Source organism: Vicia villosa, linkage group LG4 (assembly GCF_029867415.1).
Source record: "Vicia villosa cultivar HV-30 ecotype Madison, WI linkage group LG4, Vvil1.0, whole genome shotgun sequence".
NCBI lineage: Eukaryota > Viridiplantae > Streptophyta > Magnoliopsida > Fabales > Fabaceae > Vicia > Vicia villosa.
The window spans coordinates 187,090,528-187,162,616 of NC_081183.1; the positions used below are offsets into that span (position 1 = coordinate 187,090,528).

Here is a 72,089-nt window from a genome sequence, read left to right on the forward strand (position 1 = left end):
AAAACATTTATGCAAAGAGTTTTTAAATTGCTTTGTTTAAAGAAACTTTGGTTGTCATGTGATTAACTTGCATTAGAAACAATCAAGTACTTAGTAACATCATGTATTATTTCACTTGGTTTAGTTCAGGATTGACAAGTTAATCAGTGATAATCAAACTATCTCTGTTCAAAATTCATCTGAAGCCTTATGAAGGAGAGTCTAATAGTATTCTTTAGATGTGCAAAAGAAGTTGTATCCACTTAGTACATGATTGTTTGTATTTCAAAGCTTATGATATTTTTGTTGTTTATTACTAATCATTCTCGTGTGCAGCAAGTTAAGCCTAGACTGTCTAAATTGGTATGATTGTTCCAACCCTCCTTTATTTCTTTTTGTGTATACATGGTTGTCTTTATTCAAATGACTAAATGTGTTGTATGTTTGAAACATGTATGTGTTTGTGATATGTTTGTGAATTTCATGCTTTAATCTTTCAATCATTCGATACATTGGTTTATTTTTTTTATTTCGTCCTTTCAGTGTATTCATATGCATTATACATGCATTCATGTTTCATCACTTAATTTCTCGTACATTAAAATTATTTTAGCATGCACATCAAATGCATTTTTCATTAAAAATTATTTTAAATATTTACATTAAAATGGCTCATTATTTTTAATCATAATCACATTCATGCATGTCATTAAACTTCAACTTTTCATTTGCATTAAAGATATTTTTATCGTTTAAATGAATTGAATTTGAAAACTCATGTTATCAAGATTATTTTTCAAAAATAGACCGCTTGATTTGAATCAAGCCTTTTTGGCCTTTAAACCTGAGTCAAATCAAAAGCCTAAGACTTGAAACATTTTAGGGTTGCTTAATTTGATTTAAATCATCCATTGCACTTGATTCGAATCAAAGTGATTTTTCTTGAAAAATAAAAACTCATGATTTGAATAAGCTTTTACACTTGATTTGAATCACAAACCCAAGTTAAACTTTTTAAATTTCATTATGTTTTTCTCTTTATATTTTCATTCTCATTTCATTTCTATTTCAAACCACCAAAAACCCTTTTAAGCGAAATTCATCATCATCTCTTATCATCGTTATCCAATATTCCATCATCATTTTCACCCTATCACCAAAAAAATCCATTCTCATCAATATAAAAAATGGCCTCTCATCTTCCTCAAAAGAGTTTTTCTAACAAGTAATAGGGAAAAAGACCAATGTCTTCATCAAATCCATCTCTTCCTCAATTTCCTAAGAAGGCAAGGACAAAAGTTCGAGCAAACAATGATTCCCCTGATGGAAAACTGAGCAAAAAGTCAAGTAATAAAACTTCTCAGACTCAAACTATGTTTGTCATGTGCCACAAGGTAATTCATCTACTACCTGAATAATGTCTAAAAGTTTATCATAAGAAATTTTTGAACACGCCGGTTAAGCCATAATATCATATAGACAATACCTCTGAGACTGGGTTGAGAGCAAAATTCCTCAAATTCTTTACTAACTGCAACTTGTTAATGTTTATTTGCTCAAGCAAGAAGTTTAACACTGATCATGTCAAGGCATTCTATTGTAATCTTGAGCGAACCACTGCAGAAATTGAAAGTAAATTCAAAGATCATGTTGTGAAATTTGTGTTTGGTGATTTTCCTAGATATCTTGATTTGACTTCCTATGGTGCAAGTATCTCTGCTGCTAGATCACCTGAGTATGATAGAGTTCATTTTGTTTTATCCATTTCTAAATATACTTTCGAGAATCTTGGTATGTCAAAATTTCCATTGGTCAAGTGAAGTTTAACATGGGAATGTTGCACTAGATAGTTGTAAGGTGCTCTACATGAAACTGAACAATTGGGGTAAAGCTGACGACTTTGACATCTACCCGATACGGTCTCTTTTGACTACTTGATTTAATTGGATAGATTTCATCATTGAGCGTATACTCTTCTATAAGTAAAACCTAAATAGGCCTCTATTTTACTCCTCTATTGTGCAGATGATTTTAGAGATTAACGATATTAGGTCCAAGGAAGAGTATTTGGTTGATGCTCTAAAGATTCTGGATGAATGAGGAATTTCCGATGATGTTTTACAGGGACACCAATGGCGTGTACTACTTACTATCTTGAGAAATATGGTAGGAAGGTATATGATGACAAGATTGTAGAGCAGGTTAAGGATCCCTCTGATGAGGCTAGTGGGTCCTCTTCTAGTTTCCTATATGCTGATATTAAGACTTAACTTGATGAGTTGGTTGGGAAGATTTTTCCTGACAACCAAATTAGGGAGGAGCAGATCATGGCACCAATTGACAGTGTGGCTAGGGAAAGTGAGGACAACCTGGAAAAATGGAAAAAGGAGTTGAAGGCTTTGATGCAAGTTGCTGAAGCTCGAGTAACTGCCCAAGTGGATTTTGTAAGAGCTACAACTAACCATGTTGGTAGATCTAATGTCATCTTTAATATTGGTCCTTATTATATTGATCCAAAACCCATATTCCTATTCTAGATGTTACACCTTCTGATGATACAGTTACCAGTCCATGATTTTATTTTTAGCTAATTCATGCATAGCATAACATTAGCATATTTGGATATTTATGTTATTTTGGTTGACTGGTTATTTTGTAATCTTTGACTACATTTAGGATTAGGTATCTGAAAGCACAAAGTATCATGTGGTATCATTTATGTGCTTTAAGTATCATTGTGTGTTTTGATGTTTTTGTCAATTCGATTATTGATTGATATAAGTAGGATCGCGTATTTGTAATTTGAATATCATTTGTTTGTGTGCTTGTACGCTTTTATCATTTCAATTTGATTATAATGGCTTTGGATGCTATTTATTTGTACCACTAAGAACCCTCAACATTTCATATAATAGATTTCTTTAATCCTTATTAGTATTCGTTTTTTGAGCCCATGAGATTGTTATTTTGTCATTTTCACATGTGTAGCTTGAATCACAAGTTAAAGCTATTAAAATTGGAATCTCAGTGATTTGATTGAATCAAGCATAATATATGGTTCGAATCATAAGCTGTATGGAAAATGGGATTTGGCTCTGGTCAAATAGACTCCAATCAGAAAATGGGCATGATTTGAATCACAACCTCATATGATTTGAATCAAGTACAAATATCGATTTGAATCAAATGTCTTCCTAAAGGATTAATTTGGCTCTGTCCAAAATGATTTGAATTACAGTTTTCACTTGATTTGAATCAAAACTTCAAGAGCTCAAAATTTATTTGAATCACAGTTTTCAGTTGATTTGAATCAAGGCCTCAAGACCCAATTTTTCACCAATCACTTTAAATAGCTTTTTCTTTGAAACCTGTGGTAAAAAACCCATAGAGACAAAAAGTGCACTATTTGTCTTCTCTTTTTAGTGTGTTCATCCTTACACCATTAATCTTTTTCTCTTCTTCTTTCTACAAATAACTTCTTGATTATGACTTCATATCTGATTCATTATCATTTTTGTTGCATATTTGTGTGTGCAATTGTGTTGAGTGAATTAGAGAGAGTGAGTTTTAATAACAATATTGGTTCTGCACCTGGCCTTAGGTTTTGATGATAACTTTACATGTTATCCTAAAGAATAATGGTTTCTGTCTAGTGTGTGGCTTTTGCCTTGCGGGTTCTGACTCTAGTAAGAAGGCGTGTGACGTCATCAGGCTCCAAACTTAACACTCTGGAAGAATACCTATGTGTGTCACAAAGAAAGTCAAGATTCTGGGATGCTACTTCTGCAACGGTTCTAAGGAACGTTAGTACAAGAGCTTCTGATCGTGAATTTTGAAAGGAAGTTTTGGAGGTCTTCTAAAGCTTTGCTTTTGTGTCGCAAGTTCTGAAGATGCTAAAGATAAGGTTCTGTGGAACAAGTTTAGAAGATATGAAGACATTTCTTCTGTGTTACAAGTTCTGAAGATGCTAAAGACGAGGTTCTGCTGAACAAGTTCTGAAGATCTAAAGACATCTCTTTTGAAGACCAAGTGCTGAAGACTCTAAAGACAAGGTTCTTCTAAACAAGTTTTGAAGACTCAAAGACTTAGGAAAAGAAGACTCAAGTTCCGATGCTTCGACAACATGCTTCAATCAGCATATAATCAGAAGCCTCAGAAGACTTATAAGATCAAGAACGGCTTGCATGTGATGGTGAGCATAAAAATACTAACGTAATTTGTGACATCTACTCTTATAGGGTGGCTTAAGGACAATTCTAGTTGTACTTGTTATCTACCATTTCCACCATGAGCGTTGGGGACTTTCCAGTTGTACTTTGTACTTTCCATTCTTCCCTCCAAAGTATCTATCCTTCTCTATAATGGAAGCCATTGGAAGAATTTGAAATCAATGAATCAGTTCTACAAAACTACACCAAAGCGCTGCACAAACTCTGTTAGAGATATTCTTTGTATAGTTTTGTATTTTTAGCAAGGATTTTTATTCATATTTTTCTTTCAACACTTTAGTGTTGTTGTACTTAAACATTGTGTAATCTGCTTGTTAGAAGCATTATTATAATACATACTTTATAAATCAACATTGGTTGATAGATACCTTGGGGGACTAAGTGTTACTCAGAAGCCTCGAGAAAAATTTGGCTGCGTCCATAGTGGTTTCATGATAAGGATCGACTGAACTTGTTGGGGTTGTCAGCAAGGTCGATCAGTAGCTTATTGTGGTTGACTCCTTGGGAGACTAGTGTTAGTCAGAAGTCTCAAGAAGAGATTGGCTGTGATCATTGTGGTTATCTGTAATTAGTTTGGTTATAATGGATTAAGTCTTTATTGAGAAGGAAAAATCACCTTGGCGGGTGAACTGGAGTAACTTTGTTAACAGTGAACCAGGATAAAAATAATTGTGTTCATTTGTTTTTATTCACCTGTTAACCTCTTCTTTTGAGTTGCGAAAAGATTATATTTGGTGCAACCCAATTCAATCTCGTGTTTCTCTCACCTTCATGAGTTGGTTGATTAATCTTGTCATTTATTCATGATTAATTAATCTCAAGAATATCATCTATACCAAGAGTCATTCATCTAGAAATTTGTTAGAACCTTGTGTTATGTTCTTCATTCACATTCATCTATTCCTTGACTAACACCTTGTGTTTGAGATTGGTTTATGAGATTTTCTGGAACTATTCATCATCTTCATCCTTATCCATAATTCCATGTTTATGGAACTTTACCTCTAAACATTGAGTTCTTGAGGGAGACTAGTGGTACATTAGGATATCCAGTGTTTTCGTGTGAAGATTGCTTTAATATTATTGAAGCATCATGAGTTTGATATTGTCTTGTTAGAACATATATGCTAAGTGTTTTGAATTAGCTTTGTTGAAAGCTATTTGAATAGTCTTGTATTTGACTTGTTCTTGAAGCAATCAAGTGCATAAGTGAGCATCATGCAAACATTTCATAGAGGTTAATTCACTGGTGCTTCCAAGCTCTCTTGTTTTCATGTTTTGCTTCCATGCTTCTTAAATTTTCTGATTTTGTACATGGGACCTAAAATGTTTTTCGAATTGTCTAAAAGGGCAATGGTCTATTAAACCCCCTTATAGACCGACTTGTATCCATATTATCACCCAAAAACTAGTATCATAGTGGGGCTTTTGATCAAAATATTGCAACTCCAAAAGTTGAGAATATGGTTCCTTCGATCCTAGACGAGTTTTTCTAATCGTTTAGAAGTTTATGCAATTCCATACGCGGATGAGAAGACAGAAGAAAAAGGCCATACACGTATGGAAGCCCAAAAACACAAAAAGCACCAAAATTCACTCTATTTAGCTCCATAATGCGATTTTCACAAGGTTGGAGGATTTTTTTATGGCAAAGACACATTTTGAATGCTGGAAAACTCATATTTTCAAGGTGGATCCAGATTTTCAAGAGCTTTTCGCAATTGAATACCTATTCATCTAGATTTCTGTAATGACTATGACTTTAATTATGTTTTTCTTTATTTCTATGAGTAACTAACCCCCCCCCCCCCCCAATGCTAGAAGTGTCCCTGATTTGGATTTCGTTGATGATTTTATCTTGAACCTTGTAATGACAACAATTTGACATATTTGATTTAATTTTAATTTATGCTTAATTCTTTCTCTTTCAGGAAAATGAAGAATTGATGTATGATTTATTATTAGGCAGGATTGCCAGTGACAATGTGCAATTAAGCGTATTTCATAGTAAATATCACCTAGGACTAGGGATACCCTATGGAAACTCAATTATTCTTGACAAAATAATTCTTAATTTCATATGTAATTCTCTATGGATATAGGAGTTAATTTAAATGATTAAAGGTTTGTTCACTGATGAATTAGGAATAAGCACTCTTAAGAACCGGTACTCAATTGTGTCATAAAAGTTGTTGCAAGGTCTAGTTAGAATTGTTAATGAATCCGATCACACACCTTCCCTAACATGTTCACTCATATTAATTTAAATATGTTCAAAAATTCTATTTACATTTAAGTATAATTAGCAAAATTTCCAAATAAAAAACCCTCAATTTTTTTGTTTAAATATAGTGAAATTTCAACTTTATATCACCACGTAGTCCTCGAGATCGGTACTTGGGATTTCCTATTATTACTATTTAGGTAGATTAATACATTTGCTAATTTACCGATTAAGAGTCATGAATCATAATTTATGCATTAAGAAAAGTAACTTTCTCCTCAAAAGACATCAACTGCATTTCCTCTACTTTATGCTGCTCAGAACATATAGTAGCCAGAGCCATATCCTTGCACTTTTCTTCATCAATTAACTTTCTCCTCGATGACAGTGAATATTAGCAATCTATTTTTGTAATTTCAATTTTAATTCAGTTTAGGAAGCGCTTCTGTAAAGTGCTTTCAAAAGTATGGATTTAGCAGCGCTTTCACTTTCTAGTTGGGCCTCGGGGTAAGGCGCTTTCTAAAGTGGGAAGCAGCGCTTTCTAAACGGGCCTTTAGCAGCTCTTTGGTGAAGCGCTTTCTAAAGTGGGTCTTTAGCAGCACTTTGGTAAAGCGCTTTCTAAAGTGGGTCTTTTAGCAGCACTTTCCATAAGCGCTTTCTAAATGTATCCTTTAGACAGTGCTTTTACACAATTTCGTATATAGTTTCCGTTTTTTATTTTTTTAACTTTTAGCAGCGCTTTGGGATAAAAGCGTTGTCTATGGTGTGCTTCCTAAAATCATTTTTGGCGTAGTGATTTGATCCCTTAAATATCTTTTTGTCGCATTATGGTTCTCGGTGGCCATATCAAGTTTTTTTAATTCTACTTCATGACTTATTAACTTCAAAATCTCACCCAGTCTAGCCTGCTCCTACAAGACTTTTTCCGTCCAATCTCCCGTTTCCATATCAACTTGCATCCAATCCCTAGATAGTTGTTCCTCCTCGATGATTGAGACGTATCTAATGTCATAGAGTAATAAGTCAAATACATCACTCAAAGAATATTTATAACACATTCTATAAGTGCATATCAACAACCCAATAGTCCCAAAGTCAAATGACAAATCCATTTATGAATTTTTTATTTTACTGACACTTTATTGGACAAAAAAATACCAAATTACCAGACATTTGATCATATATACCAATATACCATGCTTTCAAAAAATTCTCGTTATTGGGAAAGAGCTTCCGCCTTTTGATTGGGCGGAATAGTGCAAAAAAGAAAAACTCTGCCCATTCAATTGGGGGAAGTGTGTTAGCAGTAAGAGGCTCCATCCATTGCTATGGTAGAAGCTTCTTAATCATTTTTCAATTATTTTTTAATTAAAAAAGAATTAAATTTTAAATATAATTAAAACAATATAGATTTTAATTAATTTAAATTTATTAAAATGATTTATAATTAATTATCTGTCTAGATAATAAAATATATTAATATTTTATATAATTAAAATACTTAAAGTATATTTAATTGATAAATAAAATAATAATAATAATTCAAATAAAATATTAATTAAAGCAATATTTATTTATTAAATAAAAATAAAATAATAAACGATATTTAATGTTCATCTTGACTCGGTCGTTGTAATCAATGGTCGGTTCCACATTAAGGAGCCTGCCCAATTCGTGTAGACAATCGACGAGACAAATCATCATTTGACGGTTGAGTAGAAAGTCCCACGTCATATCCATGATCATACATTTTCTCGACAATTTATGTATTAATAAAATCAGTCATGTTGGGTGGTGGTAGGCATTGAGCTATGCATGAAGGGACATAATTGTCTTGTGATGAACTTGTGGTAAATTGTTGTGACGGGGAAAAAAAAATTGTTATTGGGGTGCTTGGTAGTTGTGGTCTTGTGGTTGGATGTTTGATGTAGATGGACTTTGTTGAGTAGTGGTAGGTTGTATGAATGATGTTTGTGATCGGGTGTATGATGTATATGGGTTTTGTTGAAGATATTGTTGGCTTGGGGTATATGGTGGTTGTGTTGGAATGAAAGGTTGTTGGGTGTTAAAGTTATGTTGTTGGGAGTTAATGAAAGGTTATTGAGTGTGAAAGTTATGTTGTTGGGTGTTAAAATTATGTTGTTAGGTGTAAGTGCTTGTTGATGGTTTGGTGTGTTGGAAGTTTGAAGATGTGGGTTGGTTACGAGGATAAAGTAAGAATCTATCATGTGATAGATACAAATTTGACATAGATGCATACATGTCCATGTAATTCCAACTTGGTTTACATTCTTCTACATCATGCCACCCTGTAAGACAGTACTATGGCAGTTTTTCCATTGACGACGCTCTTATTTGTAATGGTCTTTTTAATAACTGAATTGCCATTGGTCATTCACTTGACTTCAGTGATACTCATCCATGCACTTTGGAGGACCCAATATGTTATGTTGAATGTCAAATTGGAGTTTGATCCTATCCGAATGATGTATTTCAACAAAAGTGGAACAAAATATATCTGATCCGCAACGTGAATTCGCCCGAAACAATTGGTGGACCAATTATAGATAAATCAAAGCATTCGTAAATTGCAGTGCCGAAGCAGTACTTAAAATAATAAAATAATCAATGCATTTGTCAATTGCAGTGGCAAAATTGTACTTAAATAATAAAATAAATAAAGCACCCGCCAATTGCAATGTCGGAGCAGTACTTAAATAAAAAAATAATCAAAGCATCCGCCAATTACAATGGCGAAACTGTATTTAAATAATTAAAAATTAATTAATCTAAATAATTTATACATATAAATCAATTTCAATTATTTTTTATCAATTTATAGTAATTAAAATTGATTTATATGTATAATTTATTTAGATTAATTATTTTTTAATTATTTAAATACAGCTCCGCCACTGTAATTGGGGGATGCTTTAATTATTTTTATTTAAGTATATATATATATATATATATATATATATATATATATATATATATATATATATATATATATATATATATATATATATATATATATATATATATATAATATTAAATTAAAAAAATGAAATGTACACCTCAGCCCTTTCAATAGACAAAAACTTTGGGAAAAAAAACGAGGGTCCGCCCTTTTATTGGACAAGAGGTTTTTTTCCTTAAAGTTTTTATTTTGAAAAAAATGATATATTATTATATCCCGTGAGTGTTCAATTAAATTTTTCACTTATGAAGCACAGAAAATACACCCCCTAATCAGTTTAATAATTCAGATCAATTGAAAATAAAAATGGGATATTCTAAGCAGTAGCGCACGCAATTCATACTCTATACTTCTCCAGTAACCGTTTTCTGCTTATTCATCCACTACCTTCCCATATCTGCATATTAACTCCCATGGTAAATTAATTATTATTCATCGATAAATTATTTAGTTACATTCTATTTTAGATATTGCAAAAAACTCAAAAAAGTGTGTTTTACTGTAGAACTTCCACCAATATGTCGTAGAAATAAAAAATCTAATACAAATGTGAAACCAGCATATGAAATGGAAAGCTTTCTACCTCATTCAACCTGTTATAAAAATATAGAATTCAAATTGACACAGAGACTATTGTATTTGGACAAAGAAGCTCTTACAAGTTCTCCTCACACGAATAACAACGAAAATAATAAAACACTTGTTTTTATCTAGAGTTTTTTTTCCTAAAATTTAAGTAGATTTTAATGAGAAAAAAAAAAGTTAGAGTATGTGAAATCTCAACATTAAAGTTCTATTGAAGAGAATACAATATTTTTTTTAGAGAAAGAAAATACAGTTGCACAAGTAAGGAGAAAAATATAATTTTATTTTAAGAAAAAAAAGATACAGTTGCACAAGTAAGGATAAAATTGTGAATAAAATTGTCTATGAAATATGTAAGTGTTTTCATTTTTTTCTCTATAAATCTAATTCGTTGGATAAATCCAATGGTATATTTGTTGTGTTTCACCGGTGAATGATTTATTTGACCCCTCATTGGATAAAATTGACTATGAAATATGTTGCGTAGATACATTATTTATCCAATGTATCTAAAAAGGAATATTTTCTTATAAATGGGATCAGAAGGAATACTGAATATCGTTGAAATAAATGATATGTTAGAAATATGTTTTCTGAAAAGGTGGCACATAGAAAAAGAATTCTCCATATCTCCTCCAAGAAAATAGTTGTAAAAAAATTTCAATCTGCAAATTTATGCACATCACATTTCAAAAACTATACACGTAAAACATTTCCAAAATAGTGAACAATTACATGGATTTAATATGCACAAATGACATTCACAAAAATAATTATAATCTGTCAGCTAAATAATTATACAAGAGGAAAAAAAATAAAGATCAATATGTAAAATATAGTATATTTGATTTGAATATGAGTATTGTTTTACATATATAATATAATCAATTTGGAAACGTTAAAAATTTTAAATAATTATATTTAAAAATATATTAAAATTTCACATTTTTAAAAAAGTCACAGTTTACAAGACAATCGCAACTCGCAAGAATCTAGCTCAATCAAATCAATACGGACGGACGAAGAATATCAAAATTTCACATTTAAATTTAATATACTATAAATAATTTGAATTTTATCTCAATTAAATTAAAAATATTAAAAGAAAAGTATTTTTTTTTTTTAAAAAAAACAATTTCAAAATACACTCTAAAAATAAATCTTCCAAACTTCTTTTCATTTCTAAAACATTTTTTAAAAATGAAATTAACAAAAATATTTACTTGATTTTTTCTTCAAAACCTTTTTTTAAAATTTATTTATTTAAAAAAATTTAAATTTTAACAAAAAATAAAAACCATTCAATAAAATAATTATTGTTATTTTATTATTATTAAAATTTTATTTTAATTTTAAAAATAAAAACATGAGAGAGAAACACATAGCATAACCGCGCGTGGGGAAGTCTATGAGAAAGAAAGAAAAAAAAACACTAGTTTAGTGATGTAAGCAAGCACGAAGTCGTCTTCTTTAGATTTTTATAAATAAAATCTCCCACAATACCAACACTCTCTCATCACTCATCACACCAATTCATTCATTCATCATCCCCTCTCCCCTCCTATCATAATATGCAAGACCTTCGCCGTTACTCAAACGACACCGTTCACCTCGACCTCGGCACCACCACCACCGCCACCACAACAACAACCACCATGATCACCACCACAACCTCCTCCTCTTCCCTATCCATGGACATAGACGAATCCGCCGAAACCAAAATCCACCGTCTCATATCAGAACATCCCGTCATCATCTTCACTCGATCTTCCTGCTGCATGTGCCACGTCATGAAGAAGCTTCTCTCTACGATCGGTGTTAATCCAACCGTCATCGAATTGGATGACAACGAGATCGCTTCTCTCCCTCATGAAGATGATCATCTTGCTTCTGTTCTTCGTAACCGCTCTCCGGCTGTTTTCATCGGTGGTGCCTGTGTAGGCGGACTTGAGTCGCTTGTTGCTCTTCACGTCAGCGGTCATCTCGTTCCCAAGCTTGTTCAAGTCGGTGCTCTCTATGTATAACAATATCAATTTCAATTTATGTTTATTATTATTAGTACTATTATTATTAATATTATTATTGAATCTTGAAAAACTGTATAACTAATTGTATAATTTCTGGTAGTGTTTGTGAAATGAAATTGCAATCTCATTTTAATTTTTTTTTTTGTTGTGTTGGTGTTAGTGTGAGTGAGTGTTTATGGTCAAAGGGGAATCGAAGGTGATTTGGGTGTGAGTGAGAAATGATACTGAGTTGCTGTTTATGGGGAGGACACGTGTTAGGAGAGAGCATCTGTGATCAGTGGCTTGGGGGGTTTTAGCATGTGCTCTGTTGTTCGTTCTATTTCGTATGGTTTTTTCATTACTTCATCTTCTCTCACTATTTTTCATTGGGTCCCATTTTCTCAATTATTTTTCTATTGGACCCCAAGTTTTGACACTTTTCTTTTCAATCATCCAATATCATAAGTTTTTTTTTATAAATTTTTTCATTATGTGCGTCGATCATCGTAAGCATACGTATGATATTGAGAAGAAAAAAATATTTATTGTTTTACCAATAAAACGGTATTAGTATTGAAAGATGTCGATCTTGATATAAGTCCGTTGTAAAAAAGCATTGTAGTTGGAATTACGACCGCAATCGGCATCGCAATAGTACTGGTAGAAACCTTTATGTGGCTGCAATGCGAATGGGACCATTTTTTATAACCTTGGTATGAATGAGGTCTGACCTTGATTGGGTGCATGTGTCCATTGCTTCACAAGGTACCAATGATAGGGACAATGATGAACGTCCAAATGAGGCAGTAGCTTCTTTTGTTTCTAGTTATTGACTTCTTGTCCCCTGTTGGGGTTTCGCCACAAACAGGCTTCTATCAAAGTACAACTTTGAAAAATGATGATATGAGCCTAGAAGGCTAGTAAAATAAATATTAATGATATTCCTACACTAAAAACTACACTTACACCGTCTTTTTATACAGTTGAATTGTTTTTATACTATTTAATAATTACTGTTCATTTTTTTTAATACAAAAATATTTAAGCTTTGCTGTATTTTACCTGGTGTAGCTATACGGTGTACCAAATCTAGTGTAAGCATAGCAACACTCTTTTGACATTCAACTCAATTAGGAGATCTAATTTCGAATTCAACTCTAATTTTGAAATTATTTTTTTGGCCAACTTATATTTTAGGCCATTTATACAGAGGATATCATTAACATCATATAATTAATGTAATTTAAGGGTGTTATATATAAATTCAAACAATAATACGAATTCAAATATTAATTAATTGTAAATGTTACCAAGATATATAATTTGTTCAGAAAATATAAAGAATACAATTGTTTCCAAAATACAAATAAAAATGAACTGCCTTCCTTAAAATCTCCCCTCTCTAGGGCAATTCTCGCAAACGCCGCAATAAGTTGACATGCCGACAACACGTCATGGGCGTGACCATCCCTAACCTGCTCCTCTTCCAATATCTTCTGATAAGCTAACCTAGGCGGTGCTCCCACAACATCTTGTGTCATGTAAGGATGTGACAGATTATAGAACCATTGGATGCTGTCAAATGCAGCAGCCTATGGATTAGGAGTTGGCACACTGCGCGCATTATCTAGTACCAGATGATTATAAAAATCATCGAGTATGGCATCAAGATCTTTGCGGCGGACTATCAGAGGAGCTGGCATTAGAAAAAACTCAAATTGACGCATGACGCGCTTAGGCAGATGTGGATACATAAGGCATGACCCATAAGCCAACCATCCAGAGTAGAAGGTTATGTCGTCCAAGGGACACATCTGCCGATGATCGTCGTACATGCAATAACATATGTTATCTACTGTAGTGCAGTCAATAAACACCCAGAACGTCTCCATCACTTGATTTCCTTTGAGCGGGATATAAGAGAAAGCATGTGGTCAATCCTCAATATAGTTATCATCAAGTTCCCAGTCGGATATGCGAGGAAAGTGAAAGGATTCATGCCTAAAAATGATTTTAGTAATGATGTATCACAAATGTTATGAAATATTAATAACATTAAAGGTGCAAATATATTACCATAAGCAGCATGCAACTTCTTATCACCTGACTTGTCTTCCAAATACAAACTTCGCCTAACTTCTAATACAGATAAACCAAACACGTGATCCTCCAATTGTACTCGTGGACTCGCTCTGAGTCGATGAAGTGTGTTAGGCATACTACATAAACGCAGGTTGCACTTTTGTCCACAAATATGGTTATGTTAACACACAGGAAGTCAACTCTTTTACATTAAATGAAGTCACGCCAACTAGTGGTCGTGAGGATCTAACCCTCTCCTGTGCCTCACTTTGTCCTGCTTTTCAGCCATTAATTGCACCCATAATAAAAGTAGAAAATCATATCATGGACAAACAAGTCAAATCCATATGACACACATGCAAAATCAAACAGTTTTATGAGTGTAGAGAAATTACGAAAATGCATCTCTGTGATTTGGGAAAATAAAAAACTAGAAAATTCCAAAGATGCATTTTCGTAAAATCAAAAACGTGAAAATGACAAGAAATGCAGAAACCCAGCATACCTTGTGCCTTAATATTCAAAAAATGTGAATTCATGTTTCAATAAACTATCTATTACGAATGTAACTACATCCTAGTGTACTTTAAACAACCTATTAACTAATGCATGCATCAAATCTAAAAAAATAAAGTGAGGAGAAACTTACCAAATGTGAGTAGTTTAGAAAATTTGAATGAAGTGAAGTGTATGTTCTCTTATTGAAAATAATGAGGTAGAAGTAGTGTTCTAACTTGAAAAATGACCTAGTTACAATTTGTTCGTGAGCTCTTTTGGTGTTTTGAAAGTTTAACAAATGAATAAGATGGAAGGGGAAGTTTGATGCGAGTTATATGAATTAAAACTCGTGTGAAGATGCATCTCTGAAAAAATCATTGAATTTTAAAATTATAGTTATTACGGAAGTACACTTATAAAGTCACCCTAACATTGATACGAAGATGCATCTCCGAACTAAATTTTAGATTTAATGGGGTGTGCTAGCACCCCATATAGGATATACAAATACCTCTTCAAATTACTATGGTCTATTATCTTCAATTATTGGAAAACAAATGCATGTTAAAACTGTCACGGCTCTATTCTATTTTATTTTCTTTTGGACATTCGTAAACATCCATGGAATCAAATCCCCTTTGTTATATACCTCTAAAAAGGAATTAACTTAACAACTTTAGGCACAGTTGATGACTTAATTGAGCTGTTCTTTTCAAACAAGAATCATTTTCATAAAAGGAGTTGGAATTCCTTTGGAACTTCTTGCTCTTGCAATTCCAACTCCTCCTCTCATATTCTCCTTTTGACTATAATCACAAGAATATAATTGCTTTCACTTCTTCTAAAAATGATAGATAGTGACCTTCATTTTTTCACTTTAACCAAAACCTCTCTTAAGGTATTAACTATAACTACCATCCATCATATAAAAAGTTGTTGCTTCATTAAATTTTTAAGGTTACAATTTGCAAGTTGTGAAATATGATATATTATATATTATAGTGGACACTGTTGGAGATATTTAAATAATTGTTATTGAATCTAGCATTCACAAAAGGTAAAAGCCCAGGTAGATTCAAAGCTAAAACAGGTTGCAAGGACAAAGCTTAAATTGCTCTCTGTCATCATGCTAACAGACAATATGGGCTAGTGCATGATGACATGCATGACTTCATCCTCATAAACCTCACCTCCAATCTCAATTATTTATATTTATTATTTGATTCTTACAATTAATATTTATATAAACATAAATTGAACAATAAATATAAATATAATAAAATTATAAATATAGTAGAAAATTATATATTATAGTTTCTATTAAGATCAATTTTTATAACAGAACCGATTTAAATTTAGATCATTCAAACATGTTAAAATCGATTATACATATGAAGTGCAAACTGCAAACAAAAGAATAAAACAAAAACGGAATTATTATTATTATTAATATTATTATTATTATTATTATTATTATTATTATTATTATTATTATTATTATTATTATTATTATTATTATTATTATTATTATTATTAGTCACATAACATTAACACTAGCATTAACATATGGAATGAAAGAATACAAAATATCAACTTTTGGTTACCCCACAAACATAATCTTAAATAGAAACAAAAATAAAAAAGGTTTAGCACTAAGCAACAATGCCACTACTTTCTCCTTGCTTAAACAGTATAAACAAAAGGCACTTTGGTGCTGATTCATTGATAAGCAAAGCATCTAACAAGTAGATTACAGCCACTAGAGCATCTTGCATTGATGCTTTCTAATTGTTAATCAAACATGACTATGTTTGTTGCAACAAAAGGTACCAAAATACAAATAGTTAAGTTTAAGACAATTTTTAAATTGCAGGTAGGTTGTGAGATTTGATATCATGTACTCTTCAGATAGAAAAAGAGTTAATTGTTTATCCTACCAGTGTATTGATGACCATAATTTATATATAGCTTATAGTCCATTAGAATTTTCATTATTATGAAATGGATTATCAAACATCCACTCATATTTTGTCATATATTAGTTAACTTAATAAATTAATTATTAAAATAAAAATTTAATTAAATTTATTATACAAAAATATTGAATTAATTAAGACTCTTTATTATTGATAAATAGTTAATATAGTTAACTTAAATATATAGATTCACATAATATTATTGAATATTTTAATAAATAAATATTTAATAAAATATTCCAACAATCTCTCACTTAGTCAACATATCATCATATTCATATCATAATTTTATAGGCACGCATTCAAATACTATTTATTTTTGAATTTCTCTTTTACAGGCCGATTCACCTTATACATCAACAACGAGACTACCGCAACTATCGTAACTATTGAATAATTGACAACCACAACATTAATGCATTTGGTGACATAGATCGATACGAATGACTTACTTGAAGTTTTTGCAATATGTCATCTATATTATGTCTATTTCAAATTAATGCAACTAAAGTCTTTAGTAAGATTAAAATTAGAGTTAAAAAAAATATTTGCATAAACCAAAAATAAAATAACGTTATAATAATAAAGAATCTTAAAGTTTATTTATGCAGAAATTTAAATAATACAAAATTTGTTCCAAAAAAGAGGTAAGACTTCCACTAGTCTAAGACAATCTTAAAACCATGACTCATGCAAGCAACATGTCTATGAAAAGTCTTAGGTCTTAAGCCTTTGGTAAGTGTCTCAGCTAGCATTAAATATGTCCTTATATGTTCTATCAAAGTTTATTTCTCCTGAGCTCTTCCTTTTCCAACAAAATACTTGATATTAATCATTTTGACGTTGTAGCATTCATGATGTTGTTTGAGTATATTACAACTGCATTATTGTCAATTCTTCAAAGGCCTCTAGATGCTCCTAATGACGCGCAAACCTGTGACAAAGCTCTACAACCATGTTGCATGATTTGATGCCATAAAGTGAACCACAAACTCTACTGCCATGGTGGAAGAAGCTACTAAAGTTTGATTCGCATACTTCTAGGAGACGTTTTCTCCATCCAATAGGAAGATATAACCATATGTGGATTGTTTGTTGTTTGGGCATCCTGCAAAATAAGAGTCATGGTATCCAATAATCTCCAAGCTATTTGACTTTTGATAAGTAAGCATGAAGTCTCTAGTTCTCTTCAGATAGCTTAAAACACACTTGATTGTTATACAGTGCTGAATACCAGGGTTAATCAGATGTCTGCTAAGAACTCATACAATTAAAGCAAAGTCGGAACGAGTGAAAACTTGATAACACATGAGACTCCTTAAAAGCGAAGCTTAAGAAATATTATGCATTTATTTCTTTTCAAGATCTGTAACGAGGAATTGTTTTCCTTGGTGATAATAAGGCTTGCAAGGTCATGGTATTGGTACAATGAGATTTAAAATGTTTGATGATCGTGAATTTCTTCTTCACGATATGAGGTATGTTTCAGAACTCAAGCGGAATTTTTTATTTATAAGCATGTTCGATGATTTAGGAGAGTTGGACGTGGAGAGTTGAAGATTTCACATGATGAAGTGATTATTACTAAAGGGTCTAAAATATGTGGTTATATATCTTAGAAGGTTCAAATATTATTATTCATTCATCATTAATTAGTGGAGGCTTTCATGACTAGAAAGAGCTATGAGATTTGAGGTCAAGACGTTATGAATACCTTGAGGCTGTTTCAGAAGTGTGTAATGAATTTTGCATAAAACAAGGGATAAAAATGCATGTTACCTCTGAGTTGTTATTGGGTTTTTAGGGAATGAATGATGTTATAGCACCTTATTTGGTTGGTAGAAAAATGCTTCAGAGGAAGAATTGCAAAAACTAAGGGATAAACCTTTTAGAAATTATAACGGAGAAAACTCAGTTTGAGGTGGAGTTTCCTACTATAGATACTACTAGTAGTAAGGAAACGGTTACAGAGATCACTGATTATCATTTGACTCATGATAAGGTAAGCAGGGGATTGTAACATCTCAAAGGAACGATTATGCTAGGTTTGGGTGTTATGCTTTGAATGTGGCTGAAGGTTTGCAAAATACAGAAATATGGACCTTCAGGGATGCGTTTGAAAGCATGTGGAGTCGAATATAGTTGAATAATCATACTTGTGGGCTTGTTAGATTACTTAGACATAAAATGTTAATTGGAAAAAGGGGATGCAAGTGGAAATGATGTTTTTTTGATTGGGAAGATGTATGTGAATATGATCAATAATCTCAATGTCTGAAAAGCACTTGATGGAAGGGGCATATGGTCAGACGCCCCTGAATCAAGCATCCATATAGAAGGAAGGTTAAAATCAATACCTGTATTAGAGATACCTGAGATTATATGGGTATTGGAGCCAACTTTGTTAGTAGTTGAGTTCTGAGCATCTTTGTTTGTTTGTTGTAGAAGAAGTAAAAGGTGTCGAAAATCCTCCTTTGAGATGAAACCATCCTTGTCTGAAGTGGTTGTGGCTTTAGGGTCTGAAGAAGTATTTGTATTCTTGGTTCGATATTCGGGGGGAAACCTTGTTTGAACTAACAGGTCTCCGCAGTATGATAGGTTTTGTGACAATTAGTGCATTGCATCGAACCCTTGGAATTGCCTCGTCCTTTTCCACGACCTGTGTTGTTGAAATTGTTGGCATAAAGGATATTTGGAGAAGCAGCAAAATGAGGGGAATAAATGATTTCTTCCTGGACCACCGAGGAATAAACACGATTGATGTTGGGGATGAGGTCAAGGAGGAGAATCTGTGTACGAATGTTGTAGTATGTATCGTTGAGATCCTTGAGGAAACATAAAACATACTCTATATGCTTGTAATTTTGGACGGCCTTGGTGAGATCGCATGTGTAGGGAATAGGGCATGAGCAATAAGGCGTTGGACAAAGATCTTCGAGTTCATCCCAAAGAATCTTGAGATCTGAGAAATGCTGAGATAAAGATATATCGCCTTGTTAGATGGAGTGCAAATTGCGCAAGAGATTAGAAAATCAAAAAATGATTTCCTTTGGTGAAGCAGTCGCGAAGGTTTTCCCAGAGATCAAACGCAGAATTGATGCAAATCGTACGCGATTTGTGGCGATAGTGTTCGATTGATCCAAGATAGCACTATGTTATAGGTGTTGTCCCATGGCTCGAAATTGGGATCATAAGGGTTAGGTTTAGGGATGATGCCAATGACGAAGCTTAGTTTGTTCTTGGATGTTAACGCTCGACGCATATATTTGCTCCTGTTGTGGTAATTATTGTCATCAAGCGACTGTGCAACCAGAGTATTGATAGGGTTTTCACCGGGTTGAAGATAGAAAGGTGATCTAGGGATCAAGATTGGGTCTTTTTCATAGGTAACGATGGTGGATTCTTTGTGAGGGGAATCATTTTGAACGAATTCGTCATTAGAAGCCATGGTGGTGAAATTGTTGTTGTTGGATGATGGAGAAGGAGGAAAGATACAGATGAAACCCTAGGCTTAAGGCAGAAGAGAATGCGAAAACGAATGAAAGAGAAGGAAAATGTTAATTAGTCTACTGAAACAATATTGCATGGTGATAATTAGGAAAATGGCCCATTGAGCTCTATGTATTGATGGAAAAAGAACTTACAAAGTATTTAAATTAATTACGAGATGAATAGACCAATTGTTTTATATAAGCAATTGGATCAAGGCAAAAGCCCGATACAGAGAAACAACCTTAAGTTCAATTGGATTAATTACGAGATGAATAGACCAATTGTTTTATATAATTACTTATTATTTTTAATCATTATATTAAAAAGAATTAATGGTCAAGATGTGAGATAGGTTATAATAACTTACTCTTGTAGTAAGAATGAATATATATATATATATATATATATATATATATATATATATATATATATATATATATATATATATATATATATATATATATATATATATATATATATATATATATATATATATATATATATATATATATATATATATATACTTTAAGAGTAAGTGCAGAAGAGTTACTCTAAATCTTAACTATTGATTTTCATTAATCTAACAGTTTTAATTGATCATTTATTCTAATTATTTTTGGAAATATTTTTTAATATAAAAAATTAATTAAAACTGTTAAATTAATGAAAATCAATGGTTAAGATTTAGAGATCTTTGTCTAGTATTTATTAAGGTGGGAGGGGCAGCTGAATTGAGTTAAATCGTTGAGTTAATTTTATATATATGGGACGTATCAAATGAGATCTTTGTCTATAATGAGAACTGAGAACTTTTAATAATAACCCTTAGATTTGAATTAATGGCTCCGATTTATCTTATATTTTTAAATATTTAATAAATGGTTAAGTGAATAAGATATTTATGTAATATGTATTTAAAATATGAGATAAATCTGAGCCATTAATTCAAATCTAAGGGTTATTATTAAAAATTCTCAATTCTCGTTATAATCAAAGTTCTCATTTTATACGTCTCCATATATATATATATATATAATTAACTCAACTGATTTAACTCAATTCAGCTGCCCCTCCCACTTTAATAAATACTAGAAAGTAATATCTAAAAAGTGTTTCCCAATTAAGAAAAAGGAGTGAAGCATGAGTAGTATGATAATTAAGGACAAAGTGTCCCAAGTCCTAACTCCACTTCCTATGATGATGGACCCAATTATTTTTTCCTTTAGGTTTGGAAAAGATTGCAAGGTGACGACATTCAACCACTACAAATTAACTATAGCCATATTATTAAAAGTGTGAAATTTTAAGTGAGTGGCCATTTCATTTTCCAAATATTTAATTTAAGATGAGACCTGGCATGCATGTCATAATACATTGATTAACATTATTGGTGGGTCCTATTAGAGAATCTTACAACCTAACTTAACAAGAATCTTCTAATGATTCCATTTCCTCACACAACAAGTATATTATGAATGAGTTTTAGTAAATTGTAAGGTTCGGTCCTAGATTTAGATTTAGGTATATTTAGTGTTCAAAGACTATATTTAAATATTTAATTAATTGACTATCATTTTTTGTGTGTAAATAATTGACTATCATTTTTATGATCATAGTGGGGTGGTTTTCATTTTAAAATAACATAGTGGGTTAATAACGCCACTTGGCAAGTCAAATTTCATCCAAAAATAGAAAGAAAACCTATTTTACAAAAACACATCAAAAATAAATAAATGCAATTTTAATCTTCAGCTATGAAGCACTTACTCTAGCAAAAACTCTAACACAATCCAAACATGTCAAAAACATGAGATATCAATACCACAACATATAAGACAGTATTTAATTCTCATTGATAAGATACTTCAATACATGATTAACCATTTTAGATGTGAAATTTGTTAAAAAAAATGTATAAATGTATATGAATAACCAGGTTCAATATAATGTGTCGTATGAGTGTCATACGGATATCGAACACTAATTTAAAGAGGGTCGAAACAAAGAAAAAAAATCATTTATTTGAAAACGTTTGTGTGACTTTTTGACACGTGTCATACATGTGTTATACAAGTGTCAGACACCGATGCGTATCAGATAACGCGATATGCCTACTCCTAGAGGCGGTTGTGCTTCATAGATCTTCACATCCTTCTTAAGCACATCTTATACTTCCCTCATGGCCTATCTCTGCTTGCTTCATGCTCCAAGCATTAAGTTTTGAAATAACCACACTTTGGCTTCCATTGTTGAATACATAAAGATGAGCATCTTTCTTTATAGCCAATAATGGATAAACTCTACTTGTTATGATAGCTCTTCCTCCATCACCAAAACTCTCAATAATGGACTTGTCAATCTGCATATTAAATCCTCATGTACATATCAAACTAGTATACACATTATGATACAAAAAAAATGAATACTTATTATGATGATCTAATAATCTTACCAAGCTTCTAAGTGAAATCGCTTTGAGATTGGGATCTATGTCGAAAATTGTTCCATATGTGGTTTTATCAAGATCTTGCCGCAATGAAGACCTGCAAAGTATATACAACTTAATATCATGAGCTGTCGGACACAGATTTCATGCAGTCAAGGAAAGCATGCACTCATGTATTAAAGGGATCTCGACGATTGGACGAAGATCAGTTTAAAATACGAACTGTCTGATCAATATCAAATGATCGAGATTCCTAATTACGTGTTTTAGAGAATCAAAATCACTTGCTATAGTATTAAGTTTAGAGAATGTTCGTAATAACCTGCTCTGATCACTGCACATCAGACATAAATATCGATTTGGAGTTTTATATATTTGGAAAGACACTGCAGTTTGCTCTGTGAGATCCTTTGAAGCTAAAGCTAACAAACCAAATGGCCCTATTTGTCCATTTCTTGATGCATATTGTTTGCTACATAATAGTTGAGGATCAACTTCACTTGAATCTTCTAACGACTCGCCACTTTCTAGATCAGGTAGCTCAAACAACACTTCTACATCAACCTTAAATTTCAAAATGCAAAACATACTTATCATTGATGTTGTATTTTCTCATAAAACAAAATTTATTAACAAAGATTTCGAAATATGGTGCAGCAATTTACTAACCTGTGACGCAGTGATGCCTAAGACTTCAAGAGTTGATCCACCCTCAAGTTTCTTTCCTGTAATACTGATTTTTGTGTCTCTTAGATTTTCTACCTCCTCAATTGGCCACTGCAATAATCTCTTCCCACTTTCATCAAGCCAAACTTTCCTCGGAATCGCCTACATTACCAAACAAGATTCCTCATTCAACAGATTGATGAACTTGATCAACATTTTGCAGTTCTAAGGGTTATTTTCGAATACTGATAATATGAGCGATTACATTGACTTAACCTTACAATTACCTGTAAACCGGCCCATCCTTTCTCAATATCGTCTTGTGCAGTGTCAGACTCATTCACCCATCCCCACAATATTCTCCTATTCTTAGCATAGTCAAAAAACGACTTTGAAGCGTAAAATTTACCATAGTCAAACCTTAAATCTTTACTAGTTCCTGAAAATTTTTCATCGGAAACAAAGTTTTCCTTATCAGATACATATTTACCAAGAAAATAATAGTCATGTTGATTGCTTTGATAGCTTATCTTCAAAACATGCCTAACACTTGAATTTTCCACAGATGTATCAACCCCATTTGTACTATTGATATATACGGGGAAAAAATCCGGACATTCAATAACTCGAGTATTATCTGTTGCAAAAAAAGGTTTTGGATTCTTTGTCCAATTAATAAAATCCTCACTTTGGTAAAGAATAACTTTTCCTTCATCGCCCTTTTGAGCACCTATGATTACTCTCCATTTTCCGTCTTTTCCATGCCAAGCAGTTGTAGGGTCTCTGAATTCATCTTTTTCAACCTCATTGGGTGGAGTGATCAAAGGATTTTGAGGGTGTTTTTGCCATTCTCTTAAGAAAGGGTCTGATAAGTTCTTTGGCATAGCTAAATTTTGAACTTGATGTTTATTGTGATCGATTCCAGTGTAAAGAATAACAGGTTTTTCTCCTGGGAGTATAGTGGCTGAACCTGACCAACAACTGTTGATGTCATAAGGCTCACTTGGTTCAAGAGCATTATTGAGATGAATCCAATTGATGAGATCATAGGATACTGAATGAGCCCATATAATCTTATCACCAAATGTTGCAGCATATGGGTTATGTTGGTAGAAAAAGTGATAAACACCTTTGTAGTACATAGGAGCTGCAAAGAGGTAAATTATAAATCAACACTAGCCATTTGGATAACATGATATATATAAAGAAAGAATGCTTAATTGCTTGAATAAACATGGTTGTCAAGATCTCAAGTTTTACGATCTCAATCACCCCAACGATCCAGATCTTAAGTAGAATTGTGTGTTGTACTAAGATTTTGGGCGAACCTGGCCAGTTCCAGCAACAATCGGTCATTTTCCGGCCACCACTATTACAAGCAGAGAAAGGATGACAAGATGCAGAGGCACAACAATTACGGTTCGGTGACAGTGAATGCACGCCTTTTCAAATGATGAAAGTAGCTTATAACGAATATAGAAACTATATCACTTTATTTTCCATAAGTAGGACTGTTCAATAAAACCAAAAACCAAGCCGCACTGAAATAACCGAACCGAGAATCCGCGAACTGAATTGAACAAGTTCGAGCCTGTTCGTGAGCTACTTGCTACAGTTCAGTTTTTTTCAGTGTGGCTTGTTCGGTTTAACAGTTTCGTTTCGATTTTTTAAACATTCATAATATTCTATTCGGTTCTATTTTTTGTTATTTTTTCCAAGAGTCATAATATCAGTTTGGTGCAATCTGGTTCGCAAAGAATCGGTTAAAAAAAAACTATTCGGTTTTTTGTAAAGGTAGTTCCGGTCCAGAACCACATAACATAACCAGTGATCCAAACCTTTATACCAGATAGTTTGGGATGAACAGTTAACTGTTCAGTTCGGTTTTCTTGCTAAACCAAACTACGAAAAGTACATGAGTGCTTAATTAAGTTTTTTATCCAAATTCTTATAAGATTTAAATGCAAAAGGAAAGTAGATAAATAACACAGTAACAGATAGTCAAATAAACAAACTGGCTTACCATTTGGATCTGCAGAATGAAGAAGACATCTACAATCAATTTTCTTCAACAAAAACATGAAAATTGACAGAGAAAACAATCAGCCCTATCAATGGTTTATAACAAAAGCTCCCCAAAAAAATATTTCTAACTAAAAGTAATTTGACATAGGTTGGTCGAGATAATACCGTTCATCCAATTTTCTGGAGGCTGAAAGTGATAAGAAGTTCTGTAAGGTTGTTCATCAGTTACCTTCAACCTGACATGATCATTACTACTATCTGTTGATGCTTCAATTCCATTTCTACTGTTTAACAGAAAAGAAATCATAACAAAAACAAGCAGAGAAATCATCATAAGTAATAGTGCTGCTGCAAATTTTTTCATCAAGGTCAACAAAAGCAAGATGGCTTTTGGTTTTACTTTGATAGATACCAGATAGGAACAATGATTCCTGGAGAGTGAAGACAAATATAGAACCAATTAGATTTTAGTTATGTAACACCAATAGGATAATTCCAAATAGAAATTATATTAAAAAGTTTATAAGTCAGAAATTAGATATATATATACTTTATTAAGTTTTCTGTTTTTAAATAACATAATCCAAAATTTGTTTCAGCATCCAAAAGACTGATTAAACCTTCAAAGGTAATCAAATAGTATACGATTATAAAAATGGTATTGCTTTCTGTAACAGATAGTTCTTATTATAGTAAGTGTAGCTAGGCTGTCACTATTATATTGTCCTATAATTTATTTGTTTACAAGGAACGATCTTGATCTTCCTGGTTAAACAAATATTTCACAGTTGATTTTATCAGTCTCTCATGTGAAAGATGAGTTTAATAATGGAGATCCTAATGTTAGCTTTACATCAACTTTTAGTCGTCTAATTAATCATCTTTAAGTCTTGTAAAATATTCAACTGATTCCCCCAACTTGCTGCAAAAAGTAAGTTCAACAACCACACATGAGAAAAAAAAAAAAGATGATGAAATTGATTAATCTAATAATTGACAAATTGACATAAATAAGATTATTTCTTTATAAAATGAGAAAAGAAAAAAAAAAATTATTTCCTCCACACATTACATACAAATTATCTAAATAAATGTATGCTTTTCCAGATTTTATTTAGTTATATTATGCTTTCCATATGGCTAAACTCGGCGATTCTATTTAGCTATATTATGCTTTCCATACGGCCAAACTCGGTTTTCTTCGTGCTCCACAAGCATTAAATTGAGAGATAACCACACTTTTGCTTTTCCATTGTTGAATACATAAAGATGAGCATCTTTCTCCATAGCATATAATGGATAAACTCTACTTGTTATGCAAGCTCTCCATCTCCAAAACTCTCAATAATCGATCGATCAATCTGCATATTAATGGATATATATCAAATTAGCATTTACACTATGATAAAACAAAAATGAACAACACTTATTATGGCTAATAAACATACCAAGCTTCTAAGTGAAATTGTTTTGAGATTAGACCTGTAAAGTGGCCACAACTTAATTTCATGAGTTCTGATTTCTGCAGTAAAAAAACATGCATTTTAAGGATCTTGATTATTTGATGAGATTTAAGTCGTTCAATCTTTATCTAACGGTCGAGATCGACTATTGTAGATGTAAAAGTTAGTTACAATTTCTATCACTGATTATACGATCAACATTCTCATTATCAAAATAATTTCTACACTTTTCTTTTGTCCATGTCTTCTTCTAAAATTGTAATATCGTCCCTGTAGAGACTTTGAATCCCTCAGCGAGAGATTTTAATGTAATTGAAAAATGAAATGCACTGCAAAATAATGTGTAAGAAATAAGCAGGTCCGACCACTGATCATTAAGCATTTATTGCTATGAACGATTCTATATGCGTAGAGATATACTAAGTCCCCTCTGTTTGATCTTCTGATCCTAAAACAAACCAAATGGCCCTATCATGTCTTTTCTTGATACATATGATTTACTGCAAAGTATTTGAGGATCATCTTCACTTGAATCTAGCAACTCAACACTTTGTAGATCAGGTATCTATCTCAAACAAGATTTCCACACCAACCTTGAAAAGTTAAAATTAAAAAGTAATTAGTTTAACTATGTACCTGAAGTAACAGATTTATCAACAAAATCTGAGAAAACCAAATAATTTATGCATTAGTTTAATTATGTACCTGAGGTGCACTGATACCTTTTACTTCAAGAGTTGATCTACTTAGGAGTGTCTCTCCGATGATATTGATTTGATTGTCACGTGGTTCTTCTAACTCTTCAATTGCCCACTGCATTAGTTGCTTCCCACTTTTATCAAGCCAAAAATTCCTTGGAATTGTCGACTTTGCAGAGAAAATACTAATCAATCATCGAAACTAATAACTATTATTTAGATCATGTTATATTAGGAAGGAATAAAAGATAGCCTAAGGTTTCATATCATGTTATACCTGAGGTGCAGTGAAGGTCTGCTAGATACTGATTTGAGGGTGATTTTCCAATGATATTGATTTGAGGGTGTTTTTCCCATTCCCTTGAGTAAAGGTCTGCTAGATTCTCAGGCGTAGCTACAATTTGAATTTGATGTTTACTGTGATAAATTCCTGTTCTTACTATAATTGCTGCTGAGTGGGGATGCACCTTTTGTAATGTTTTCCATGATAATAGCACCAAGGTTCTGGGAATGCCGCCATGAACCAGATTGCAGTGAGACGGGTTGTTTAAGGACTAATACATGCAGTAATTCGCTCAACGAGTCTTCCATTTTGTGGAAAGATCGGGAGCCGAGAACTAGAAGTGTAAATGAATAAAGATAAATCCAAAATCTTTGGGATCTTAATCACTAGCCATCAGCAACTTTGACAGTACTACAGCTGAATAACTATTCATACCATTTCAGCATCTTCCCAATTTGAAATTCAGTATTCATAACTAGCAAAATACTAACTCAGATTCCAATAATCTAAAAACCCTTCCCATCTTGGAAGCTACGCCCTTGTCAATTCTCAGACTTCATATTAAAGTAGCATGTAAGATCAAGAGAAAAATACTTGTTAATTGTTATACTTAGGTGAATATTTCATTTCAAGTCTGCTACTCTGCTCTACATATTAAGAGTACTTTGTTAGAAAATACTTCTTCCGAGCTAATTCTAATCATTATTTTTTCGACTTTAATCTACATTTCTAAAAGTATTCATGAATCAATTATTTAAAATACAAGAACCAAAATCAAACTAGAACTAAAAATAGAATTACGTCAATATAATTTCATTGACCATCTCTACTAAATACTTCATGTACACTGCATATCCCTGTAACGGGACACTTGAAATCTGAAACTTCAATGGCTAAGCGAAACTGCTATCTAATCCATAAAATAGATGTAAATTTAAACAAATAATAAGCAGAAATGTACCATGGCAAGCCTGAATCTCAAGCAATACAGGCTATGGTCAAGAAAACTGCAAGCATCACGAGATAAATTTAAAAAAAATTATTCAATCCTCAAAAGTCAAATATAGCAAACAACATTAAATTGTAAGTTGTAACACTATCCCTCAATTTATATGAAGCACTAACAAACATTACACGGATATCAAACACGACCCTGACACTTACATGTAATCATCAGTAATAATTTGAAAATCTACAAGTGACTAAATGTAATCGAACGCATCAGTGTCGAACATGCAAGTGATTAAATGTAATCAAACGCATCAGTGTCGAACAAGAGAAATGCCTTCAATTTGAAGCCTGAGTGTAACATTGCTCAATTTAACATCTCTCAACCTTAATTTGCATAGTAATCGATTCTCAAACCTCAATTTTGTGTCAAACTTAACTTCATTTACAAAAGAATCAATAAATATAAAACCCATCATCATCTTCTTCATCACTTGTGTATTCATCTGAATCCTCGTCTTCGCTATACTCCAACCTAAAGTCCTCTCCCATTTCCATTTCCTCGTCCTCTTGAAAAAACAAAACATCACCAAAATCATCCACTGTCGATGTCGATGTAGTATTCGTTCTTCTTCTCCTATCTCTACTCTTTGCCACCAAATCCATATCCAAAACCTCCCCATTCTCAACCGCATTCCACGGAACCCACAAATCCGCATGTCTCCCCAAAGCCCTATCAACATCCCCAACAACAACCGTCCCTAAATTCGCCTCTCTAGCCTTCCTCAACATCTCACTAAAATCCGAATCATCCGAAACCAAAAACAACCAATCAATCCCTCTACTCATAGAATGCATCATCTGCTTCTTCAAAGCCCAATCAGCCGCCTGAGGCTTATCCTCCACAGTCTTCACAAAAACCCCCGCCCGCCGCAACTCCGCCGCAAGACCATACCCAACTCTCGGCGTAACAATCTCCCTAACCGCATCATTATACTTCTGGTCCCCACTAACAAACCGCTCCTTATACTTCTGTCTCTTCTTCCCCTTCAACGACTTCAAACGGTTCAGCTTCTTCTGCCGCTCTCGCTGGTGAAGCTGCTTGAAGTGTTTCTTGAGATCAACGTTGGTTTTGCACTTCCGGCCGCAGACGGAGCATAGGTAGGGCTCGGAGGGGTTGACGATTCCCTTGCGTTCGAGGATGTCGAGGCTTTTGCGTTCGCGGCGTTGGTTGAGGACCCATTGAGGGAGGTGGATGAAGGCGTGGCGGTTGGCGTAGGCGGAGATGTCGGTGAGTTCGCCGAAGCGTTGGGCGAGGGTTTTGAGAGAGAGTGCGGCGTCGTAAGGTGGGCCGCGTGGGGGTTTGTTGTCGAGGTCCCAGAGGACAACGACTTTGTTCTGTTTTGGGACGTAGGTTCCTTGTTTGGTTTTTACCATGTCGATGTCGATGATGGTGTTGTTGTTGTTGATGCAGCATTGTGTATGGGTTGGGGGTTTTGTTTTGAGGAAGAAAGGGGTGGGTTTGGAAGAGATGAAGGTGTGGTGGAAGTGGAAGTGGAGAGTGTTATGGAGGGAGAGAGAATTCATGGTTTGATTTTAGTAGATAATGTTATGGTTGGTCATGGTTTAAGCCCATAGAGAAAGCGATTTTGGATTGAAAATCGATTATTTAATGGAAATTAAGTTTTTTATCGCCAAATTGACAAATATAAAATTATTTATTTAAAATAAAAACAATTCTCAAAAATTTTATTTATTAACGGTGAATAAGTGAAATGTATGTGTTTGAACTGTAAGATTATATATGATGTCTCTGCATTACTATCAACTAAGTTGCATTCTTCTTCTAATTAATCTAGATAGTTAACGAGGAAGATAATGATTTTGAATTTTAGATAGTTAACGATGAAGATAATGATTTTGAATTTTGGTCTACAAAACGTGTGTATGGCTGTTCAGAATTGATGCTAACTGAGGATGCATCCTTTGTAATGTTTTCTATGATGATTGATAGAGCTAAGGTTAAGGTTATGAGAATATTATTAATAGGTTCCGGGAGGAGTGGTTCTTAGACAGGTCCGGTTCTGTGGCTGTGCAAGCAGAGCTACAACACAGGGCCCCACATTCTTAAGGGCCTCCAAATAAAAAATAATTAAAGAAGATTGTAAATTATTAAATAAATTTCTTAACTGGATTATTAATTATAAGTAAAGTATGTGTTATTGACCCACAAATGCATTGCTGCTAGCTAATAACGAATGAAGTTTAAACTTTTATTTGTAGTCTAATAACTCATACTATCATATGAATGTGTAAATAATTAATATTGTTTTTATATTTCATTTTAATCAAATAACTTCTAACTTTAAAACCAAATCTTTATATTAACAAATGTCACACACTTATTATTTCTTACTAATAATAACACATTATGTTTCAAAATTCTATTTTTTAGAACGATGTTATTTTATATTATTATTACAAAATTTAATTATTTTTTAATATTAAATTGACACAAAAATTGAATAATTATTATTTTTTCTACTAGATTAAATTTGTAAAAAAAAAAAAACACACATATATATATATATATGTATGTATGTATATATATATATATATATATATATATATATATATATATATATATATATATATATATATATATATATATATATATATTAGTTCTTTTTTAATGTATACTAATGTGTTTTAAAAAACTATTTTACACCAGTTTTTAAAAAATAAGTGTAGAATTATATTTTGTTTTCAATATCGTTATTTTTAAAAAGTTGTATAAATTTATATTTTTTTAATTTTATTTTTTAAATTAGGACAGGGCCTCTAAATTAATCGGGCCGGCCCTGTTCTTAGACCCGAGATTTTTTTTTGTGATTGTTGGTCGGATTCTTTATTGTTGTGTTGGTTTGTGTGTGTTACACCGACCGATTTTTTCTCTCTTTGTATTTGGGTTAAGCACCTAGAGCTCTTTAAATCCAATTTAATTATAAAAAAAAAACAAGAAATAGATTGCAAATATGGTTTGGTGTGATCAAAGATTTATATGCAGTATTATAATGCATTCAATTAGTCTTCCACTTGGTGAATAGTTCACACCATATTTATAATCAATTGTTTAGACAAATGCATAATCTATTAAAAATACATATATCAATGACTTTACTTTCTAACCTATGTAATGTAATCATATACATAAAACTCTAACAAATCTGTAATGTAAAATGGCAATCTGTATCATATACATAAAACTCTCACAAATTTGTATATTCTCAAGTAATATAAAACTTGTTCATTATCTTCACTCTTACAAATTTGTATATCTTCGAGTAATATAAAACTTGTTCATTATCTTGTAAGATTACTGAATCTAGATGAATCAGTATTGTAAGTTTGGTTAGGCTAGGAGAATATATAGTGAAAAATGAAGATACTTAGAAGAAAAGTTCCCTCAAGAGTTAGTAAAGAAATTTTATAGACTTTAAGAATTATAATAGCTGTTTTGGTGAACTAGTAAAAATCTTGTGTATCATTTTTATTGAACTCTTTTTTCGTTTTATTTATTATATTATTACTCATTATCTGAACTAACCTTTCTTTTAAGAATTTCTTGAGAGATTATATTTTTATTAAGCTAATTCTTGTTTAAAAAGAATCACAATTTAATTCCATTCTCGTGACATTTCTATTTACATCAACGCGGACAAGTAGAATAAGTGACAAATCACAGTGTGATGCTTCTAAATCGTGGTGTGATGCAACTAGACTGCAACGCAGTCCAACTTCCAATCATATACTAACTAGTGGAATTAGCGACAAATCACGAGGTGATGCATCTCAATCATGGCGCGATCTTGTGCACGGAAGATTTTCATTTTTAAAAGAAAATTTGAGAAATTTTGCAAGGATTCGGAAATTCTTTTTCTTAAGAAAGACAACTACAATATTACTAGGGACCAAAGTGGATGTTTTCAAACTATTGGAGTTTTTCGCTTGTCTTACATTATTATTTACATATGAAAGTTTTTCGAATGAGTAGTTAAATTTCTTTAGATTTAGTCTTTTAGATGAATTTATCTAGAATTGTTTGGACTATGTAATTTTGTTTGTCCTAATTTATGTCATTGATACCTAATATTATTCATTAAGAGTTATTGTTAATATTTTTTTTTTTTATATTGACGAATAGTTGAATTTGTTCTAAGATGTGAATGAGTATTTTTTTTTTTAATGACAAATCGTTAGTAGTTAATTATTGATATATATTTACACTTTTGTCATGACTTAAACCCTAAACATCCAATTCTTTTTAACTCTTAACGCAACGGTTTAAAGTTAGGTGAACTACCCCTTCCACTCTAATTATGAATGAGTACTAATCATAATTTTCACATCTCCACTTAATCTTAATCTTATTGTTCAACATATAATATTTCTATAAATAAGGTATTATTTGATTCTCACGCAAGATTTAATAGTAAAGTAAATTCTTTCAATTGCGAAATCACCTAGAATATAAGAGGGTTGTGATTGAAAAAGAGAGTCATGAAGAAAAAATTGGTCATAACAATTTAACAATTTTGTTAGCTCGTGGTGATATTAAATATATTGCAATTGTAGGAATTCGACTGATTTATCAAACAACCATAAAGGATCGATTGACAAATGCCCGATCATTTTTTTTTTTGAATTAAAGGGAATTATTATTAATTCAAAAACAGGTGGTTACAATGTGACCAGTATGGTCCAACAAATCAAAAGGACAAAGAAACTAACTTAAAGCATAAATCTAGCTATATGCTCTTTAAGGATTCTATCATTCCATGCTCTATATATGATGCTATCTATGATCTTAGAAACAATATCGTTGTTGTCATGGGGCTTAAAAATAGCAGAGTTACGGTATTGCCAGATGCCGTAAACTGCCTCAGTAAATGCTAGCTTCAACAGCCGCCCTTTCCACCCTTTCTTTTTTGTGTTTGTAAGTATCCAATTTTGTTCAGTCCTCCATTCTTGTGGGGTATGCTCACAGTCTATCCACCTCAGAATTTCGCTCCATATAGCATTAGTAACTTTGCATTGGAAGAATAAATGGGACAAGGTCTCAAGTTCAGATTTGCATAGGCTGCAAACTTCATCATTGATCATTCCAAAACGACAGTCTATCTTTAGTTGGTAGTCGGCCATGATAAAGCATCCAAGTGATGATCTGAGTTCGAGGCCTAGCAGGATTGGAATACATCAAACTATGCCACGAAACCTTTGGCAAGTCAGCTATTAACATATCATAGGCCCTCTTCATACTGAACTTATGGCTATTCATCATGTTCACCCATAGAGGCTGGAGACTTGGAAGGCATTCTCTTTGGTTCATAATAGCCTTGAACATCCAGGACCAGGAGTTACTTTGTGCAGCATTCATAGGGTGGGATCCCTTCAGGTAATACGTATGAATCCAAAGTATCCATAAGTTTTTAGCATTTCTGACAATGTTCCATAAGCATTTGAATAGAGTAACCTGGTTCCAAATGGACAGATTGATAATATTCAAGCCACCATTGCATTTAGGGGTGCAAACCGTTTGCCAAGCCACTGGGCTCTTCCTGCTCTTCTCATGTTTACCTGTCCAAAGGAATCCTCGACAAATGGAATCAATTTTTGCAATCACATATTTTGGCAAAGGGAAACATTGCAACCAGTAGTGAGAGATAGCAAAGGTAATGCTTTGAATCAATTGAATCCTGCCGGCATAGCTAAGCAACTTAGAGATCCAATGCCTCACTCTGCTAACAATCTTATCAATTAGAGGGAGGTAGTACTTAATATTTAATCTCTTTGAATCCAGGGGCACACCAAGGTATTTTACTGGGAGCTTACCTTCTTCAAACCATGTTAGATCTTTTAAAGCTTCCCTAAGTGTGTCACTCAGACCACTGTAGAAGATCTTACATTTTTGAGGATTCATCACCAATCCTGTAGAATGGGAGAAGAACTCCATAGTTTTCAACATCATGTGGACAGATTCCAGATCACCCCTGCAGAATAAAAGAACATCATCTACAAATATGAGGTTTGACAAACCCATTTTCTCACAGTTAGCATGGTATTTAAATCTCTGGTTCAGCTGCATCTTATTCAGAAGCCTGGACATGTACTCCATCATTATAACAAAAAGCAAGGGGGAAATGGGGTCCCCTTGCCTGATGCCTCTACAAGCTGCCATAGGCTGTGTCATATCACCATTAACATTAAAAACATAAGTCACAGTGGTAACAGTTTGCATAATCCATTGAACAAATTGGGCAGGGATACCTAGTTCTAACATGATGAGTTGTAAAGCCTTCCAATCCACCATGTCGTAGGCTTTTTGGAGATCCAGCTGCAGCATACATCTAGGAACTCCATGCTTTCTGCCATACCCTTTAATAAGCTCATAAGCAAGCATGATATGATTATGGATATGCTGCCCAGGTACAAAGGCAGCTTGGCATTGGCTAATTACACTCTGCAAGACCTTTCCCAATCTCTCAGTAAGGATCCTGGCAATGATCTTGTAGAAAGTACTACACCCTGCAATTGGTCTATAGTCTCTGATGCTACAGGCAGTTGGACTCTTTGGGATAAGAGTCACCACAGTTTTATTGAACTGGGGAAGAAGTACTCCTTTCTCAAAGAACTCATTAATGGCCCCTATCACATCCTTCTTGATAATTTGCCAACTGTTTTTAAAAAATTTGGCACCATAGCCATCAATGCCTGGGCTTTTTTGATCTCCTATACCTTTCAGAGCTTTCTCAATTTCTGGAATAGTGATAGGATTCAGCAGGTATTTTCTTTGCTCCCAATTAACTTGAGTTCCTTTCCTCATAGCCTCTAAATCAATTTGGTGAAGGTGAGGACTATTAGCTCCCATAAGGTTGCCATAGAACTCAAGAACCTCCCTCTCAATATCTCTTTGCAGGGTGACAAAAGTCCCATCTTTTTTCTTCAGAATGGTGATATTCCTAGCCTGCTGTTTGGACTTAATGTATGCATGGAAAAAGGCAGTATTTTCATCACCATTTCGAAGCCAATCAATTTTGGACCTTTGTCTAAGGGTAGTATCCTCCAGGCTCCTCCATTTGATCACCTCAGAGGTTAGGTATTTAACATTTTCTATAAGTACCATGTCCATTCTATTCAGCATAAGGTTTGTTTGAGCAGCTAAGAGATCACTTTTGCACTTTGCCAGATTTTGCTGAATGTCATTTTTGGACCTATGCAGGGACCTCAGTGCTTTTTGCAGTCTCTGAAGCTTGTGCCACAGTTTAGACATTGGGCTCCCCCTGGCCGGTTTGTTCCAACTGTCACGAACAATATCATCATAGCCCTCTAATTCAGTCAAGTGATTACTGAATCTGAAAATTCTAGCCTTGGGGTGTTGCTTTTGAACACACACATGGAGCAGAGCATGATCTGAAATACTTGGCTGGAGGATATGGAGAGATGCATCACAGTTTTGTTGCAACCATTCAGTGTTAGCCAGAGTCCTGTCAATTCGAGAATAGATGGGATTAGCAGCCTAATTATTAAACCAAGTGTAGAAATCCCCCTTGCTATCCATTTCACTAAGACCTGTGGTATTCATCATTTGATGGAGATCCTCAAATTCTTATTCAGCCACCAGATTTCCACCCATACGATCTTGAGCAGTAAGAACATTGTTATAGTCTCCTATTGCACACCAAGGGCCCTGTTGAGACTTACGAATGTTTTCAAAGATATGCCATAAGTTCCTTCTCTGGTCGAGGTGGTTATGGGCATACACAGTTGTTAGCCAAAATCTAAAATGCCCTGCCTTATCATAGATTCCACAGTGGAGGTGTTGGCTGCTGCTATCAATTACTCGAAGATCAATCAGCCCATCATTCCAAACAATCCAGATTCTGCCATTACTATGGTTAGAATAGTTATCCACATATTTGCCAGGGAGGTTTAGCTTATTTCTAACCTTAGCAGCTTTGTTATTCTTTACCCGGGTTTCAATAATGATGCAAATCATGGGCCTAAGCTCTAGGAGACGGGAGCTAATCTCCCTGAACTTGCCAATCTTATTTAGCCCTCGAACGTTCCAGGATACAATCATAGGTTGCTGCTTAAGGCTGTTAGATGGTCATTCAAAACCTCTAACGCCTCAAAACCATTATCACAAGGAATAGAAGTAGAAGCCTCATTGTAAAATGCCGGATCATTTTTAATCTTGAATTTTCTAACAAGTTATTTTTCATACCCAATTAAATTACATCATCTTAAATAACTTGCTCCAACACTAAGAGCCATGATATACCAATGGAAGTTTTTAAATTGACGCACTAAAATTATTTCTTTGACCAAAAAAATAATAACATCACAAATTATTTCAATCACACACCAGATACAAATTAAGTAAACAATGTTGCATGGTTTTCCAAATTCTTTTTTTGTTATTGTTGCTATATTAGGCTTTCCACTCCAAATTCAGCCTTCTTCATGCTCCAAGCATTAAGTTGTGAGATAACCACACTTTGGCTTCCATCATTGAATACATAAAGATGAGCATCTTTATCTATAGCCAACAAGGGATAAACTCTACTTGTTATGCAAGCTTTCCCTCCATCTCCAAAACTCTCAATAATGGACCTATCAATCTGCATACATTAACACCTCATATATATCAAACTAGAAAGCACTTGATGAAAAAATGAACAACACTTATGAAGTTATGATAACAAAAAAACATACCAAGCTTCTAAGTGAAATTGTTTTGAGATTGGGATCAATGTCAAATATAGTTGCATATATTGTTTTGCCAAGGCCCTCTCTCAATGAAGACCTGTAAAGTGTACACAACTTAAGTTGCATGAGCTCTAGTCTCAATTGCATACTCGAATTTTAAAGATCTCAATCATTTGATAAAGATTTAACTGATTAATCTTTGTCTAATGATCGAGATCAAAATTGTGGCTGAGAAAAACTATTTCGCTCACATGAGAGATTCAATGTCATTATGAGATGAAATATATTTATTGCATGATAAATTTGGAGGTTAAAAAACACCTGCTCGTATCACTACACATTAAGCATATATATCGATCGACGACTCTAAATATTCTGAATGATATTGTAGTCTTCTCTGTCAGGTCTTTTGATGCTAAAGCTTGCAAACCAAATGGCCCTATCACGCCCTTTCTTGATGCATAATCTTCACTAGAGAGTACTTTGGGATCAACTTCACTTGGATCTAGTAACTCAGCACTGTGTAGATCAGGTAGCTCAAACAAGACTTCCACATCAACCTCGAAAAGTTCAATACAAAAATAATCACTATAAATGTATTAACAGAATCTGAGAAAACACAATGCATCAGTTTAATTGCATACCTGTGATGCAGTGATGCCTAAGACTTCAAGAGTTGATCCACCCTCAAGTTTCTTTCCTGCAATACTGATTTGTTTGTCTCTTAGATTTTCTACCTCTTCAATTGGCCACTGTATTAATCTCTTCCCACTTTTATCAAGCCAAAACTTCCTTGGAATTGCCTACATTGTAGAGAAACATTAATCACATAACCATTATCTAGACGGTGATATAAAAGATAGCGCAAAGTTTTAAATTGCAGTTGCAGTCGCATAGCAGTTCTTAATATTATGCAACTAAAATTGAATACCTGTAGTCCAGCCCATCCTTTTTCAATATCATCTTGTCTAGACTCAGTTTCTTCCACCCATGCCCATATTATTCTCCTGTTCTTAGCATAATCAAAAAATGACTTTGAAGCAAAAAATTTACCATAGTCAAACCTCAAGTCATTCCATGTTCCGCTATATTTTTCATCGGGAATAAACTTATCCTGATCAGAATCAGATACATATTTTCCAATTAAATAGTAATCGATATGCGTCCATTGATAGCTTATCTTCAAGACATGTCTAACACTCGAATTTTCCATAGATGTATCAACCCCATTTTCGCTATTGATATACACAGGAAAAAAATCTGGACATTCAATAACACCAGTACCTTGTGTTGCAAGAAAAGGATTAGGATCAACTGTCCAAGTAACAAAATCATCACTTTTGCCAAGAATAACTTTTCCTTCATCACCATTTTGAGCACCAATTATCACCCTCCATTTTCCATCTTTTCCTTTCCATGCAGTTGAAGGGTCTCGGAATTCACGCTCTTCGACTTCACTAGGTGCTGTCATCAAGGGATTTTGAGGGTGTTTTTCCCATTCCCTTAAGTAAGGGTCAGTTGGATCTTTTGGCATAGCTAAGTTTTGAACTTGATGTCTTTTTTCGTCGATTCCAGTGTACAACATAGCAGGTATATCACCTGGAAGTATAGTGGCTGAGCCTGAGAAGCAACTGTTGATGTCACCAGCAAAAGATGGAGTTATAGCATCATTGAGATGAGTCCAGTTTATGAGATCTTTGGATACAGAATGAGCCCATATCATTGTTTTACCAAAGGTTGCTCCATCAGGGTTATATTGGTAGAAGAAATGGTAAACTCCTTTGTAGTACAATGGTCCTGTCACACAAAAATTATGACTTAGTTAACTTAAGATTAATTTGTAACATATGAGAGATTCTTAACTAAATAAAGGTTAATTCGTACCATTAGGATCTGCATGATGAAGTGAATTTTGGTCAACAAAACATGTCAAATGATACAGAAAAAGAGTTAGATAAATGACATATTACACATGTTCAAAGAGTAAATAGAATATGAGTGCTTTTACCATTCATCCAATTTTTTGGGGGCTGAAAGTGGTACCAAGTTCTGTATGGCTGATCTGAATTGATGCTGTTTGAGGATACATCATCCTTTGTAATGTTCTCCATGATTATTGATAGAGCCAAGGTTATAGGAATATATATAATTATCAACCAGAACAAGATTGCAAATATGGTTTGGTTTGATCAAGGACTAATATATATATATATATATATATATATATATATATATATATATATATATATATATATATATATATATATATATATATATATATATATATATATATATATATATATATATATATATATATATATATATATATATATATATATATAAAATACAATATTTTAATGAACTTAATTAGTCTTCCCCTTGGTGAATAGATCATGACAACATGTTTAATATTTATAATGAATTGTAGACGCAACTGCATAAATTATTAGAATATAGACCCACTAGTGCAAACAATGTATTTATCTAAGACTTGACTTCCATAATCTTTATAAGAAACACATGGGAAATTTAATATAAAGTTTTTTAAAAAATAAGTGAATCGTTATCGTTTTAAATTATTATTTTAATGATAAAAATATCAAAATTTATTAAAAAGTAGTAAAATTTATCATTGGTCTGAATTAATACTAAAAAGTAGTCAAATATATAAGTTTATTTGCCAACTGTCAAAAAATGGCTTACAAGGGGAAGTGTTTATATAGACTTTAATATTCTAGCTCTATCTTAAAACAAAGGATATCTACGACTAAATCATAAGTAATTCAGAGAGATGATAATAATAATAATAATAATAAAATTAATTTATATTATTTTTATCAATTTATATTTTATTATCATATTTATTGTTGATTTCCAACAAAATATTTAATAATTATGAGTATATTAGTAAATAAATAATTAAAATGATGGGAAGAATTTCTGCATTAAACATGGCAGTTTATCACGGCATTAGCCTTCCTTCATATTTTGAGTGGACCAACATAAATATCCATTGAACTTCATATTCATATCTTGCATTGCATCTATTTATTTACATATAAATAAATATTACTATTTATTTATAAATATATTTAATTAAATTTTTTATTTATCAAAAAAAATATCAAAAATATATTTAAGAGTAGAAGTTTTTTTTTGGTAATTGAATAGAAGATTTTAAATAAGTACTCCCTTTTATTATAAATGGCTTTGGAAAAAAAATGTATCACAATATAAATTGTTTTATAATTTTAATTAATAATTAATAATATTTTTTTATTATATCCTTAAATATTTATTATTCTCTCTTCTTTTAATTATATAAATTTATCTTTCATGTATTATTAATGATAATGAAAGACAATTTTATAAAAACAGTCATAATTTTTTATTTTTATAATACAATCATTATTTTTTTGATATATTTTTTTAATATATGTGAAAAGTTAAAAACGATCTATAATAAAAGATTAGGTAGTAAATTTTTCATTCTATTTTGGTATCCTTTTTTAGGAAGAAAGAGAGTATTTATTGATAAATTAAACAAAAAGTAAACGGACTAATTACTAAACAATAAGGGAAAATAGAAGTCATATTTGCATTATTATTTATTAAATAAAAAGTCTTGGTCATTCTTTAACATATCTTTTAATTGTTTCCTCCAACTTGCAATAACAATATTGCGAGATCCGTAGAAGATGGACTTCTAAATCCAAAATGGTTTATAATACGCTACAAAAACATACAAGTTATTTTAGTTGACAGAATTATACTAGTGTTATGAAATTAACTTTAACAATAGAGATCAAGAGAGGTAGAATAGAGAAAAGCAATATTATATCGAGAGGTAGAATAGAGAAAAGCAATATTATATCATCTTCTTTCAAGTGTGCTTTACATTGTAATATGGGTCTCTATTTATAGGACTCAAGGGAGATAGAAAATCACACATATTAAACACATATTAAGTATGGAATAGGAAGATGAAGAACATGGAGATGGATGGACATCCACTAACATAAATATTCATAACACTCCCCCTTGGATGTCCATTGAGGATATGCCTCGTTAAAACCTTACTAGAAAAAACCCAGTGGGAAAAATTCTAGTGAAGGAAAAAGAGTACAATATCCTTTGAATGTGAATTGCCTCGTTAAAAACCTTACCAGGAAAACCCAATGGGACAAAACCATGGTGAAGGAAAAAAGAGTGCAAAACATATGTATTTCTCCCCCTCATGCAGACATTTACATGTGAGACGATATTCTTTGTAGTTGTTTCTTAAAATGTCTTCTTCGAAGTGACTTCATGTAGTGGTAATAGTAATGCGGGATTTGATGAAGTTGTTTCCATGAGTTGTTTCATAGATCTCCATGAAATGGTTGTACCATCACATGTAAACAAATAGCCTGTTTCTGATCTACTATTGTGAGAATCTGACAAGTAACCAGCATCTCTAAGATAACGAAGTATATGTTTAACTCCGTTCAAATGTCTTCATGTAGGTGAATAATTGTATCTTGGTAATAGATTGACCACAAACGATATATCAAGACGTGTATAATTAGCAAGGTACATTAGTGCTCCAATTGCACTAAGATATGGTACTTCAGGACCAAACAATTTTTGTAATCATTTTCTTGAGGCCTGAAAAGATCTTTCTCTACATCTAATGATATAACAATCATTGGAGTAGACAACGAATGAGATTTGTCCATATAGAAGTGTTTCAACACTTTTCTATATAATCTTCCTGGTGTACAAATATTCCATTGTCCAAATTCTCAATTTGTAAGGCTAGACATAATTTTTGTTTTTCCTAGGTCATTCATCTCAAACTCTTTCTTTAAGGAATTTATAGCTTTTGGAAGCTCTTCAGGAGTTCCAATAATATGTATCACATTCACATAGATAATTAGTATTGCAAATTCTTTTCCACATCATTTTATGAAAATACAAGTACAAATTGAATTATTTGTATATTCATCATTTAGTAAATATTCACTGAGGCGATTATACCACATGCATCCAGATTCTTTCAACACATACAGAGACTTGTTCAATTTGATGTAGTAATTTTCTTGAGATCCATAATTACGTGCCTCTGGTATATTGAACCCTTCAGGGAGTTTCAGGTAAATGTCACTATTAAGTGAACCATATAAATAAGATGTCATTACACCCATCATGTTCAAATTATGCCCTTCATGTGTTACAAGGCTAATTAATTATCAAAAATCGATTGAATCCACTACAGGTGAATATATCAAAATCAATCTTAGGTCTTTGTGAAAATCATTGAGCAATAAATCAAACTTTATATCATTCTTATTTTTCTTTTTCACAAAAACTCATTTATATCACATTAGTTTCACATCTTGAGGTGTTCGGACTACAGGTCCAAAAGTGAGTTACTTGTAAAGTGAGTTTAGTTCTTCTTCAATTGAATATATTTATTTTGGCCAATTCTCACTTAGTCTACAATCTTTAATAGACTTTGACTCATGATCCTCGTTATCATTGATCACTTTTAGCGCTATATTGTATACAAAGACATTGTCAATATTGACTTTATTCAGTTATCTCAATTTCGGTTCCATTTCATCCATGACATAATTTATCGAGATCTCTTTATTTCATATTTCAAGTACTTGATTTATTCTTCTGGAACTGAAAATTAAATTATGTCAAAGTGCTCTAAGCATTTTCATATCCTCACTTGGGTCATCTTTAGTTTCTTTTCTTAGTAGAGGATTTTTAACATTGGAACCAACTTTCATACCACGCTTCAGGCGCAACAACAACTCATTTGCATTATTATATTATCCAATAAGAGAATCCACTTTGAGTGGAGTATTATCAGCTCTGATAATTTATTTTATAAACTTTGCAAATGAATAATATTGTGAACATTTGGTTCATATTGAATTGTACGAGGATCAAGACAACAATTTAGTTTAAATTGTTCATTTGAACTTCTTGTTCATGATGTACAGGCATTGTTTCAAATCCCCAAACACTGGAGATATAAGGAAGTTAATCCCTTGCCAACCCCTTTGAGCCTTGAAGTAGGAGTTTCTTTTCTATACGAAAAAACCCCGCATTTAACCCAGGGGCAGGGTAGTGTTCAGTTAACCTGATTGAGCGTTCAAAATTCATCAGGAGCAAGCATCTAAGGATACAACAATGGTTATATTTCAAAAGGATGAGGAAAGTTAATACCACAACGGTTATCCCTCGTCGACCAAGAAATGAGGCAGTCACAATCTTTCCAACAAATCGAAGACGTCTCAGGATTATACGACTTGTTCAAAAAAAAAAGGGAAAAGAATGAATACAAAAAAAAAATCCTGCTAAGTCAACAAACTTGAAAACCAGCGACTTAGGCAAAATAAGGGCATCCCGATGGACATCAAAATCAAAAGACTTTGTCCAGGCAAAAGTTAGAGAAACAAAAAAGAGATCCTCAACAAAACGGCAAAGTCGTGTGACTATAAATTCAAAGAACAAGTCATGTGATCAGACACAAAATATGAAAGGTAAAGTGACTGCCATGTCCAAATACCTAATTGATTCCTCAATCTTCCCAAACTCCTTTTGAAGGATGAATACTCGCATCGAGTTAACTGAACTTAGGTTGGAGAACATCACGAAGGGGGTGGGCACCAATAAATTTTGAGCCTAAAAATCCTTTTTTCTAAAACTGTGAACCTGGCCACGTTACAACCCTCAAAAGTCCTAATTGAAGCAGGGTTAATTCGAAAGCATACTGTAAACAAGAATACGGTAAACCGACTCCTAGGAGTTTTGCTAAACGCTTGAGTTGGTATCACACCACCTTTCAAAAAAAATCGATGCTTCGACATCCTTTCAAAAAAAAAAAAAAAAAAAACTTCCTTTTTTAAACTTCAAGACAAACATGAACTTTGCATTAGAATTATATTTCTCATACTAAACATTCTTTGCATATGAACAAGTACTTGACACCAGGAAAGCTTCCATCATGAACTGCAGATGAAAATTTAATCCTCTCGATGGACAAGTTATCTTCAGAACTCCGTTGAGTTCGAGCGAGAACATCTCAAATACTGATCACCCTCAGGGGCACAAAAGCGGTTGGATACTCTATTGAGTAATAGTTCAGTCAATCTGGGGCAATCAGGTCAAGATTCAAGGGATGTCCAAAACTGCTGAACGACCATGAGCATTCACCCAAGTATAGTTGAAACTACCTCCGACCCGGATCAATCAGAGGCATTGTTCCTAAACTCATGATACTGGGGCAGGTTGCTTATAACAGCACAAATCTCAGGAAGCTCTCCCTACAGACAGAGTCGCTTCAAAAGCACGTCAAAAGCAGAATTATTTCCTACGAATGACTCATTTGGTTAAAATGCCAATATGTACAAGGGGCATGACATGTTATTGTCCAATTCATCTGGGGCAGTCAAGTCGAGATTCAAATAATCTCTCAAAGGCGTTGAACAGTCAGGGATTTATTTTCCCAGCAAAACACTGCTACAATCTGTTGTTGTCATTAACAGCATTTTGCATTCATACATCATACACCTCGTGGCATATGCATAACACTCCCATTCATTTCAAAAAAAACATACAATACATTACATGCATCATGACATTGCACAAAAGCTAACTTTTCCTTTCAGGTCGACCAACCGATCATGAAAATATCATTTACAAAACCAATTTCTATCAAATATACAATCTGGAAGCTTGAACCCCAGATTCTCAACAGATATCTTCCGGAAGCTTGAACCCCGGATAATCTGAAATCTACGACAGAAACGTTCCGGAAGCATGAACCCCGGATGTTCTAAAATCTACGGCAGATATGTTCCGGAAGCTTGAACCCCGGATAATCTGAAATCTACGACAGAAACGTTCCGGAAGCATGAACCCCGGATGTTCTGAAAACTACGACAGACATGTTTCGGAAGCTTGAACCCCGAATGATCTGAATTCTACAACAGATATGTTCCGGAAGCTTGAACCCCGGATAATCTGAAATCTACGACAGAAACGTTCCGGAAGCATGAACCCCGGATGTTTTGAAATCTACGGCAGATATGTTTCGGAAGCTTGAACCCCGAATGATCTGAAATCTACGACAGAAACGTTCCGGAAGCATGAACCCCGGATGTTCTGAAAACTACGACAGATATGTTTCGGAAGCTTGAACCCCGAATGATCTGAATTTTACAACAGATATGTTCCGGAAGCTTGAACCCCGGATAATCTGAATTCTACGGCAGAAACATTCCGGAAGCCTGAACCCCGGATGTTCTGGAATCTACGGCATATATGTTTCGGAAGCTTGAACCCCGAATGATCTGAATTCTACAACAGATATGTTCCGGAAGCTTGAACCCTGGATAATCTGAATTCTACAACGGAAACGTTCCGGAAGCCTGAACCCCGGATGTTCTGAAATCTACGACAGATATGTTTCGAAAGCATGAACCCCGATTGATCTGAATTCTATGGTAGATGTTTCGGAAGCTCGAACCCCGAACATCTATGAATCTCTATTCCAGATATACGTTTGGAAGCTCGAACCCCAAACATTCTGAAGATCTATCATATACGCGCCATGGGAAGCATGACCCCCCAGGTTGCTGACAAGCATCTCAGTTAGGTGGCATCTCTAAGCCCATCTCAGACAGTTCTCTGTCAACCTCCGGATGGCATCTTTAAGCCCACCTCATACAAAAGTCCCTCCATCAACAAGGGCAAATTTCTGGGTATTCTAGTGTTCAATCCTCTTCCACCTTCAGATTCCGATAGGCACACAAGTCAATCTACATCCTCAGGTTTAAGAAGATTGAACAGGGGCAGCTGTCATACCCCAAAATTTGCCCACGCTTTTCAAAAAAAAATTCAAAGTTATTTCAAAATTGAGTTTTTATAAAATCTTGGATTCATTTACATTGACATCCTAGATTTTATAAATATTCGATTTAAAGTCTATTTTAAAATATAATAATTTACTCTTAAATTATTTATATTTTAATAAATAGCAAAATGTTGGCCGATGCTTCATGCACTTTCAGTTGGCTTTTTAATTCAAATAAATAATATAGCACAATTGGTAAGGAAGTAAGTTTGCAAGTATAAGTTCCCGGGTTCAAATCCCACTTCTAACATTTTTTCTTTTTATTTGTTTCTAACTATAGATTTAATTTAATTTTTCATTTATATTAAAATAATAAAATCACAAAAAAAAAAAAATAAGTTTTTCTTTTTAATCATTTAATTCTCGTTTTTTAATATTCATTTTTTTACTTATATTTAAAATAAATAAAAAAAAACCTTTTTTTAATATTTAAATATTATTTTCGTAATTATTATTTATTAAAAAAAATAAAAAAATATTTTTTTCTTTATTCATATTTTATTCACAAAAAATCCTAAAAAATCATAAAATATTTTAAAAATCCAAATCTCTTTTTATTTATTTTATTCAGAGTATATTTTTGTTTTTTCTATTACTTTCTTTTATTTTTTTATTTAGTGTTAATATTATTATTACTACTATTATAATTATTAAAATCAAAACAAATAAAGAGTAGCGCTTTTTTTTTTTAGGATTCTAGAAACAAAATCAAACTTATTCATTAGCCTTAAACCTCCTTCAAAGACCATGTCTCTCATGTTTTAGAAAGTTTTCAAATTTTTTAGGAAATAATCTCTCACTTTTATGATCATCAAAGCATTGTTCTTTCCATCATTTCCCACTCTTCTCCTCTATATAAAGGCAACCTCATCACACACAAAAGGGGGGAAAAAAAGAAAAACATACGATTTCACAGCCTCAAGAACACGTTCCAAAACTTTCAAGAAAAAACTTCAAAAACTAGGGCGTACGGATTTGTGCACTACAGCCACCTTCAATCCAAGTCAATCACCCCAAACTCTTCCTGAGACATCAAAGATGTCACATTTAATGGAACTGTGTGGTTTTGTTTTTTTTGTTTGGTGTTATTTGTAGGTGCTACGAGGAAAGGGCCGTCGGAGAAGAAGAAGATGACCGCTGTGGGCGTTGGTTTGACAAATGCAGGTGGTGGTCATTATTTGCGTGGCGCGTTAGAGCTTCCAAATGCAAATAGTTTGTTTGTTTTGTCTCCAAATTATCATTAACTAAAATTAAAATAACAAAATAGTTAACCAGTAAATCATTTCATAAGATAATAATGAATAATAGTGTTAGAGTTAGTTTTTATTTCACTTAATCTAAACTTTGTCTTAACTAAAAAAAAACTAATTTGGTTTGTATATAACCTTTGTTTATTTCTAATTGATAAAAATCTCACAAAATCAAATAAAAATCAATTTAGGATTAATTTAATTTTCTTTTTAAATTAATGTTTTTTTTATATAATTAATTTGCTATTAGTATCAAAATTGTAAATATTCTTGTATTTAATTTCTTTAATTTTTGTTTCGTTAAAATAATAACTCATAAAAAACAATTTTAGATTAGTTATTTTAATTTAAATCTAATTTACTTTATTAATTTGTTGATAACTAAATTAATTTTGTAAAAAGTTTTAAATTAAAAGTATATAATTATTAGTTTATTTTTAGGATTTTATTTGTTTAAATATCGGGTTTAATTTTGTTCCTTTTAAATAACTTAGGATATAATTAGTTTAATTCTAAAATACATTCTAAAAAATATAAACATCAAAACTTTCTTCCAAATGTTATCTTCTATCGTTATTTAATTTTCTTAGAACAATTGTATAGGCGCTCATATTTTGTAATAGTTTCAATTATGTTCTTTTATTTTTTAGCACTTCCCCCAATTTTTATTGTAAACCCCTAACCCCGAGGCCTTGTAATAGTTAGGATTTATTTTCTGCTTTTTACTTTCTGCACTATATACTTGTTAGATGTATGTTTAGGATTGTATGGTAAGATTTAAAAATAACCGATAGATCATTTTCAAATCAAAGATAAATAAAAAATAACTGAATTTAACACACGTGATTGCTGCACACACTCACCTCTAGGGTACGCCCCTCTTGTTTGCCTTATGGATAATTATAAAGGTCGTGTCCCTCGAACGTAGAGGTACCAATTAGCAAAGTCCCCCGATTTGAAAATCATTGCAAAGATCATAAGTCCCTCGATGACCCGCGATGTTGCCTCGATAATATGATCTAGTCCCTCGAACGGTCGCCTACGAAACAATGATTGTCCCTTCGAATATTGCTAAAGGTACCTCTACCTGTCGCCTTCAACGACCTCGATGACCCTTCGATGACCCGCACGTCCAATAAACAAGGATTTCCTACTTCTATATAGTATGGAAAATCCTAGGAATTTTAAAAGGTATAGAAAAAGACCAACTATTTAGGGTAGTGCTCTTAATATGCCTAGCTCAATAAAAACATCTTTTCAAAACTCTTTCGAAAAACTAAGGCTACGCATTTACGCTAAAGTCCTTATGCCTCTTTTCAACTCAAAACAAACAAACATGAGCTAAGCAAATTAAGAGCCCGTAGATAACTACGGATGAAAAGGGTGCTTACACCTTCCCTTTTCATAACTTACCCCCCGAGCCCGTTTTCTTTCAAAAAGGTTTTTCTCTGTACTTTTTACCTTTCCTAACATTGGACAAAATAAAAGTCGGTGGCGACTCATGCTCACCGCAACATTGTTGCATACTAAAAATAAAAGTCAGTTCACCGAGTTACAGAACTGGCGACTCTGCTGGGGACTCTCTAAAGAGGGGTTTACCTTAGGGCTTAGATCACTAATCTGTTTGTTTGATTGTTTTAATTATCATGGTTGCTTGGGTTTTGTGGAAGATGAATCCTATACCCGGATTCGAGTGCACTTTAAGATAGGAGCGGCATAGTCATGGAGACCTCCCTTGTGCATGCTTGGGATTGGTCAAAATGAAGTTCGCGCTTGAGTTAGGCCTCCATTGGTTATTGTGTACCTCTTTTGCATGAGAGAGGTTTACGCATGTATCTTTGGGTGCGTCGGAGCTCAAGGACCTTTAGTCACCTTTAACCCATCTTAACTTTTAGGAACGTAGTGGGAGGGCTATTCTTGGTGCATGCCAAGTTATGGTCGCGACCCGATACTACAGCTCAGATAGGTTTCTTCCTAAAGTGTCATTGCGTGGTATGCATGTACCATGTTCGAGGGTGCTTTAGAAGGGGCTGACAATTCTGGGTCACTGGTAGAACCCGTTGCTGATATTATCCTTATCCTTAGAAGTACCTTTGGGGAAGGGTAATCACCTGGTCATACTCCATGCAAGCCGTAAACCTAAGGACTCTTGTGTGACATGTTTGTTATCTAACCACTTGATCTCCTTGCAGGTTTTGTTTGTAGGACTTACTTGTCCGTACTACCCTATGCTTTTCCATAATGTGCTGACTAACCTTTTCAGGGATCTTTGGTATTTAGGATGCATAATTCCCAGGTACTATTATGGAGCCTTAATTCATATCAAGGGGCAAGAGGATTTATTTTCCTCTAGCCATATGCCTTCAAACTCAAGGGTACAGTTCCTATCAAGGGGCAAGAGGATTTATTTTCCTTTAGCCACATTCTTTTAAGCTCAAAAGTACCATACCCCGAATCAGAGGCTATGACCCACTGGATATGGTGAGCCTGATTCTTCAAGAAGGACGTTCAAAGACGGAAGTCGAAGTTTTTCAACAAAGCTGCAACTACATGTCAATGTTGCAAATTGGGTTCCAAAAAGATCCTTGAAATCATTGCATATACATTTGCATACATATCATTGCATAACAGGTTTCCAGACAACGAGCTTCTCATTTTCTACCTCAAATCCCTAAAGCTTGATACTTACAACTCCTTTGTGGCTTCGTCAGAATCTTCTTCTTAGAAGTAATCTTTAGTTCAGATACGAACGCTTGGTTTGGTTTCCTCTCTGGGGCACTTGGTCAGTCGATCGATAATTGCCAACCAGTCCGAGATAAAGTACAAGACCTGATTGATGCAAAGGTTATCATATTCACACCTGCAGGCCAGATTTGAAGTTCTCGCTCGACTCAATGGACCTTCTGAAGCAATAAGTCCATACGGAGAAAATCTCCTCAATGTTGGCAATTCGTAATTTCTCATGCATTTTCATGCGTAATCTTTCTTGTTCTTGTTCAATACTGTCTATATGCAATACTTGTTTGTTTTTGAACTATAATAACGATGCATTGGATGTGTTTGTCTTGAAAAAATTCATTCACTCTCGCTCTAATATGTTCTTATTTGCTTGTGATACCAAACTCTCAATGATAAAGCATGATGACTCTGAAGGGAGAATGACGAACCTATAATACCTATAATCTCAAATGGTATGCTTTCGAGTAAAACCCTGTTGATGATGTACAGGCATTGTTTCAAATCCCCAAACACTGGAGATATAAGGAAGTTAATCCCTTGCCAACCCCTTTGAGCCTTGAAGTAGGAGTTTCTTTTCTATACGAAAAAACCCCGCATTTAACCCAGGGGCAGGGTAGTGTTCAGTTAACCTGATTGAGCGTTCAAAATTCATCAGGAGCAAGCATCTAAGGATACAACAATGGTTATATTTCAAAAGGATGAGGAAAGTTAATACCACAACGGTTATCCCTCGTCGACCAAGAAATGAGGCAGTCACAATCTTTCCAACAAATCGAAGACGTCTCAGGATTATACGACTTGTTCAAAAAAAAAAGGGAAAAGAATGAATACAAAAAAAAAAATCCTGCTAAGTCAACAAACTTGAAAACCAGCGACTTAGGCAAAATAAGGGCATCCCGATGGACATCAAAATCAAAAGACTTTGTCCAGGCAAAAGTTAGAGAAACAAAAAAGAGATCCTCAACAAAACGGCAAAGTCGTGTGACTATAAATTCAAAGAACAAGTCATGTGATCAGACACAAAATATGAAAGGTAAAGTGACTGCCATGTCCAAATACCTAATTGATTCCTCAATCTTCCCAAACTCCTTTTGAAGGATGAATACTCGCATCGAGTTAACTGAACTTAGGTTGGAGAACATCACGAAGGGGGTGGGCACCAATAAATTTTGAGCCTAAAAATCCTTTTTTCTAAAACTGTGAACCTGGCCACGTTACAACCCTCAAAAGTCCTAATTGAAGCAGGGTTAATTCGAAAGCATACTGTAAACAAGAATACGGTAAACCGACTCCTAGGAGTTTTGCTAAACGCTTGAGTTGGTATCACACCACCTTTCAAAAAAAATCGATGCTTCGACATCCTTTCAAAAAAAAAAAAAAAAAAACTTCCTTTTTTAAACTTCAAGACAAACATGAACTTTGCATTAGAATTATATTTCTCATACTAAACATTCTTTGCATATGAACAAGTACTTGACACCAGGAAAGCTTCCATCATGAACTGCAGATGAAAATTTAATCCTCTCGATGGACAAGTTATCTTCAGAACTCCGTTGAGTTCGAGCGAGAACATCTCAAATACTGATCACCCTCAGGGGCACAAAAGCGGTTGGATACTCTATTGAGTAATAGTTTAGTCAATCTGGGGCAATCAGGTCAAGATTCAAGGGATGTCCAAAACTGCTGAACGACCATGAGCATTCACCCAAGTATAGTTGAAACTACCTCCGACCCGGATCAATCAGAGGCATTGTTCCTAAACTCATGATACTGGGGCAGGTTGCTTATAACAGCACAAATCTCAGGAAGCTCTCCCTACAGACAGAGTCGCTTCAAAAGCACGTCAAAAGCAGAATTATTTCCTACGAATGACTCATTTGGTTAAAATGCCAATATGTACAAGGGGCATGACATGTTATTGTCCAATTCATCTGGGGCAGTCAAGTCGAGATTCAAATAATCTCTCAAAGGCGTTGAACAGTCAGGGATTTATTTTCCCAGCAAAACACTGCTACAATCTGTTGTTGTCATTAACAGCATTTTGCATTCATACATCATACACCTCGTGGCATATGCATAACACTCCCATTCATTTCAAAAAAAACATACAATACATTACATGCATCATGACATTGCACAAAAGCTAACTTTTCCTTTCAGGTCGACCAACCGATCATGAAAATATCATTTACAAAACCAATTTCTATCAAATATACAATCTGGAAGCTTGAACCCCAGATTCTCAACAGATATCTTCCGGAAGCTTGAACCCCGGATAATCTGAAATCTACGACAGAAACGTTCCGGAAGCATGAACCCCGGATGTTCTAAAATCTACGGCAGATATGTTCCGGAAGCTTGAACCCCGGATAATCTGAAATCTACGACAGAAACGTTCCGGAAGCATGAACCCCGGATGTTCTGAAAACTACGACAGACATGTTTCGGAAGCTTGAACCCCGAATGATCTGAATTCTACAACAGATATGTTCCGGAAGCTTGAACCCCGGATAATCTGAAATCTACGACAGAAACGTTCCGGAAGCATGAACCCCGGATGTTTTGAAATCTACGGCAGATATGTTTCGGAAGCTTGAACCCCGAATGATCTGAAATCTACGACAGAAACGTTCCGGAAGCATGAACCCCGGATGTTCTGAAAACTACGACAGATATGTTTCGGAAGCTTGAACCCCGAATGATCTGAATTTTACAACAGATATGTTCCGGAAGCTTGAACCCCGGATAATCTGAATTCTACGGCAGAAACATTCCGGAAGCCTGAACCCCGGATGTTCTGGAATCTACGGCATATATGTTTCGGAAGCTTGAACCCCGAATGATCTGAATTCTACAACAGATATGTTCCGGAAGCTTGAACCCTGGATAATCTGAATTCTACAACGGAAACGTTCCGGAAGCCTGAACCCCGGATGTTCTGAAATCTACGACAGATATGTTTCGAAAGCATGAACCCCGATTGATCTGAATTCTATGGTAGATGTTTCGGAAGCTCGAACCCCGAACATCTATGAATCTCTATTCCAGATATACGTTTGGAAGCTCGAACCCCAAACATTCTGAAGATCTATCATATACGCGCCATGGGAAGCATGACCCCCCAGGTTGCTGACAAGCATCTCAGTTAGGTGGCATCTCTAAGCCCATCTCAGACAGTTCTCTGTCAACCTCCGGATGGCATCTTTAAGCCCACCTCATACAAAAGTCCCTCCATCAACAAGGGCAAATTTCTGGGTATTCTAGTGTTCAATCCTCTTCCACCTTCAGATTCCGATAGGCACACAAGTCAATCTACATCCTCAGGTTTAAGAAGATTGAACAGGGGCAGCTGTCATACCCCAAAATTTGCCCACGCTTTTCAAAAAAAAATTCAAAGTTATTTCAAAATTGAGTTTTTATAAAATCTTGGATTCATTTACATTGACATCCTAGATTTTATAAATATTCGATTTAAAGTCTATTTTAAAATATAATAATTTACTCTTAAATTATTTATATTTTAATAAATAGCAAAATGTTGGCCGATGCTTCATGCACTTTCAGTTGGCTTTTTAATTCAAATAAATAATATAGCACAATTGGTAAGGAAGTAAGTTTGCAAGTATAAGTTCCCGGGTTCAAATCCCACTTCTAACATTTTTTCTTTTTATTTGTTTCTAACTATAGATTTAATTTAATTTTTCATTTATATTAAAATAATAAAATCACAAAAAAAAAAAAATAAGTTTTTCTTTTTAATCATTTAATTCTCGTTTTTTAATATTCATTTTTTTACTTATATTTAAAATAAATAAAAAAAAACCTTTTTTTAATATTTAAATATTATTTTCGTAATTATTATTTATTAAAAAAAATAAAAAAATATTTTTTTCTTTATTCATATTTTATTCACAAAAAATCCTAAAAAATCATAAAATATTTTAAAAATCCAAATCTCTTTTTATTTATTTTATTCAGAGTATATTTTTGTTTTTTCTATTACTTTCTTTTATTTTTTTATTTAGTGTTAATATTATTATTACTACTATTATAATTATTAAAATCAAAACAAATAAAGAGTAGCGCTTTTTTTTTTTAGGATTCTAGAAACAAAATCAAACTTATTCATTAGCCTTAAACCTCCTTCAAAGACCATGTCTCTCATGTTTTAGAAAGTTTTCAAATTTTTTAGGAAATAATCTCTCACTTTTATGATCATCAAAGCATTGTTCTTTCCATCATTTCCCACTCTTCTCCTCTATATAAAGGCAACCTCATCACACACAAAAGGGGGGAAAAAAAGAAAAACATACGATTTCACAGCCTCAAGAACACGTTCCAAAACTTTCAAGAAAAAACTTCAAAAACTAGGGCGTACGGATTTGTGCACTACAGCCACCTTCAATCCAAGTCAATCACCCCAAACTCTTCCTGAGACATCAAAGATGTCACATTTAATGGAACTGTGTGGTTTTGTTTTTTTTGTTTGGTGTTATTTGTAGGTGCTACGAGGAAAGGGCCGTCGGAGAAGAAGAAGATGACCGCTGTGGGCGTTGGTTTGACAAATGCAGGTGGTGGTCATTATTTGCGTGGCGCGTTAGAGCTTCCAAATGCAAATAGTTTGTTTGTTTTGTCTCCAAATTATCATTAACTAAAATTAAAATAACAAAATAGTTAACCAGTAAATCATTTCATAAGATAATAATGAATAATAGTGTTAGAGTTAGTTTTTATTTCACTTAATCTAAACTTTGTCTTAACTAAAAAAAAACTAATTTGGTTTGTATATAACCTTTGTTTATTTCTAATTGATAAAAATCTCACAAAATCAAATAAAAATCAATTTAGGATTAATTTAATTTTCTTTTTAAATTAATGTTTTTTTTATATAATTAATTTGCTATTAGTATCAAAATTGTAAATATTCTTGTATTTAATTTCTTTAATTTTTGTTTCGTTAAAATAATAACTCATAAAAAACAATTTTAGATTAGTTATTTTAATTTAAATCTAATTTACTTTATTAATTTGTTGATAACTAAATTAATTTTGTAAAAAGTTTTAAATTAAAAGTATATAATTATTAGTTTATTTTTAGGATTTTATTTGTTTAAATATCGGGTTTAATTTTGTTCCTTTTAAATAACTTAGGATATAATTAGTTTAATTCTAAAATACATTCTAAAAAATATAAACATCAAAACTTTCTTCCAAATGTTATCTTCTATCGTTATTTAATTTTCTTAGAACAATTGTATAGGCGCTCATATTTTGTAATAGTTTCAATTATGTTCTTTTATTTTTTAGCACTTCCCCCAATTTTTATTGTAAACCCCTAACCCCGAGGCCTTGTAATAGTTAGGATTTATTTTCTGCTTTTTACTTTCTGCACTATATACTTGTTAGATGTATGTTTAGGATTGTATGGTAAGATTTAAAAATAACCGATAGATCATTTTCAAATCAAAGATAAATAAAAAATAACTGAATTTAACACACGTGATTGCTGCACACACTCACCTCTAGGGTACGCCCCTCTTGTTTGCCTTATGGATAATTATAAAGGTCGTGTCCCTCGAACGTAGAGGTACCAATTAGCAAAGTCCCCCGATTTGAAAATCATTGCAAAGATCATAAGTCCCTCGATGACCCGCGATGTTGCCTCGATAATATGATCTAGTCCCTCGAACGGTCGCCTACGAAACAATGATTGTCCCTTCGAATATTGCTAAAGGTACCTCTACCTGTCGCCTTCAACGACCTCGATGACCCTTCGATGACCCGCACGTCCAATAAACAAGGATTTCCTACTTCTATATAGTATGGAAAATCCTAGGAATTTTAAAAGGTATAGAAAAAGACCAACTATTTAGGGTAGTGCTCTTAATATGCCTAGCTCAATAAAAACATCTTTTCAAAACTCTTTCGAAAAACTAAGGCTACGCATTTACGCTAAAGTCCTTATGCCTCTTTTCAACTCAAAACAAACAAACATGAGCTAAGCAAATTAAGAGCCCGTAGATAACTACGGATGAAAAGGGTGCTTACACCTTCCCTTTTCATAACTTACCCCCCGAGCCCGTTTTCTTTCAAAAAGGTTTTTCTCTGTACTTTTTACCTTTCCTAACATTGGACAAAATAAAAGTCGGTGGCGACTCATGCTCACCGCAACATTGTTGCATACTAAAAATAAAAGTCAGTTCACCGAGTTACAGAACTGGCGACTCTGCTGGGGACTCTCTAAAGAGGGGTTTACCTTAGGGCTTAGATCACTAATCTGTTTGTTTGATTGTTTTAATTATCATGGTTGCTTGGGTTTTGTGGAAGATGAATCCTATACCCGGATTCGAGTGCACTTTAAGATAGGAGCGGCATAGTCATGGAGACCTCCCTTGTGCATGCTTGGGATTGGTCAAAATGAAGTTCGCGCTTGAGTTAGGCCTCCATTGGTTATTGTGTACCTCTTTTGCATGAGAGAGGTTTACGCATGTATCTTTGGGTGCGTCGGAGCTCAAGGACCTTTAGTCACCTTTAACCCATCTTAACTTTTAGGAACGTAGTGGGAGGGCTATTCTTGGTGCATGCCAAGTTATGGTCGCGACCCGATACTACAGCTCAGATAGGTTTCTTCCTAAAGTGTCATTGCGTGGTATGCATGTATCATGTTCGAGGGTGCTTTAGAAGGGGCTGACAATTCTGGGTCACTGGTAGAACCCGTTGCTGATATTATCCTTATCCTTAGAAGTACCTTTGGGGAAGGGTAATCACCTGGTCATACTCCATGCAAGCCGTAAACCTAAGGACTCTTGTGTGACATGTTTGTTATCTAACCACTTGATCTCCTTGCAGGTTTTGTTTGTAGGACTTACTTGTCCGTACTACCCTATGCTTTTCCATAATGTGCTGGCTAACCTTTTCAGGGATCTTTGGTATTTAGGATGCATAATTCCCAGGTACTATTATGGAGCCTTAATTCATATCAAGGGGCAAGAGGATTTATTTTCCTCTAGCCATATGCCTTCAAACTCAAGGGTACAGTTCCTATCAAGGGGCAAGAGGATTTATTTTCCTTTAGCCACATTCTTTTAAGCTCAAAAGTACCATACCCCGAATCAGAGGCTATGACCCACTGGATATGGTGAGCCTGATTCTTCAAGAAGGACGTTCAAAGACGGAAGTCGAAGTTTTTCAACAAAGCTGCAACTACATGTCAATGTTGCAAATTGGGTTCCAAAAAGATCCTTGAAATCATTGCATATACATTTGCATACATATCATTGCATAACAGGTTTCCAGACAACGAGCTTCTCATTTTCTACCTCAAATCCCTAAAGCTTGATACTTACAACTCCTTTGTGGCTTCGTCAGAATCTTCTTCTTAGAAGTAATCTTTAGTTCAGATACGAACGCTTGGTTTGGTTTCCTCTCTGGGGCACTTGGTCAGTCGATCGATAATTGCCAACCAGTCCGAGATAAAGTACAAGACCTGATTGATGCAAAGGTTATCATATTCACACCTGCAGGCCAGATTTGAAGTTCTCGCTCGACTCAATGGACCTTCTGAAGCAATAAGTCCATACGGAGAAAATCTCCTCAATGTTGGCAATTCGTAATTTCTCATGCATTTTCATGCGTAATCTTTCTTGTTCTTGTTCAATACTGTCTATATGCAATACTTGTTTGTTTTTGAACTATAATAACGATGCATTGGATGTGTTTGTCTTGAAAAAATTCATTCACTCTCGCTCTAATATGTTCTTATTTGCTTGTGATACCAAACTCTCAATGATAAAGCATGATGACTCTGAAGGGAGAATGACGAACCTATAATACCTATAATCTCAAATGGTATGCTTTCGAGTAAAACCCTGTTGATGATGTACAGGCATTGTTTCAAATCCCCAAACACTGGAGATATAAGGAAGTTAATCCCTTGCCAACCCCTTTGAGCCTTGAAGTAGGAGTTTCTTTTCTATACGAAAAAACCCCGCATTTAACCCAGGGGCAGGGTAGTGTTCAGTTAACCTGATTGAGCGTTCAAAATTCATCAGGAGCAAGCATCTAAGGATACAACAATGGTTATATTTCAAAAGGATGAGGAAAGTTAATACCACAACGGTTATCCCTCGTCGACCAAGAAATGAGGCAGTCACAATCTTTCCAACAAATCGAAGACGTCTCAGGATTATACGACTTGTTCAAAAAAAAAAGGGAAAAGAATGAATACAAAAAAAAAAATCCTTCTAAGTCAACAAACTTGAAAACCAGCGACTTAGGCAAAATAAGGGCATCCCGATGGACATCAAAATCAAAAGACTTTGTCCAGGCAAAAGTTAGAGAAACAAAAAAGAGATCCTCAACAAAACGGCAAAGTCGTGTGACTATAAATTCAAAGAACAAGTCATGTGATCAGACACAAAATATGAAAGGTAAAGTGACTGCCATGTCCAAATACCTAATTGATTCCTCAATCTTCCCAAACTCCTTTTGAAGGATGAATACTCGCATCGAGTTAACTGAACTTAGGTTGGAGAACATCACGAAGGGGGTGGGCACCAATAAATTTTGAGCCTAAAAATCCTTTTTTCTAAAACTGTGAACCTGGCCACGTTACAACCCTCAAAAGTCCTAATTGAAGCAGGGTTAATTCGAAAGCATACTGTAAACAAGAATACGGTAAACCGACTCCTAGGAGTTTTGCTAAACGCTTGAGTTGGTATCACACCACCTTTCAAAAAAAATCGATGCTTCGACATCCTTTCAAAAAAAAAAAAAAAAAAAAACTTCCTTTTTTAAACTTCAAGACAAACATGAACTTTGCATTAGAATTATATTTCTCATACTAAACATTCTTTGCATATGAACAAGTACTTGACACCAGGAAAGCTTCCATCATGAACTGCAGATGAAAATTTAATCCTCTCGATGGACAAGTTATCTTCAGAACTCCGTTGAGTTCGAGCGAGAACATCTCAAATACTGATCACCCTCAGGGGCACAAAAGCGCATTTACGCTAAAGTCCTTATGCCTCTTTTCAACTCAAAACAAACAAACATGAGCTAAGCAAATTAAGAGCCCGTAGATAACTACGGATGAAAAGGGTGCTTACACCTTCCCTTTTCATAACTTACCCCCCGAGCCCGTTTTCTTTCAAAAAGGTTTTTCTCTGTACTTTTTACCTTTCCTAACATTGGACAAAATAAAAGTCGGTGGCGACTCATGCTCACCGCAACATTGTTGCATACTAAAAATAAAAGTCAGTTCACCGAGTTACAATTGGGAAAATTAATTTATCAAGTGATAATTAGCCTACTGGGCTGAAATCAAGTATTTGATTATTTTCTCAAATTATATCCTCAAAATTGAGATTCATATTAATTATATTTTTCCAATATTCTTTCAAGACTCATCTTAATGTATTATATTGGAGCAATTGGAATATACACAACACATCCAAATATTCACTTAGATGAGAAGTATTATAATAAATTAGGGAGGAGTAAGATATAGTATCTTGTTGGCTTAATGCGAATAAATATCTTAATATCATACTTTGGGTGTTTCAAATATATAATTTAGAATTGATGATCTCATAAGTATCAACCATATAATTAACTTTAGACGTCTAAAGAATGGATCTTCGGGTCCATTTTCTTTTTATGAACATATATTACATGATATTCAATATCAATTTTAATAATATATGTGATACTTATACAGGAATTTCTAAAAAAATCCAGAAAACAAGATCTTAGTCTAATTAGTTGAGAAAATAATTTCACAAACTTCTGGTTGTGAGTAGAGACATATGCATGATATTTTAGTCGATGCAACAATTAGTGTCATAAAATCGTAATTTCTCAAATTTTTATTTTCCTTTAGAAACACACAAAAATTGACTGGATTGAAGAAACTTATGGTTCTTCAATACAAATTATCCGCGTCATATTAAATCCGAGATGACCCAACCGGTTTTACCAACGACACATTTAAGTGTAATTTGTAAACTACAGGTTTGCAATGACATGTGCTTCAATTGTACTAATATAAGTGTAGTAGTACAAGCCCGGGAAAAAAAAACGGTAGCTTTTCTATTACCCATTTTCTGTCCAAATTGTGTTGTGTAATACAAAGATATTTGATACCCCCAATATAAGTCAAAACCCATATAATAGTATTTCATTATTAAACACTTTAATCAAATACATTCATATCGATTAAGAAAAATAATTCTTTAAGTAATTCTCTTGAGATATCTTAACATTAGTTTAAGAGAGGTTTTTTTTTTTGTATAGTTCTTCAGGAACTCAATCACAATCACAATCACAATTTTTTTATAGTTCTTCAGAAACTCAATCACATTTTGTAGTTCTTCAGGAACTCAATCACAAATCGTTTACTAATAAAAATAATAATATTTATAATCCTTCTGGGATGCACGTTATTCATGCAATTCTTCAAGAATGCATGAAAATTACAATTGTTGTTTTCTTAAAAATTGAACAATCATTCTTTAAGTAATCCTTCAGGGATGCTTCAAGAACTTATCGATGATAGACAACTTTAAAATATATAATTGTGTTAATTAAACAAAATTTCCAGTGAAATCTTATACAAAAAAATAATAGAATAGCATGCTAAAATTTAATCTATAAGATGAAGAAAAATCTTAAAAACTTACTCGAAAGAGAAGAAACATGATTATGCAAACTGATCATAAAATCGCTCACACGGTAGAGTTTCGTGCTGATACGTGTTATGAAATTAACTTTAACAATAGAGATCAAGAGAGGTAGAATAGAGAAAAGCAATATTATATCATCTTCTTTCAAGTGTGCTTTACATTGTAATATGGGTCTCTATTTATAGGACTCAAGGGAGATAGAAAATCACACATATTAAACACATATTAAGTATGGAATAGGAAGATGAAGAACATGGAGATGGATGGACATCCACTAACATAAATATTCATAACAACTAGCTTATTTTTATTTATTTTTGGTCTAATACTAGCTTATAATTAGCTGAAAATGATATAAAATTATATTTATTTAATTTCAAATCACTATGAGATAATTCAATTTGTTAAAAAAAAATTAAGTATATTTTTCTATTTTAAAATAAAATTCAAGAAAAAAAAACTTTTTTCCCTTGAACATTTCACAACTCTATGATATCTTTCACCTGGTGGATCTGTCTTGCCATTCCTTTAATAAGAGTTCATATTTATCTATAATTTATTTACTTATTGAATTGAAAAATGTCATTACATCCTATGCTATGAATTATGAAAATATTTTTGATATAATTTCAGACAAAAGAATCTTGTACGCTCATACGCGCGAGTCTTGTCATTCAAGAAAGAAATTTCACTATCACAATTACCAAACCCTTCTTCAAGGGGGGACTTGATTGATATTAAAATTATGCAGGAAGAATACAACAAAGGGGTGGAGAAACGTGAAAACTATCTACATGGTCAAATAATCATAGGGAAGAGAGAAAGACCAATGGCGACACAAGAGATTACAATCAAACTCAACGTAGACATTATCCATCAAGCCAGATAATTTTGGGTTTAGCCAATGACCTCATTTTCACCTTCACCCTTTCCTGACTCTAGATAGGAACTACATGCATGCATGCAAAAAAGAGAGAAAAGAAAATACGAGAAAAAGAAGGAATATTTACAAAATTGTGTTCACTTAGGCCCCGCGACCTAATGCCTACATATCCCTTTTGAGGAATCAGAACGTTGTAGTTCGGCTCAATATTTTTTATTTGTTTGCGTTTTTTAGTGGACGAAATTACATTCGCATTCTAGCATTAGGGTAGTTGCTCGCTGGGTGGAGTCTTATGTGTTACCTGTTTGCGATTGAAAGGAAGTAACAGGTCCGTTTAAGGGAAAGAAAACCCTAAAGGCGGGAGAGAAGAGAATTGTTTGTTGAGTGTTTTGTTGTAGATAGTGACAAGTGGATAATTGCAAGGACACTCATCACCTCTCTACTTTTGATTAAAGTTTAGGACTTGAACCACACAAAAGACTATGGATGAAAGAAACGCGAGGTAGAGACTGCACCCGCTCGCCCTTTTTCATCGCTTAAGGCTAGTTGAAGTATGATTCTCATTAACCTTTATTAGGTGTCTTGAATGAGTTTTGTTGAGTATTTTTTATGGGAAGGATTTTGTGATTCTAATCACACCAAAGACTATGAATGAAAGAAAAATGAGGTAGGGACTACACCCGCTCATTCCTTTCCATTGCTTAAGGCTCGTGGTATTGCGATTCTAATCGTTGTTAATCAAGTGTTTTAAAAGTTAAAAAGGAAAAAGAAAAGGTGAAATGGAAATGATAAGGGAAAAGATCGACCTAATGTCTACCTAATATTTTTAATATGAGAAGAGAAAATAAAACTTTAAATTAAAAGCATATTTTTGGGTTTTTTTGATATTAAATAGAAATTAAAAAGTATAATTTTAAATAAAATATTTTTATTTTTGATTTATGAAAAATAAAATCTACATCTAATAAGTATTTTTGGTTTTTGTTATATTATAAATTAAAACAAATATTAAAAATAAAACTAGAATAGAAGCAATAAAATAAAATGGGCTAAAAACAACAAAATATGGGGGTGCTGGACATAAGAAGCGCTGGGTCCATGGAGAAAGAAGGCCCAAATAAAAAAACTCTATAAACATCTTTGGGTGAGGCGAACTGGATAGGGTGTTAAAATGGAAAACATATTAGGTTGTAGAGTGAGGAAAACCGAGTAAGAGATTTCAGGCCCAAATCAAATTTAACAACAAAAAACCCTAATGAACAAACAAAAGTCTGCCTCCCTCAAAATCAATTTTTCTCGCCTCCTCTCATCTATTCCTTTTCAACATTCCTTTGTTTTACACAATTAACGACTTTCATGCACACGGTAATTAGTTTGGGTACAATGTTAAGGGACATAGAGTGTGTTCTATATGTAAAGCTGCTACATTCTACCATCAACTAAAAATGGAAATAATTGTTTACCTTGGGCATAACAAGAGTCAATCATCCATGTCGTAGATTACGGAAGAATTTTAATGGATAACAAGAGTATGTTATCGCTCCAAAACCCTTAGCTGGGTAGAAAATTTATCAATGACGATGACACATTAATGTTGTCTTTGGAACAAACCAAAAGGAGCCCGCGGAAAAAATATGGAAAAAGAGGTTTGTGTTCTCTTATCTTCCATATTGGTCTATCCTCGATGTAAAGAGTTGTATTAATGTGATGCATGTGGAGAAGATAGCATGTACTTTTCTAGTTCAAAAGATATGAATCATGTAATGGCATTTAGATCATACTTTGGGGTAATTGATGAAATTTGGGAGATGATTATATTATATTTAAAGTACATTTATTGAAATGCAAGTGGGTTGACAGTAGCACGAGTGCACAAATCGATGAATTAGGATTCACAGGGGTTGACTTTTGCAAGACAGCTTATATGAATGATCCCTTCTTTATGACATTCTAAGAAAAATAGGTGCTTTATATCATTGATCCTTCTAACATTAGGTGGTTAGTAGCTCTCCAAGGAAAACATGTTCCTTCTAGTGATGAAAATCAAGATTTAACTCTTTCTATTTTTGAGAAAATGATGAAGATGATGTGCATGTTATTAGTTATGATCATCAAGGAGATATATGAAAAAAAACATAACAAGTAAATATTTTTTTTATTATTTATCCATAACTTATTTGTCATACTTTATTTTTAATATTTGTAGTTAATATTGTTATAACTTTATGTCATTGATTTTATTCTTTTTTGTTTAAACATGTAAATGAACAATTCATCCAACACCCCTCCTGCAACTGATGGTTCCTCCAGTCAGCAGAAGAAAATAAAAAGAAATACTAGAGGTGCCACTATGATGACAACATTAATGAAAATCCAAAATACATGTGTTAAGTTGCAGGCCGAGTTTGATATACAAACAAGGAGGTGTTGTGGTGAAAATTCTTAGACATGTAGAGTTTATTGGAATTCCTTGGTCGAAGCAAAGTTAGTTTTTGATAAAAGATTGAGATAATGTATCAAATGATGTGAAAACAATCATATGGGAAGATGTTGATGTATTAATCTTAACTTATATGTTGAAGTATATAACCTTTTTTTGTTCAATTCTAATACCAACTTTTTGATGTAAATGTAGATGGCTTTTTATGTTCGAAAAAGTGATAGGTTAAAGAAAAGATGTATTTATTATGTTGGTGAACATTGTAGGGAATTAAGACACATCTCGCATCAGATAACATTATAAATCCCAAGCTTAATCTTGTTAATTTTGTTGTAAAGTATACATTTATTGATCATACGGTTTGGGATAAGTTTATCGAGTCTTGCAATTCTCATGCATTCAAGGTTAGTAGGAATAAATTATAATGTGAAGTATAATCTTGTGTTGTGCTGATACTTTTTAAATACAACCCTGCAAACTAAAATTATCACTATGTTTATAACATGCTTAGAGTCAAAAAGGAAAGTAAAATGTGTCTAAGAGTTTATATCCATATAGATTGTCTCGGAGAGGATATGATAAACTAGAGGAGATAATGATAAGTGAAAAAAGAAAATAGAGACAACATGAGCTTCATCAAGCCTTTATCCCATTCCATCTTCACAACCACGCCATGAGAAGTGGAAGATATCCCGACAAAATCAAGGAGAATAGTACACATATAAGGATGCACGCTTAATTGGTGAGAAGATTGTAAGTAGATTCTTTTGTCAATAATACTTATTGTAGGTTACTTCACTTTGGTACTAAACTTTTATTTCTATTGTAGGACTAGTTATTTGAAAAGACCATTGAAGGTTCTTTTTCCACATGGACGTCATGTTATATTAGTAGAAGCCATTCGGACAAATGAACATGGTGGGTGTGTCCGTTTATTAGATAAGGCATCGACACGAGACAATACTTTAGATAATCTTCAAATAATGTAGATTTGTGCTTTAGAGAGATGGAAGAGCAACTTACTCAGAGGATTCAACGTCAATTGGAGGAGAGTATATAAATATTTGTGATTGCAGTATTGTACTTGCTAAAATGTATAATATGGATAACCCTGTATTTGAGGGTTGTATGTGATGTTTACGATTGTTCATGGTGTTTAGAGCTAACTCACACAAAGTTATGAGTAGCTTTGTATCAATGGGTTTAGGTGAATAATTTCATTTTCTCCTTAAATCCTCAAGCCTTGGTATTTATAGAGATCCCATGGGCCTGGATCCTTGGACCCAGGAGCGGTTATTCTCCCATTCCTTTCAAGAATGTGGGACGTGAAAGTTGTTATTACCCTTATTATCCTGGAGAACATGGTTTACCCCTATGACTAATCTTTCCATATCATTAGTGCATAATTACATGTCACTCCACGCATTGTATAAGCGGGAGACGGGCGATTTGACCCAAGGCCAATATATGTGAGTGTTATGATCAATGCGTGACTAAAAACGGCATATGGTGCTAACTTTATACTTACACGAAGCTGGTGTTTCCGACTTGCCTTGCTTTCCTTTGGATTACCTTCTCTAAGGCACAATGAAACTATCCCATTACAGGTACGTATATGCTTAGTTTTGGAACACACGTTTTTGTTTGTCCATTTAAAATTATATATTGTGTGTTGCTAGTGTTTGTGGTTTTAAAATTATGTGTTGCTTCTGTTTGTGATTTTAAAATTATGTGTTATGTGTTGTTGTTTTTTGTGGTTTTAAAATCATGTGGTATGTGTTGATGTTGTTTTATTATGCACAAATTGGCACTAATGAATTTAAATTTTCTAACAAAATACAAATCCAATAGACTGTTCTGAAAAAGTTGTTGTGGGGGAAGCACAAAAGGTAGTTGTTATGTCGTCATGATAAGAATGAGAAGTCTCCTCCATTAGATACATTAAAGATATTTACATGCTTAGTTATGAATCTTAAAAATCCCGTCAATTTAAAATTAGAGCATGATCCAAAGTATGTACATCTTTTTTATCTTTCACCAAAGTGTATTAGAGATCTAGTCTGGAGTACTGAGTGGTTAGACCTATATACTACAATTTTGGTGCACGGAAGTATATTTTTTAAAGTGATGTCAAATTATATTTATTATTCTCAATTACTTTTAATGTCGTGTCTCACTTCAGTATTTGACTTTAATTTTAACACTTATGTATTAGCATTGTCTTTGTAGAAAAACACATAAGTCTGATTTCTATGAATTCTTGGACCTCCACAATATTCAATATTCAGAGCGATAACCAAGCGATATTCAAGTCTACATACAAAATCAGTTAAATGAGTTGAATAAAGTTTGTTATTTAGAAAAGTTTTGCATGCGTGAGTATATATGAATTTGCTTATTTAGAATTTATTTTTTATTCATTATTAATTATTCTCATATTCATGTAGTGATCATTGGCAATTGATAATGTGAGATATTGGATCGAGCTCTAGTATGGTCGAAGGGTAGCTTCTTGGTTCGACAGGATTAAGCATGAAGTCGAAGGTTGTTCACATGCTTGTGTCGAAGATGCTAGGGTTATTAGCATGTTAAATTAGGTTTTAGTGTTTAAACCCTAATTTGTTAAGTTACCTTGTTTATTAAGTTGGCTTGTGTAATGGGTCTTGCGGAAAAAGCCCATTAGTTAGTATGTTAGGTTTTATTATAAATAGCATACTAGTCTCTCATCATTGCTCAGCTGCAAATCCTAATTTAGGGTGAGAGAGGTTATTTGTTATTCTTGTAAACTTGTAATCTTGTTTTAAGAGAAAGTGAAAGAATAACAGTTATAACCAATTCTTGTGTTCCTCTTCTTCCTTGTCCTTTATTCTTCCCTTGTATTATACTTTGTTCTTGGCATCGAATTCACAACAAATTGGTGCGGTGAGCGTGGAGAAGATGCCTTCAACAAAGTATGAGATTGAAAATTTCACCGGAGTGAATGATTTCGGTCTGTGGCGCTTGAAGATGAAAGCCCTACTGGTTTAGCAGGGTTGTTTGGAAGCGTTGAAGGGAGAGGCAGCCATGAATGCAGAATTGACGGCAGCGGAGAAGACGAATATGATCGAGAAAGCACACAGCGCAATTTTGTTGAGCCTTGGTGATAAGGTTCTCAGACAGGTATCAAAGGAGACGACGTCATCAGGGTTATGGGTGAAACTTGAAAGTTTGTATATGACCAAATCGCTGGTAAATCAACTCTACCTGAAGCAAGCTTTATATTCATTCAAGATGGTTGAAGACAAAGTGTTGGCTGAGCAGTTAGATATGTTCAACAAGCTGATTCTTGATCTTGAAAATATTGATGTGAAGATCGATGATGAAGATCAAGTGCTGTTACTATTGTGCGTTTTTCCTCGATCACATGCTCACTTCAAAGAAACTCTCTTGTATGGAAGGGAGTCCCTGACATTTGAAGAAGTTCAATCAGCCTTGTATTCTAAGGACTTAAATGAACGAAAGGAGCATAAACCTTCGACTGTTGGTGAAGGTTTGGCCGTTAAAGGAAAATTTTTGCGAAAGAATGGTAAGTTCGACAAGAAGGGCAAAAGCCAATCGAAGTCTTACAGTGGCGAAGCATCTGGAATTCGATGCTATCATTGTAAGAAGGAGGGTCACACGAGAAAGGTGTGCCCTGAACGCCTGAAAGATCATGGAGGTAAGGATAATGGCAATGCAGCCATTGTTCAAGATGATTTTGAATCATCTGATGTTCTTGTGGTTTCAAGCAGTGACTCGAGAAGAGAGTGGATTATGGATTCAGGTTGCACTTGGCACATGACTCCAAACAAAGACTTGTTCGAGGAATTATGTGATCAAGATGGTGGATCAGTATTGTTGGGAAACAACAAGGCTTGCAAGATTGCAGGTATTGGATCTGTTAGATTCAAGCTCCATGATAAGTCAATAAGGTTGTTGACTGAAGTCAGGTATGTTCCTGATTTGAAGAGAAATCTGCTTTCTCTTGGTGAATTCGACAAGAAAGGATATGTTTTCCAAGGAGAAAAAAGTATCCTAAGAGTCATGAAGGGTTCGAAGGAAGTCTTGAGAGGCGTGAAGAAACAAGGCTTGTATACCCTTGAGGCTGAAGTTGTAAGTGGTTCGACAAATGTTGCATCCACGAAACTTTTGTCGAAGACAGAAATCTGGCACATGAGATTGGGCCATGTCAGTGAAAGGGGTCTGGTCGAATTAGGGAAACAAAATCTACTTGGTGGAGACAAAGTCGAAAAGCTGAAGTTTTGTGAACCCTGTGTACTTGGAAAATCTTGCAGAGTGAAGTTCAACAAAGGCAAACAAAGAACACATGGATCCCTTGACTACATCCATACTGATCTTTGGGGGCCTGCAAGGTGTGCATCACATTCTGGGGCAAGGTATTTCCTATCCATAGTAGATGATTATTCCAGAAAATCATGGGTATTCATCCAGAAGACTAAGGATGAAACTTTTGAGAATTTCAAAAGTTGGAAGACTCTGGTTGAAAATCAGACTGGCAGAAAGGTCAAGAGGTTGAGAACCGACAATGGCCTTGAATTTTGCAATGAGGCATTCAACAGTTTTTGTGCTGCATCTGGTATTGCAAGGCATAGAACTAATGCAGGTACTCCACAGCAAAATGGTTTGGCTGAAAGGTTTAATCGAACTATTTTGGAGAGAGTCAGTTGCATGTTGACTAGTGCCGTTTTAAAGAAGGTGTTTTGGGCTGAGGCTGTTTCGACAGCAACATATCTGATAAACAGATGTCTTTCGACAGCGTTAGATATGAAGACACCTGAAGAAGTTTGGTCGGGACATCCACCAGATCTCGACAAACTGAGAGTATTTGGCTGCGTAGCCTATGCTCATATTAGGCAAGACAAGGTAGAACCTAGAGCTCTGAAATGTATGTTCATGGGATACCCTGAAGGAGTCAAAGCTTATAGGCTATGGTGCCTAGAGCCAGGTCACAAGAGGTGTATCACCAGTCGAGATGTAGTTTTCAATGAAGCTGAAATGGCTTTTAAGAAAACTGATGATGTTGGTCGAAGCACAGAAACATCTGACGAAGAGCTGGAACAGGTAGAGATTCCTGTTGAGGTGGAGCATGTTGATGCTGAATTGCATATTCCTGATGAAGTCGAAGAAGCAGAAGATGCTGAGGAAGTTGAGGAAACTGACGATGACTACCTATTGTCGAGAGATAGGTCGAGAAGAGTCATCAAGGCACCTCAGAGACTTGGATATGCAGATCTTATAGCTTATGCCTTAATCTCTGCAAGTGAGGTTCTAGACGAAGAACCTAGAGACTACAAGGAAGTTATGAGGAGTCCAAATAAGACTGAATGGCTGAAGGCCATGGATGATGAGATGAAATCTCTTCATGATAATCATACTTGGGAACTGATCAAGAAACCTGCTGGGGCAAGGTTAGTCAGCTGTAAATGGATTTTCAAAGTTAAGGAAGGAATTGAATGAGTGACGTCGAAAAGATACAAGGCAAGGTTAGTTGCAAGGAGTTTCACTCAAAAAGAAGGTGTCGACTTCAATGATGTGTTTTCTCCTGTTGTGAAGCATAGGTCCATTCGAATGTTGCTTGACATGGTGGCACAGTTCGATCTTGAACTGGAACAGATGGATGTGAAGACTGCATTCTTGTATGGTGATCTAGATGAAACGATCCTGATGAGGCAACCTGAAGGGTATGTCGAAAAGGGGAAGGAAGATTGTGTGTGCAAGTTAAAGAGATCTTTGTATGGGCTGAAACAATCTCCTCGACAGTGGAATAGGAGATTCGACAAGTTCATGGCACGCATAAGTTTCATTAGAAGTCAGTTCGACCACTGCGTTTACTTCAGATTTTGACCTGGTAATTCATTTGTTATTTTGTTGCTTTATGTGGATGATATTCTCATAGCAAGCAAAAATGTTGAAGATGTGACAAGGGTGAAGGCTGGACTCAATAAGGAGTTTGATATGAAGGATCTTGGAGCTGATTCCAGGATTCTTGGAACTGACATTCGAAGAAATAGAAAGAAGTCGAAGTTATGCTTATCTCAAGAGGCATATCTACGGAAGATTCTCGAAAAGTTTGGTATGTCGAATTCGAAGCCAGTTGTGACTCCAACAAACCCTCAATTCAAGCTGAGTATTGATCAGTGTCCCAGTACTGATGTCGAAAGAGCCTATATAAATAGCATCCCATATGCTAATATAGTTGGTTATTTGATGTATGCTATGGTCTGCACTAGACCCGACATAGCATATGCAGTAAGTCTTGTAAGCAGGTACATGGCGAACCCTGGAAAGGCTCACTGGCAAGCATTGAAGTGGATTTTAAGGTACATAAATGGGTCTCTGAATAGAGTCCTAATTTATGGTGGAGCCTTGGGTGAAGATAGTAAAGCAGTAACAGAAGGATATGTCGTCTTTGATTATGCAGGTTGTATGGATTCCAGAAAATCTATTTCTGGATATGTTTTCACTATGTTTGGCACTACAATTAGTTGGAAAGCAACACTTCAGAAGGTTGTTGCTCTATCAACCACTGAAGCAGAGTATATTGCTCTAACTGAAGCTGTGAAAGAAGCATTGTGGCTTGAAGGTTTTGCAAAGGAGCTGAAACTTCAAGGACGAGGTATCACTGTTAAATGTGATAGTCAGAGTGCAATACACCTGTCGAAGAATTCAGCCTATCATGAGCGAACTAAGCACATTGATGTGAGGCTGCATTTCGTCAGAGGAGTAATCGAGCGTGGAGAAGTCCAAGTGCTGAAGGTTTCGACTGAAGACAATGCTGCTGATATGATCACCAAGACATTGCCGAGTTGCAAGTTTTTCCATTGTATGCAGTTGATAAAGTTGCATGAAGAAAGCTAGTTTGTTCCCTTGACGTTGTAGAGTTAGGTCCAAGGTGGAGATTTGTGAGATATTGGATCGAACTCTAGTATGGTCGAAGGGTAGCTTCTTGGTTCGACAAGATTAAGCATGAAGTCGAAGGTTGTTCACATGCTTGTGTCGAAGATGCTAGGGTTATTAGCATGTTAAATTAGGTTTTAGTGTTTAAATCGTAATTTGTTAAGTTAGCTTGTTTATTAAGTTGGCTTGTGTAATGGGTCTTGCGGAAAAAGCTCATTAGTTAGTATGTTAGGTTTTATTATAAATAACATACTAGTCTCTCATCATTGCTAAGCTGCAAATCCTAATTTAGGGTGAGAGAGGTTATTTGTTATTCTTGTAAACTTGTAATCTTGTTTTAAGAGAAAGTGAAAGAATAGCAGTTATAATCAATTCTTGTGTTCTTCTTCTCTTCCCTAATTCCCTATTATACTTTGTTGTTGGTATCGTTTTTCACAACAGATAATTATCCATCTTAGTGAAAATAACATGATAATGTTACGTTCGATAGACAAAGGGATTGATTCAACGATAAATGATATAATTAGCATGTAAGTTTATATTTTATGTAACTTCGTAATATATATTTATAATATTAAAATGTAACTTTATTTTTGAATATTTTTTATTAATATTTAAATTTTTTCCAACATAATATATAGCTCTGGAGGGATACCATTATTTACATGGTGTTAGAAATAAAAAGCTTAAATGGATATTATCCTTAAAGAAAATGGTATTAATTTTGACATTCATTTATATCTAATCTAACGTAAGTGTTTTTTGTGTGTATTATTCATCACTATATAAAATTTATTTATAGATATTAGGCAATAACCATCAAGACATGATGAGTGTGGATATTATGTGATTAAATATTTGTTTCATATTGTCTCTACTAATATTATTGATTC

General features: G+C 33.8%; 4 protein-coding genes across 6 annotated transcripts; 1 reads left to right on the forward strand and 3 right to left on the reverse strand.

Moving 5' to 3' along the window:
• The first annotated feature begins 11,495 nt into the window (after positions 1-11,495).
• On the forward strand, positions 11,496-12,161 carry LOC131600556 (glutaredoxin-C6-like). Its single transcript, XM_058872702.1, has one exon. It carries the CDS (start codon positions 11,569-11,571, stop codon positions 12,019-12,021), a length of 453 nt encoding a protein of 150 aa, XP_058728685.1. The 5' UTR covers positions 11,496-11,568; the 3' UTR covers positions 12,022-12,161.
• Positions 12,162-21,954: 9,793 nt separating this feature from the next.
• On the reverse strand, positions 21,955-25,681 carry LOC131596394 (beta-fructofuranosidase, insoluble isoenzyme CWINV3-like). 2 transcript variants are annotated; one of them, XM_058869032.1, is made up of 7 exons: positions 25,354-25,681; positions 25,187-25,229; positions 23,451-24,310; positions 23,167-23,325; positions 22,820-23,061; positions 22,504-22,594; positions 21,955-22,410 (listed from the first exon to the last, which is right to left on the reverse strand). In XM_058869032.1, exons 3-7 carry the CDS (start codon positions 24,303-24,305, stop codon positions 22,207-22,209), a joined length of 1,551 nt encoding a protein of 516 aa, XP_058725015.1. In that variant the 5' UTR covers positions 24,306-24,310; positions 25,187-25,229; positions 25,354-25,681; the 3' UTR covers positions 21,955-22,206. The 2 variants fall into 2 exon arrangements, with proteins under 2 accessions (XP_058725015.1, XP_058725014.1); XM_058869031.1 differs by having other exon boundaries at positions 25,187-25,681.
• Positions 25,682-28,696: 3,015 nt separating this feature from the next.
• LOC131596395 (uncharacterized) lies at positions 28,697-30,197 on the reverse strand. The gene has a single exon (XM_058869033.1). The coding sequence runs from the start codon at positions 30,165-30,167 to the stop codon at positions 29,037-29,039; it is 1,131 nt and encodes a 376-aa protein (XP_058725016.1). The 5' UTR covers positions 30,168-30,197; the 3' UTR covers positions 28,697-29,036.
• A 6,461-nt stretch (positions 30,198-36,658) lies between these two features.
• Positions 36,659-39,529, reverse strand: LOC131600557 (beta-fructofuranosidase, insoluble isoenzyme CWINV1-like). Of its 2 annotated transcripts, XM_058872703.1 has the most exons (7): positions 39,358-39,529; positions 39,234-39,242; positions 38,281-39,146; positions 37,994-38,152; positions 37,671-37,909; positions 37,356-37,446; positions 36,659-37,261 (listed from the first exon to the last, which is right to left on the reverse strand). In XM_058872703.1, exons 1-7 carry the CDS (start codon positions 39,458-39,460, stop codon positions 37,067-37,069), a joined length of 1,662 nt encoding a protein of 553 aa, XP_058728686.1. In that variant the 5' UTR covers positions 39,461-39,529; the 3' UTR covers positions 36,659-37,066. The 2 variants fall into 2 exon arrangements, with proteins under 2 accessions (XP_058728686.1, XP_058728687.1); XM_058872704.1 differs by lacking the exon at positions 39,234-39,242.
• Between the last annotated feature and the right edge of the window lie 32,560 nt (positions 39,530-72,089).

Bases quoted from the DNA above. Each gene is read 5' to 3' on its own strand.
- LOC131596395 (XM_058869033.1), bottom strand. From the start codon at position 30,167: ATGAATTCTCTCTCCCTCCATAACACTCTCCACTTCCACTTCCACCAC.
- LOC131600557 (XM_058872703.1), bottom strand. From the start codon at position 39,460: ATGGAGAACATTACAAAGGATGATGTATCCTCAAACAGCATCAATTCA. The intron at 38,153-38,280 runs GTATTCAATTTT...TCTACAATGTAG, and splicing joins AAGGATGGGCTGGACTACAG to GCAATTCCAAGGAAGTTTTG. The intron at 37,262-37,355 runs GTATGTTTTTTT...TAATGTATGCAG, and splicing joins CAATTTCACTTAGAAGCTTG to ATTGATAGGTCCATTATTGA.
- LOC131596394 (XM_058869031.1), bottom strand. From the start codon at position 25,244: ATGTTTTTGTTGAAGAAAATTGATTGTAGATGTCTTCTTCATTCTGCA. The intron at 23,326-23,450 runs GTAATTGTAAGG...TTGGTAATGTAG, and splicing joins AAGGATGGGCCGGTTTACAG to GCGATTCCGAGGAAAGTTTG. The intron at 22,411-22,503 runs GTAAGATTATTA...TTTAATATGCAG, and splicing joins CGATTTCACTTAGAAGCTTG to ATTGACAAGTCCATTATTGA.
- LOC131600556 (XM_058872702.1), top strand. From the start codon at position 11,569: ATGCAAGACCTTCGCCGTTACTCAAACGACACCGTTCACCTCGACCTC.